This window comes from Mustela lutreola, chromosome 6 (genome assembly GCF_030435805.1).
Source record: "Mustela lutreola isolate mMusLut2 chromosome 6, mMusLut2.pri, whole genome shotgun sequence".
Taxonomy (NCBI): domain Eukaryota; kingdom Metazoa; phylum Chordata; class Mammalia; order Carnivora; family Mustelidae; genus Mustela; species Mustela lutreola.
In genome coordinates this window covers 43,438,828-43,510,916 of record NC_081295.1, presented here as the reverse complement: position 1 = coordinate 43,510,916, position 72,089 = coordinate 43,438,828, and positions in this window count along the sequence as shown.

Here is a 72,089-nt window from a genome sequence, read left to right as displayed (position 1 = left end):
GGCCTGAGTTGGTTGCTTCTTACTCCTTTTTTCCCCAAATTGCATGAAGTTCGCAGGTATGTTATGAGCCATGAGATAGCAAGATTTATCACTTCCCTCTCAACAAACACAAGAATGGGCTTCCAAGAGCATTTCCCTTCTACTCTCTCTACCCTATACTCCTCTCCTACACAACACAGAAATAGAAAACATGAGATTGGAAATTTGGCATGTCACTTCTGAAAAGCTGTGAACCTAAAATATTAAAAATATCTAAGGGCTCTTTTCTTCCCCATGTCAAGTAAATATATAATCTTTCATCCCCTCCTCCCCTGTATTGTTTGTCATTCTCATTATTCTTTCAGAATTCTAGGTTTACTGTTTCCAGAAACAAATGTCCAAGGACAGAATTGTCTCATTCAGGCACAGGTTTGTTCCAAGTGACTAGGTGGGCCCTAGCACCTGCCCTGGGTTTACATTCCTCTTGTTTTGTAGGCAGGGATTCTCAAAGATAGTTGTCCATAACCAGAAGTCAGAAATCAGAATTTCAGACCCTCCCATCAACAGGGTGACTTCCTCCAAAACTGAAAGCTAGAGAGAGAACTCATTTTTCTGACAGAGATCATAAATACTAAGCCATCTCACCAATCATTCATCACCACATTGCTGTTTTGCTTTGAAATAAATATACCTAGCGATTTGCCTCTGAGGTACTGTTTTTCAATCGACATTCCCAATATGTGTTGATCTTACTTGGTTTCCTGCATCTCTCTTGAAAAGCTAGCTTCATCCTGGCTGGCCTCTGAGAGAGCCATTCCCTTCCCTATACAGCAGGGATGGGGGAGTGAGCCCACTGAGACTATAGTGGTCAGTCCTCTTGATTGTGAACTTTGACTCTACAGCAAAAACAGTGAGTACAAAACAGTTTTCAAAGGGTTACAACATGCAACTCATTATGATGGATATGGATAAAATGTAGAAAAGAACTTATCCTTTTGAAGGTATGAAAAACCTCACAATTTTTCTGTAGACCTACTAATCACTTTAAGTCAGATAATATTTAATGTTTTAAGATAGAAGGTAAGATCTATGACAGCTGAGAAGCTGCAAACTGCCTACAGCTGTCAGAGAAAAGAATGCCTCATAAGAAGCCGAAGTCAAAGTCCCTTGCCAAGACTCAGATGAGTACAGTGAAGGTATCACCTGAGTTTGGGGCAGAGGCAGGATTGAAATGGCTTAGGAGCCAGTCAGACAGAGAGAAGGAGAGAACTTCATCAAAACTTCATCAAAGACCACCCCTTTGGTAGTCTTGTAAGGTTCCTAAGGAGCCAGGTCATGCATAGGTAGCCTAGGGAAAAAGAATGTGTCAAGTGCTGTGAAGTGTGTAAACCTGGCGATTCACAGACCTGTACCCCTGGGGATAAAAATAGATGTTTATAAAAAATAAAAAATTAAAAAAATTAAAAAAAAAAAAAGAATGTGTCAAATTCTAGGTGTCTTGGTGGGAAGTTGAGCAGGATGGGGCCATGGGTCAAGAAGAAAATCTGTGTTGAGCCTGTAGGTGGAGGGTAAATACAGCAGAAAGGCAGCAATCTTGCCTGGCAGGATAACCTCCTTCTGTGGGATTTTTTCCTGGATTCCCCTCCCCCAGTTTCATCACCCCAAGCAGAACTGATGTCTCCCTTGGCACGACCATCTACTTTGTACATTTAGTGCAAGTACCCACATCATATGTATGTTTATATGCCCAACATCTGGGCAGTTCTCACACACAGTGGAAGTTCAAACAATACTTGAGGAAGTGAGCTGAAGGGGGGCAGTGCATAAGAACAAACTGATGGCACCTAGAATCTCCTCTCAGTGAAAAGAAACTAGAAGACAATTGTATTAGTTTCTTATGGCTGCTGTAACAAATAACCACAAAATTGGTTGCTTAAAATAATACATATTTATTCTCTTACAGTTATGGAAACCTTAAATCCATATGTATGTGTATGTGTATGTTATGTATTTATATGTGTGCATGTGAACATACATTTTCTAGATCTGCCCCTAGGGATTAGAAACAAATACACCCCAACAACAATGAGCACATCTAGCACCCAGACCTTGATCACTAATACCACCCCCTATTTAAAAAAACAAACAAAGCAAAAACAAACCTACCACATCCCCTCAAAAAAGTGGTTAATTTCAGAACTTGAACAATGTGGATTACAAGAAGAACCTGGAATATTTTACATGAAAAAGTAAGAAAGTAGTCAAAGAATGAAGGAACATGTCCCAAGACACAGAAGCTCCCAGTGAGACTCCCAATAGTCATATCTGTGATACTTTGAGCACTAAAATAATTAAGGGCAGTAATGAATTACAAGCTCCTGAAAAAGTTGGAATCAATGATCCATTTTCTAAAATAGAGAGGAAGGATAAATCCATTAATGAAAAAGAACAGTGGGTTTTTTCTTAAAGGAAAATGCCAAGTGCATATGGGAAAATGCAGAAGTGCTGGAGCTGGCAGACCACCATTCTGCAACCATCCTATTAAAGGTTGGTTCAGCACCATCAATGGGCACTAAACCAACGAGGAAATTTTTATTAAATTTGTGTTGTCTCAAAGTGTCTCCCCAGATTGCTTATTAATTACAAGGGAAAGATGGTGATTATTCAGTCAGGAATTGAACATCTTGACTGGGTTCACAAGTTAATTATCACCATTAAGGGGCAGATGGGCATGATGGACCTAAGATGCAACACCCTGAGAAGGTAAAACATCACTTATGAAGTGTTCCAGCCAAGAATATACAACCTAAATGCAAACATGAGAAACTGTTGGACAAACCCAAAGTCAGAAATATTTTCTTTTAAAAATACTGTATTCTTTAAAAATATCAATACCAGGGCCCCTGGGTGGCATAGTTGGTTAAGCTTCTGCTTTCAGCTCAGGTTATCTTAAGGTCCTAGGGTCGAGCCCTGCATCGGGTTCCCTGCTTAATGGGGAGTCTGTTTCTCCCTCTCCCCCTACTGCTCATGATCTCTCCTCTCTCTTTCTCAAATAAGTAAAATCTTAAAAAAAATTTTTTAAACCATCAATACCATTAAAAGACAAAGACAGACCATGGATTAAAATGCCTGAGAGACATTATAACTAAATGCAACACATGATCCTAAGCTGGATTCTATACTGGGGAAAAATATTATAATGAAATTATTAGATCAGATGATGAAATTGAAATATGGAAGATACATTATGCAAACATATTGTATTAATGTTGAATTTCCTGAAGTTGTAACTATATTGTGTAGATTTTATTTATTTATTTTATTTTAGAGAGAGAGAAAGCAGGGAGGGGAGGGAGAGAATCTCAAGCAGATTCCTCTCTGAGCACAGCCTAACATGGGGTTTGATCTCATGACTCTGAGACCATGACCTGAGCAGAAACCAAAGTCAGATTCCCAAACAACTAAGTCACCCAGGCACCCCAGATATTCTTATTCTTAAGAAACAATACAGAAGCATTTAGGGGAAAAGACTATGCAATTGACCCCTAAATGGTTCAGAATAAATGGTATGTGCGTATGTATGAGTGTGTGTGTGTGTGTGTGTGTGTGTGTGTGTGTATCGGGGGGGCACAAGTCAGTGATAAAGTATATGGAGTAAAATGTTAAGAACAGATTAATTTGAGTTAAAGATATACAGGTATTTTTGTGCTATTCTTATTCTTGTCATTTTTTTGTGACTATGAAATATTTCCAAATAAAATTTTAAGAAATAGAACTGTTCACTGTCATTTTTAAACTATTAGAAGATGTAGTAAAAATTATTGAACCAACAATAGACCTCTTTGAAATGAAAATAATACCGTGAAGAACTTTAAAAAGAGGCATCACTTCAGGCAGATTCTTGTTGACTCTAAACCCTTCCAATTATCTCATCATAAACATCTGCACACCCAACAGCAACACCTCAGGATCTTCACATTACTCCTCATTCTTAATTCAAGCATGAATGAGTCACTATTAAGTAAACTCACCCTTACAGAAATCCTTCAAAATAAAGGATAAATGTAATAATATATGAAAGATTAAAAAAAAAAATCCAGTAAAAAGTTGGTCTAAAGAACCATAATTCTAAACTATGAACTGATAGTTCTAAACTATGAACTGATTTTATTGACATTTCCAACAGAGTTAGCAATAAAAGATATATAAAATCCCTGAATAATAATAAGATAGGCTCTAAAAGGATTGCTAATTATTTGAGCCAGAGAACACATGAACTTTACATAAAATGAGACATTTTATTTACTTGGGAACTTCTATATTAACCTTGAATAGGAACTTTCTCCTCACGGGTTGGATTCTCAAAGCAGAGCCTTAAATGGGATTAGGGATGATATGTGAATCAAGAGTGAGTTGTGTATCACATTACCTATGAAAGGTAGGGGAGGAAGCAGATTGGGCAGGGGGGAAAGCCAGACTGACAACCTGATGAAGATTTTGCAATCTGCTAGGGAGCTCTGAACCAACAATTGCCCATCTCAGTTGTCCTGCATCATGCAGACCCAACTTGACATGACTTTCACTCCAGCCTCTTTCAATCACTGGTTGTAAGATACCCTGGGAAGGACCTAACATGAGGGGAGGTATTGTCTGCAATGGAGGCAGATCTGAAAGAGCTACCAGTTGGGTAACTGAACAAGTTACCCAAGAATTGGACAGTGAATCTCGCCTTGAAGGGTGAACTTGATGGCACATATCCATTTCTACCACAGTTCACTCTGTCCAATTCACGTCCACTTCACCATATATATTCAGGGAGCAGCTCCTCCTGAATTTTGATGAACCTCTCTTCTTGAGGGAATCTTAGAAGAGAAACTAACCACAAACCCCACTGTGGCAGCTGGTCTCAGGACCAAAATTCACACATTATCTCCCTCCTCACTATCCATTCTAGGTTACTTTTACCTTCCAGAGCCCCCTTTGGTGGTCTTGCTAGCTTACTGGGTGGTGTGACCCAGACTCTGAGAGGTCCCCATGATTGCTTATTCCAGGTTTGCCAAAATTTGTATTCACAATTGACAAAAGGATGCCAAGATGTACCCAAATGGATCACCCTAGATTCTACATGTTTTTCCATGTCTCTTTTTACCCCCTAATGATCAGTGTCAATTACCCCTGCCAAGACAGTGATATTTTTTGCCTGCCAGTCTCTGGACACAAGGAACACAAAATACCCTGGAAACATCCACAGCTTAGAATTAAAGGAGATGCTTTCTGGGTTCCCTGGTTGAAGAGACCCCAGAAATTAGAAATCAAGCCTTTATCCCTGCAAAGCCCAGAGGCATAGGAAGGAGAAGCACGAAGTCCTCCATGACATCATGGGGAGTAATAATAAATGCAATCACTAGTGCTTCTACTTCCTGATCCCAGAACCTAGTACCACACAAAGGAATGGTGCCAGGGAAAGGTCTCAGAAAAGCAGCCGTACTTAGCTCAGCTGTTGGGCCCATATATAACCTCCATCTCTGGTGCCATTGCCGTTTTGTTCATTTGCCTATTATGACAACACTGGGCTAGCCAATGATGGAGGCTGGTGACATACACAGTCCAAATAGTTTTGCATACTTCTCAGTTTAGTACTTCTTCTGTGGTGTATGCTCTCTGATGAGTAACAAAAATCTTTATACTTCATGGCCACTCCCGTATGTCCATCCACTTTCTCTAATCCAGAATCCTTGTCATCAAACATCTTCTCACTCCCAGCCAGACCATTCACCATGTCCATGAGACCATATACTTTCTTTTTTGAAATTTTTTAAAGTTATTATTTTATAGTTAGCTTATAATTTTGTGGAGTTTTTAAACTTAAATTCAATTAATTAACATATAATGTATTTTTTGTTTCAAGGGTACAGTTCTGTGATTCATCTGTCTTTTGAACCTAGCGTTCACTGCAACAGAGTCCATATATTTTCTATCTCAGGCTATTTCTCTTTCCAAAAATAGTGAGTAACCTTGACCAGGTACACCATCTGAAGTCTTGCCCATTGGGAACAATTTCCCTTCACCTTATCTTCCAAGCCTACCTCTGAGTGGTCTTTACTGTCGCTGCTCTCTGTTTTCAACTTGAGCCCATATATCAAACTGTCTTACCCTTGGCCAAACTCATGCTTTTCCCACTTCCTTCAGGTGTTCGATTGGAATCCCTAATACAATCATAGGCATGGATTGGAAACAAGGTGATGGTGCAACAGAGGTGTCTACTTTGGGGTCCAGGCAATGTGTTCCCAGTTTGCTTTTTATTGGTTCCAATTGCACTGCTTCTGATTTATGAAGGATTGTTTCAGTATTCACATGGCCTTATGACTCTCTCATCTTACAGCTCCTGGCTCTCCAGTCAGCAGATTCTAGATCTTCAAACTGGCTCAGGTCTAGAAACTAGAAATGAGATTGTGACTTTTTATAATCAACTTAGGGCAATCATCCATGATTTCTTCTCATATAGACTGAGTGATAGTCTCATTGGCTACCCATCTAGAAACACTGTGTGCTATTAATCATCTCCATACTTCTCTGCAGGTCAGGCCACCTTGGCTGCCATTCCATTCTTGCCAACTGGAACTATAATGGCAACCTTCTGGGGTCTGGCAGTGAAGTGTCACCACCTGGTCTTTATGCTTCAGGCTTCTGTCATCTCTACTTTTAGCAACATGCCACATTCAGGAACAACCTCACCTACTGTCAGCCCTGGCCTATGGAGGACAACTACCATGGAAATTCTTATGAACCTTGTGCCTGTCTCACTGGTAAACTTTTGTGGCCTTGGTAAATGGTGTGTCCTCCAGGCCTTCTTGTGAAACCTACTCATCCATCCCAGCTTATCCAAATCCTTATGACTTCTAGTCCCTAGCAATCTGCATTTCCACATTGTTAAATTGTAAGCTATTATTTTTTTCCATGCTTCAAGAACCCAACCTAATAATAAATGTGCATCATCTCCTGAGGTTCTTGCCAAAATGTCAAATTCTGTATTTGGGGTGCACTTATCAGACCTTATCTTCTGGTATCCTTGATCAAACACCCTCAACATCCAAGCTCACACACATATACCTGGCTCCCCCCAGAATGTGTTGGTTACATCTTACAGCTACTGTCTCTTCTCCGTTTCATACCCAGCATAGTCCTCACTGGCTTGTGCTGAGAATTAGCCCTAATTCTGGGAGTAGTTGACAGAATGGGAGGAGGGAGCAGATCCTGAGAGAGGCACCTGTTGCCTTCTGGGGGAAAGGTCTCTTCATTGCCATATAGGATGGCATTGTGTTGGCTTTTAATAGGAAGTTGTGGGCCCCCAGAATTGGCCAGATGATTCAAGAAGTCTGAGAAATCAAAGTATTTGAAAGTATCCACTCATTGTCTCCACCCTCCATGTCAGGATCTCTAGTTTTCACAATCATGGCTCTGAACTTGGCTTAACAATCTGCCTTGAGTAGAAGGTTAATAATTTTTTTTTTTTTAATGCAGCCACTCTATTAAGTTCTAGCGTTGGTCCTCAGCATGCTTTACCCTCTCATTCAGTACATGCAAGTATCTTTTCGTAAAAGCAAACAGTACCTCCAGATTTCACATCCTGCTTTTAGTTGTATGCTGCTCACCTCAGTTTTTCCTGTAGCAAAGATAGTAACACTTACTTATGTTTCTATCTATTCCTATTATTTTATTCCATACTTATTTTATTTATTCTACTTTTAATTATATACTTATTCTCAGACAGCCAAAGTGAGGAAAATTAATCAGTAGACAACTTTAAGATTTTGAAGTAAGAATTTCTGTTTCTGGCTTAAAATACTTTAAAGTTTCTGAGAGATAAAAGTATAAAATAAAAACAAAACATGATTCCTTCATCTCTGTGTCTGTCAAGACCAAAGAAGAAGACCTTAGAAATGGAAGGACAGGAATTGTTTACTGCAGTGGGTTCATCATTAGATAAGCAGAACCTGAATGCCACACAGGTGAGTACCTCCTTTCTTCCAAGCCTCCTGTTCCCTTGGCTGCCACAATGTATGCCCTTGGCTTTGCTTCTCCTTTGATGCTTTTCAATCTCCTAAAGTCATTCTCAAGAGAATCTTTAAAAACTCCCATGCCTTAGAGCTCTATTCTAATACCTTAAGTTGACATTCTCTCCCTGGATAATCTTATTCATGGACTTGACTGTGATTTTCATCTATGTGCCAGTTATTCCAACATCAGCTATCTCCAGCCCAGATACCACTCTCTGAGGTCCAAGGTTACATACTCAATTTTCTACTTGGTGTCTCCACCCATGAGTGACACAAATTCATGTCCAACTTCCAAAGCAGCTTTCTGGGTGGTTTCTACTTTAGTAAATGGCATTATCATGCAATAATAACCTGAGAGTCATCTTTGACCACTCCCTATCACATCCACCCATTCTTATTTAATCCCCAAGTCCTGAAGATCTTCCCACTTAATATACCTCAAATATTTCCACTTAATTTAATCCCTTCATCACCTCCGTTTCTCACAGTTTCCTAGTGATCTCCGTGCATCCGTTTTTTGATCCCTCCAAACTATTCTTCACATAGGAGCCAGAATAATTATTTAAAATGTGAAATTGATTCAGGTCAATTTCTACACAAAGACTTCCATGATTTCCATCTACCCTTAAGATAAAATCCTGAATCACTGAGATATTTCATTTCAAGCTACACTTCTCCTGGTTTGTTCCACACCAGCCATATGCTGTGTTTTCTGTTCCTTGAACATGTCCACTTTCTCACATCAGGACGTTCAAACATGACATGGTCAGTGTTTGAAACCCTCCTTTTCCCCACCCCTAGCTTAGCTAATTCTTATATACTTCAGATTTCAACCTAAATCACTTCTTTCTTAAGAAGGCTTATTGTAATAGTGATTTTCATTTCTTCTCCCCTCCCCCCAGTTCTTTTTTCTCTTCTTTCATACCCTATTTTGTGTCCCAGAAGGCTCAGACGAACCACCTATCTCTCTGGGGTTCTTTTGCCCTCTGGCTAGGAGCCAGTGAAAGCACTTGTAAGAGAGCCAAATGAAAAAAGAAAGAGAGTTCAAGGTATTTCTTTCCTTGCTCTTTCCCTGCTTCGGCTCTGTGGTTCTAGGAGAAAATGTGTCCTGTTCTCAATGGTATTGTTCTTACCAGATGAGGTATATAATAACTTCTCCATGACTGCTTGTCCCTAAATGATTCGGCACCCACTGCTGGTTTGCCTAAGTTGACACTTCTGTAAATTGCCTTATTCTTTGTGTAGAATTCTGCTAGGATCCAGAATGATACACTCTCCCTGACTCATTTTTTTATGCTCCACAAACCCTCTTTATTTTCTCTGAAATAAAACTTTCTGACCATGGACAAAGGAATTTATTCAAAGCTTATTTTTTACATTTAATTATAAGCTCCAAGAAGACAGAGTCTGTATTTGTCTTTTCATTTTTATATCTAAGCACCTAGCACAGTGCCTAGCATGTTATATCATTAAATATACATTTACTGAATGAAGAAATAACATTGCATGATGACTGTGGAAATGGAAGAGACATGTAGGACATGAAGAGGTAAATCAAAGGAAATTGCTAAGCACAAATCAGCGAGATCTTCTCACCCATTTCAACACATATGAAGGGCTCACATGAAATACTGTATGTGAATAAACTGTAAGTGGTAAGGCACTATTTTATATTATTTATATGTGGTTTTTTTTTTAATGTTGGAACAAACTCCTTAGTTTCTTTCTGTTCAACTTCTTGCTTTTTATTGTAGGCTGCCCCCTGGGTTGGAGAGAGCTGAGCTGGATGGATAACAGTAAAGCACATGGAAAGGAAGATGTGCCCAGACACTTGTCCTCTCTACAGACTGCAAAATGTCCTCAAATTATAGAAGTGTTAAGAATTTCTGCAGCAAAAAAAAAAAAAAAAAGAAAAAGAAAAAAAAAGAAAGAAAAAGAAAGAAAGAAAGAAAGAGCCAACCAAGATGTATATTTCTTAAGGAAATTGGATTTTCAGAGGAGAATGGATTGGCTTTTGAAAAATTGGTGAATACTTCAAATGAAATATTTAATTTCATTCATTAAATTTTTAAAAAAAGAAAACTAGAGTTAAATATTATACATAATTACCTTCAGGAAAAATACCAACCCACAACAAAAATAAAGTTCTGAGACTCTGGAAAAGAAAAATACTAAGCCATCAATATTTCAGGAGCTGACCACTTAGGTATATTGAGTCTCAGGCCAGAAAATTCCTTCTATCGGTCACGGCACCTCCTGATCTTTAGAAAGTGAAGTGTAGAAGGGCAGTACTTAATAACGTGAGAAAATGGATGCCATATCATTTCAGTTTTTCGGCAAGTTGTTGTCAGTTTTCTTAGGAAAATAAAGACAGACTAGGGAGATCATTAGAATTAGGAAATAGTAATATACAATAAATACTCCTTCACAAGGGACATTCTGGGGATACTCCGTCTCTATGCATTTGGCCAGATCTTACCAGAACTGAATAGGAGAAATAGGAAAGAGTGCAAGCATTCAGTCTCCTGCAGCTCTAACCATCAGCTGGTCCCTCTTTTCTACATACCACTAAGCTTCACAGGACTACTCTTATTGGTCCCACGTATCTCCAGCCATCCTCCAGGAAAGACAAACCATTCATCTGGCATTCATCTTGTTGCTCAAGCCAGACTTCCACCTTACCTAGAACAAGTAGGATTCTTAGGCCCCCTCAATCCACACACTGTGTCTATATGACTTCAGAGAATGTTGCTTCTACAAGAACAATGGTATCACATGACCGAACTGCAAGAAATCTACTAGACCGAGCTCAAACCTTCTGTTTTATAATTGGGAATGTCAGACCCACAGGAGCAGAATGACTTGCTTGTCTCTCACAGTTGGAGAATGATAGGCTGAAACTCTTAGTTCTCTAGCTTGCCAGCAAGACATTGAGTTTCCAAGCAGTTCAATGTATGTTTCTGCAACTGGTAACCTTCTATGACTCTGCCACATTTTTAGCATAATTCATAAGACACATTCCCTTGATCTAATAGATGAAGTTTACTTTTGGCCTTTTCTTCCTCAAACTCTTTCTTCTCTCTCTCGCCATACCACTCCCTTGCTCCTCTCACCATTTCTTCTCTTACTTTATCTAGTTTTTCTTTAAAAGTAGAATAAGGATTTACTATGAGCAACTCTACGCCAATAAATTTGACAACCTGGAAGAAATGGATGCATTCCTAGAAACATATAAACTACCACAACTGAACCAGGAAGAAATAGAAAGCCTGAACAGACCCATAACCAGTAAGGAGATTGAAACATTCATTAAAAATCTCCAAACAAACAAAAGCCCAGGGCCAGACGGCTTCCCGGGGGAATTCTACCAAACATTTAAAGAAGAATTAATTCCTATTCTCCTGAAACTGTTCCAAAAAATAGAAATGGAAGGAAAACTTCCAAACTCGTTTTATGAGGCCAGCATCACCTTGATCCCAATACCAGGCAAGGATCCCATCAAAAAAGAGAGCTATAGACCAATATCCTTGATGAACACAGATGTGAAAATACTCAACAAAATACTAGCCAATAGGATTCAACAGTACATTAAAAAGATTATTCACCACGACCAAGTGGGATTTATTCCAGGGCTGCAAGGTTGGTTCAACATCCGCAAATCAGTCAATGTGATACAACACATCAATAAAAGTAAGAACAAGAACCATATGATACTCTCAATAGATGCTGACAAAGCATTTGACAAAGTACAGCATCCCTTCCTGATCAAAACTCTTCAAAGTGTAGGGATAGAGGGCACATACCTCAATATCATCAAAGCCATCTATGAAAAACCCACCGCAAATATCATTCTCAATGGAGAAAAACTGAAAGCTTTTCCGCTAAGGTCAGGAACACGGCAGGGATGTCCATTATCACCACTGCTATTCAACATAGTACTAGAGGTCCTAGCCTCAGCAATCAGACAACAAAAGGAAATTAAAGGCATCCAAATCGGCAAAGAAGAAGTCAAATTATCACTCTTCACAGATGATATGATACTATATGTGGAAAACCCAAACGACTCCACTCCAAAACTGCTAGAACTTATACAGGAATGCAGTAAAGTGTCAGGATATAAAATCAATGCACAGAAATCAGTTGCATTTCTCTACACCAACAGCAAGACAGAAGAAAGAGAAATTAAGGAGTCAATCCCATTTACAATTGCACCCAAAACCATAAGATACCTAGGAATAAACCTAACCAAAGAGACACAGAATCTATACTCAGAAAACTATAAAGTACTCATGAAAGAAATTGAGGAAGACACAAAGAAATGGAAAAATGTTCCATGCTCCTGGATTGGAAGAATAAATATTGTGAAAATGTCTACGCTACCTAAAGCAATCTACACATTTAATGCAATTCCTATCAAAGTACCATCCATCTTTTTCAAAGAAATGGAACAAATAATTCTAAAATTTATATGGAACCAGAAAAGACCTCAAATAGCCAAAGGGATATTGAAAAAGAAAGCCAACGTTGGTGGCATCACAATTCCGGACTTCAAGCTCTATTACAAAAGTGTCATCATCAAGACAGCATGGTACTGGCACAAAAACGGACACATAGATCAATGGAGCAGAATAGAGAGCCCAGAAATAGACCCTCAACTCTATGGTCAACTAATCTTCGACAAAGCAGGAAAGAATGTCCAATGGGGAAAAGACGTCCTCTTCAATAAATTGTGCTGGGAAAATTGGACAGCCACATGCAGAAAAATGAAATTGGACCATTTCCTTACACCACACACAAAAATAGACTCAAAATGGATGAAGGACCTCAATGTACGAAAGGAATCCATCAAAATCCTTGAGGAGAACACAGGCAGCAACCTCTTCGACCTCTGCCACAGCAACATCTTCCTAGGAACAACACAAAAGGCAAGGGAAGCAAGGGAAAAAATGAACTATTGGGATTTCATCATGATCAAAAGCTTTTGCACAGCAAAGGAAACAGTTAACAAAATCAAAAAACAACTGACAGAATGGGAGAAGATATTTGCAAACGACATATCAGATAAAGGACTAGTGTCCAGAATCTATAAAGAACTTAGCAAATTCAACACCCAAAGAACAAATAATCCAATCCAAAAATGGGCAGAGGACATGAACAGACATTTCTGCAAAGAAGACATCCAGATGGCCAACAGACACATGAAAAAGTGCTCCATATCACTCGGCATGAGGGAAATACAAATCAAAACCACAATGAGATATCACCTCATACCAGTCAGAATGGCTAAAATCAACAAGTCAGGAAATGACAGATGCTGGTGAGGATGCGGAGAAAGGGGAACCCTCCTCCACTGTTGGTGGGAATGCAAGCTGGTGCAGCCACTCTGGAAAACAGCATGGAGGTTCCTCAAAATGTTGAAAATAGAACTGCCCTATGACCCAGCAATTGCACTATTGGGTATTTACCCTAAAGATACAAACGTAGTGATCCAAAGGGGCACGTGCACCCGAATGTTTATAGCAGCAATGTCCACAATAGCCAAACTATGGAAAGAACCTAGATGTCCATCAACAGATGAATGGATCAAGAAGATGTGGTATATATACACAATGGAATACTATGCAGCCATCAAAAGAAATGAAATCTTGCCATTTGCGATAACATGGATGGAACTAGAGCGTGTCATGCTTAGCGAAATAAGTCAAGCAAAGAAAGACAACTATCATATGATCTCCCTGATATGAGGAAGTGGTGATGCAACATGGGGGCTTAAGTGGGTAGGAGAAGAATCAATGAAACAAGATGGGATTGGGAGGGAGACAAACCATAAGTGACTCTTAATCTCACAAAACAAACTGAGGGTTGCTGGGGGGAGGGGGTTTGGGAGAAGGGGGTGGGATTATGGACATTGGGGAGGGTATGTGCTTTGGTGAGTGCTGTGAAGTGTTTAAACCTGGTGATTCACAGACCTGTACCCCTGGGGATAAAAATATATGTTTATAAAAAATAAAAAATAAAAAATAAAAAATAAAAAAATTGGAAAAAAAAAAAGAAAAAAGAAAATGCAGTGTTTCCTGGTTTTATTCTTCCATAAAATTCAACAGAAGACATGATGACATATAGTCATCACTGTTCAGCTTAAATGGCTTTTAACTGCATTCAGCAGTACTTTCTATTAGAACTTGTGCAATAAATTCCATTATGAAGTAAATATTACCAGAAATTGTTATCACTAACTCAAGTTGTATTATTTTGTGAATTCTAGTATATTTCATTTTATGATACTTGATTCCACTTAAATTATTTTCTTTTCTCCTGAAACATTTCTCTAACACGACCATCACTTTGTTGTCAACTGCAACAGCCTTGTTCATTATACATTTTATTGCAATTTGTCATTATTTAGGTAGCATTTGTTGCTGAAGAATTACAAGTTTTGCCAGTATCACTAAGTTTTATAAGCTATATACATATATGTCGTGTGTGTGTGTGTGTGTATATATATATATATATACAGGCTTCTTTGGTATGTCATGCAGTTTGTTTTCACTCAATGAGCTGTTGGCAATATGTAGACATTGGTCAGGAAATAGATCTATCACACAAAATAACCCAATTGCCTGCTTAATGGTAAACAAGCTGAAAAGAAAATAGTAAAAAAAAAAAAAAAAGTAGAATAAGGTTCATTAAAAACAATTTAGAAAATACCCAAAAAAGTAGAAAAACATATCCATAATCTCAGCACATAGAGAAAAAAGTTGGTATACTTTCTTCTAGACAGTCTTCTATATGAATCTGCATGTGTTTATGTATAGCCAGTCCCAGCTTGGATCTAACCTGAGCACATTGGACTCTGTAAGCCCTGGATACCAACAAAAAGATCTGAGGTAAAGACAATTGATGTAACTCTTTGTAAGTACATATAGGACAGTGTCAGGGCCTTCTAGGCACAGCAGGTCAGACTGAATTATGCAAACAGAGGCAACAGACAGTGACATTTAAGACACAACCATTCATGAGGCCTCATTTGCACTCATAGGCTAGAGTAGTGAAGCCTAGAGAAACTCAGGCCACAAACATGTTATAAAATAGATATCAGATGTTATGTACTATTTTGTATTCTGCACTTTTAATTTTTAATAAGTGCTATTTCACATCATCAAAATACATGAAAAACATACAGCGTCTATTCAACCATACCATTTTGCGTGAGCAATCACACAAATACCAGAACGACTATGGAAATGGGTTTTAGGCATTGACACTTAAACTTGAGACTCTGAGTGAGGGCTCCAGAGTAACAGAGCAATTCATTTTCTCTTCCTAAATGAAGCTGGGCTGGAAACATTACAGAGCATGCTTCCTTTATAAGCAAAAATTGATTTCTAAAGGAGCTTAGGATGATCACACAGTTATTACTCTGTACTGTTCAATCCTTTCATGTGGCTTACATCAATGTTCCCTGCCAGTATTTTATGATGCATTTTAGTGTTTGCAGTGTTATTGGTCCAAATTTCTCTGTCCTCTATCCTTACAGAATGTGCTGGCCTTGATAAATAAATGTTATCTTAGGACTTGAAAAAAAATTGAAATATCTAGTCTTTAAAAATTCTTATCTAAATTACTTATCATTTCCTCACTCAAGTTTCATATTACCAACTATTTGTATGATGTGTAAATAAATTGTTTTCATTTTAAACCCTATTCAAAAGGTGGAAGGAAGAGCCAACTAAAAAATACAAAATGAAAACATTAAGTGTGATTCCTAGGATCACGTTTATGAATATACATGCTACTCTGTGACCATGCCACTGCCAAGCTCACAAATCACATGCCTTACAACTTGCTCTCAGCACTCCAGCTCCCCTTCAACTGGATTATATGTTTGCTTGGTGTTGAGTTGTAGGAGTTATTTGTATAGTTATATATATATATATATATATATATATATATATATATGTGCTAAAAATGTGGCAGAGTATATATATATATATATATATATATATATATATATATATATAATCCGTTATATATATATAATCCCTTAATGAGATATGCCATTTGCAAATGTCTTCTCCCTTTCAGAGATTGTCTCCTACTTTTGATGACTTTGTCCTTCTCTGTGCAGTTTTCATTTTGGTGTAATCCTAATAGTTTATTTTTGCTTTTGTTTGCCTTGCCTCAGGAGACAAATCTAGAAAAATGGCACTAGGGCTGATGTCAGAGAAGTTACTGCCTGTGCTCTCTCTAGGATTTTTATGGTTTTAAATCTGGGGTTGTGATTCCTCTAGTTTTGTTCTTTTTCAAGATTGCTTTGGCTATTCAGGGTCTTTTGTGGTTCCATACAAATTTGAGGATTATTTGTGCTAGTTCCTTGAAAAATGCTGTTGGTCTCTTATTAGGGATTGTATTAATCTGTATATTGCTTTGGGTACTATAGACATTTTAACAATTTTTTTTTTTTGAACCGTGAGAGACTGTAGACTCCAAAACTAGCTAAGGGTTTTAGAGGGGGTGGGGGGATGTGTTAGCCTGGTGGTGGGTATTAAGGAGGGCATGTATTGCATGGAGCACTGGGGGTGGTGCATGAACAATGGATCTTGGAATACTAAAAAAAATAAAATAAAATAAATTTTTAAAATTCAGAAAAAAACACCAATATTTCTTCTTCCAATATATATTTGTTCTTCCAATACATGAACATGGAATATCATTCCATTTTTTGTGTGTGTCATCTTCAATTTCTTTCATTTCTTTCATCAGTGTTTTACAGTTTTCAGAGTAACAAGTCTTTCACTTCCTTGGTTAAGTTTATTACTAGGTATTTTATTATTTTTGATACAATTGTAAATGAGATTTTTTAAATCTCTTTCTTCTCCTTCATTATTAGTGTATAGAAATGCAACAGATTTCTCTATGCTGAGTTTGTATCCTGTGACCCAACTGAATTTATTTATCTATTTATTTATTTATTTAAGATTTTTATTTATTTGTTTGACAGAGAGAGAGAGAATAAGCAGGCAGAGTGGCAGGCAGGGAGAGAGGGGGAAGCAGGCTCCTGCTGAGCAGAGAGCCGGATGCAGGGCCTGATCCCTGAGCTGAAGGCAGAGGCTTAACCCACTGAGCCACCCAGGCACCCCACTGAATTCATTTATTAGCTTTAGTAGTTTTCTGATGGAGTCCTTGGGTTTTCCCAAATGTAATGTCACATCATCTGCAAATAGTAAAAGTTTTACTTCTTCCTTAGTAATTTGGATACTTATTTCTTTTTTCTTGTCTGAGGCATGTGACTAGGACTTCCAGTATTGTGTTGAATAAAAGTGGTTAGAGTGGACATCCTTGTCTTCTTTCTGATGATCTTAGGGGGGGAACTCTCAGTTTTTCACCATTGAGTGTGATGTCAGCTGTGGGTGTTTCATATATGGCCTTTATTTTTTTTAAGACTTTATTTATTTTGTTGAGAGAGACAAAGAAGGAGACAAAGTAGGGGGAGGGGCAGAGGAAAAGGGGGAGAATCTCAAGCAGACTCTGCACTGATCATGGAGCCTGAGGTGGGGCTTGATCTCATAACCCTGAGATCATGACCAGAGCCAAAACCAAGAGTTGGATGCTTAACCAACTGAGCCACCCAAGCTCTTCTCTGGCCTTTAGTAGGTTGAGGTATGTTGCCTCTAAACCTACTTTGTTGAGGTTTTTTTTATCATGAATGGATATTATACTTCGTCAAATGCTTTTTCTTCATCTATTGAAATGACCATATGGTTTTTATCCTTTCCCTTATTAATGTGATGTATCACATTGATTTGCAAATATTGAATCACCCTTGCATCCCAGGAATAAATCCTCCTGGTCTTGGTGAATGATCTTTCACAGTAGCATTTAGACAAGTGTTTGCCCAAACAACTGAATACCAGAGCCTACCCACATAAAGTTTTACCATTGTACTTACTAACCACAGATCAAAAAAAAAATCTCTTCTGAATGATTCAATACTGAAAAATCCTGTTCTATTTAATATCTGTACATAAATTATTTTGGAGCATTTCATCCAAGATGTCAATGCATTTGGCTATTTGTTTAGAACTGAGAAACTAAACAAAATAAATTCTCAGTGATTTTGCCTATATCTGATATTAATAACCTGACAATTTATTCTAGCAACTGATTTTGCCTTCATGGCACGTGGATGGTTCTGTTAAAAAATATTCATTTTCCTGCTCATATGTCAAAGTCCAGCTTAGACATTACCCTATAAAAGGAGTTCTCCTAGATCTTCCTAGTTGCAATTATTCTCTTTGCTGCCCATACTAACCTCTATCATTTTATTGAGGCTTGGCTGATATTAGAGTCATTGTGATATGTGCTTGATCTCCCACTGGATTATAAGATAACATATATGATGAAGGTTAACATGAGCAGAGCAAGCATGCCTGCCCCACATGGTAAGCAGATATTTAACAAGCACATACTGTTTCCTTACTCCTGGAAGGAAGGAGTGTTTAACTTATCTTGGTAGACTTCCATGAGATCAAGCCATGCATATACTCAGAAGCACTTGTCAAAGTGGATTGCATTTAATTCAAAATCATCAGATTCTAAATGAACTAAAAGTCACATCATGCCTTAGATATATGAATACGAGCTCAGTTTTTTTAGGCAATTATTTTTAAAAGATTTTATTGAAAGAGAGAAGCAGGGGGAGCAGCAGGCACAGGGAGAAGCAGGTTCCTCACTGAGCAAGGAGCCTGATGCAGGCTCAATCCCAGGGCCATGGGATCATGACCTGAGCCTAAGGCAGACGCTTAACTGACTGAGCCACCCAGGCATCCCATAATGGAAACTAGAAATATCATATTTATTTGAACACTTGAGCCACTGCAATAACAGCCATTGCACTGACAATAACGATAGTAGTACCTTACCTAAATTCATAGATGCACTATGTATGTTTATCATATTCCCTTCACTTTCCTCAAACATTATTTGATTCATAAAAATTATAGCTATTTTGTGCTTCTTCAACAAATACAAACTAGCATACATAGTTTTCTCTTAATGTCACATATATCAGATTCCATATTACATTTATTTGCCACCAAAAGAAGTTTTGTTCCACTCTTACATACTGAAATGCAGAAAAAATCCTGCTCCTAACAACTAATACATAATTTGTTTCTACAATTAAAGTTTTCTTTTTTTATCATGTTCCTGTTAGAGTCCCTGTTTTGCCTTCTTCAGTGAGGGTAATCCTTCTCTATGTCTTGGTCCTCTCAGCTGCTCTCCTGCCTCCCAAACCTACATGTTCAACTGCCCACAGCATACTCCCCCTTGAACATCTATCTGGCTGCATCTGTGAAACACTTCATCTTCTCAAAGAGAAACAGTGTCCGCTCCTTACTCGTCAAGTCATTAATCACTAATGCTATCAGTCTTCTCTGGGTTACCCAGACTCATTCAGGCTTAACAACACAGACATCACCTTCAGTTCTTTCCTCTCCCTTACATCATCTCAAGGTTTACCGCATTTATTCCATTCTTTATTTCCAGTTTCTCTCCACGCTATCTTCCTTTTTTCATACCACCTTGCTATGTCAAATCTTAGTCACTCCACACATTAACTATTATAACAGTGTCTAAACTATTCCTAAGACAGCAATTTCATCACATTGTTCTTGCCCCAAAACTTCAATGATTTCTAAACCTCAGAATTTCTTCTAATAATCTCCTTCAAGATCAGCTTTTCCTTCTTCTACACATTCCCTTTTTTCCCTTGTACATTCAGCTCAAATTTTTTCTTCCTCCTAAAGCCTTCTTTTGCCCACCCAGCTGGAAAAGACCTCTTCTTCCACAAAATTTAGTGTTTATTCCATTCATTTAGCACTACATATTTATTATCTTATCTTCTGTGGTTCAGGCTGTCACTGTTGTTTAAATTCTTCCTGTGTGTCTTGTTTCTCCAACTGGAATGTCAATGCTGAGTCTGAAGAATAGCCAGGAACCAGAGACTTACATTTGCCTGCATTCTTCATATACCATTTGACCCATAAGTAGACACCAAATAAATAAATACTGCTCTTTTTTTTTTCAATATCCCTTTTACTGCTATGAAATATGCTGGTATCAGAATCAAAAATATCCTCAAGATTCAACTGGTTGTGAGTAACAAACTAATAGAGGAAGAAACAAGCTAATACATTTTCCTCTCTTGTACTGCCCATTTCTTTTCAACCAAAGAATTTTGCTCATATTATGAATGTGACTGTGAAAGCAGACCCAGACATTGCCTCACAAATTTCTCATTAACCATCCCCAAGAAGTATAGCATGCTGACGCGGTCTTATTCATCAGAGGTATTTCGTGAGGTAAAAAAAATCTGCACCATTCTTTTATTTTTAAATATGGAATGTTGACCTTTGTACATATGCAGGAATCTGCCATAATAGATGATGCCAAACACCAGCTTTATTAATGTCATAAACCGGATGAGATAGCTGCCCACAAAGCAGAGAACAATGGTTAAAAGTGTCGTCTGCTCATTACAGCCCCTTTTGAAAAATTTACCATCACAATTTTTCATTTGTGTTCCGTTCCTCTAGGTGATGAGGATGGTATGGGCTTTAGTTCTGTTAATCACCTCCAGCTGATGTTCTCATCTCCCGGAGTTGTCATACACCAGCTTTGGCAGGATAGCAGAACAGTAGGAAAGGAAAGATCACAAATTCGGAGTTAGAAAGATTATAGCAGTCTGAGCTGTGATTTGTTATGGGGTGAATTGTGTCCACACCACCCTCAAAATTGGTATGTTCAAACCATAACTCCCTAACCCCAAACTCTAAACGTGACTATATTTGGAGAAAGTATCTCTAAAGAGGTAATTAAGTTTAGGAGCACCTGGGTGGCTCAGTCAGTTAAGCATCCTTCTCTTGGTTTCATGATCTCAGGGTTGTGAGATGGAGCCCTACATCAGGCTCTTTGCTCAGCACGAGTCTGCCTGAGATTCTCTCCCTCTGCCCACTACCCCCTCCGTGAAACACACACTCTCTGCCCTCCCCTTTTCTTGCTCTCAAGCTCTAACTCTCAAATAATAAATAAACAACTCTTAAAAAAAATAAAGAGGTAATTAAGTTTAAAATGTGGTCGTTAGGGTGGGCCCTAATCCTATACAACTGGTGTCCTTATAAAAAGAGAAGATTAGGACATAGATATCCCAAGAGAGAAGACTACCTAAATCCACAGGAAGACGGCTATCTACAAACCAAGGAAGGAGATCTCAGAGGAAACCAATCCTGCTGATACCTTCATCTCAGATTCCTAGACTCCAAAACTATGAAACAATAAATTCCAATTTAAGCCATCCAATCTGCATTATTTTGTTATGGGAGCAGCAAACTAACACATGGTCAAAAGGGGGAAAAAATGGATAACCAACTAAAGCTTTATATTAGTTTGTTTGCTTTGAATTTTTATAAGGGCATTATGAAACTCTTATGAATAACACAAATCTCATTGAAATTTCAGTGAGTCCTGGATCCCTTCCATGAAAGCTAGAAGGTAAAAGACTATGGAACAATGAGCAGGAGACGCCTCCAGTGCTCTGGCTTCTGTTGCCTTTTAGGGTCCTCACACTTCTATCATCCCAAATGCCCACTGAAAGACTTTTTGGGGTTTTTTTTCTACTGCATAGCACATAAGAATAACATCGGTGATTTTCCCCCTCTTAAGTCCTAAGCACCATAGCCCAATCAGAACTAGAAAGAAATAAACCTTATTAACTCAAAGCATCACTTTGTCAGCAACATCTACTCACTTGATTTTACCCATTGTAACAGAATCTTGTCTCTAATAATAAGTAGGGTCCAAATATCTATATGCAATAATTCCCAAGTGTGCCTAATTGGGTTTTTGACAATGATAAAAGAATTTATTGAAAATTACTTTATCAATTTGAAGTGATATGAGTGCCTATGTTTATAATATTGTACTTTATTTCTTTTTCATATTCTTCTCAAAATAATTTCAGATGACTAAGCCTACACTCCCTAGCCGAAAATGTATACAAATTACATACATTATTAAACCAATTTAACAGGATCTATCCAGGGTTCTGACATCTTCTTTGCTTCTTACACACTAAATATTTGGAAATAAATTCCAAACAGTGTCCAGGAGACATAGTCTGCTCCATAATGAATCCTGAGTTAGAAGGTCTGTGTTTGCATTCCTGATCATGAACAATCCCTACTATTTTTTTTTTTATTAACCCCAGCAGTGATTTTGTAGTATTTTAACTCAGTCTTTCTAATTTGTACACCCTTGTTTCTGAGTCTTTTTGGCAGTTGCATTCTCTTTACAGAATTGTGGGATTTTTTTTGTTTGTTTTGTTTTGTTTTGTTTTATTGCACTGTGATGATAGAGGAGAAAATTTAAAGCTTGTTTAGTGAGTAAAGTCTCCTGTAGCTTCAAGTCAAACTAAAAACAGACTCCTACTTGCACAATACTTTATATACTTCCTGTATAATACTATTAAAGATCCCCAGGCAGCAGTAGCTTAGAACTTTGCTTCATGCCCAATATCTTCTAGATTATATATAAAACATACACAAGGTATAAAAGAGAATTTTTAATTAAAAAATCAGTTTATGTTATTAGATAATATATATTCAGCACTTGCCCTTCTTTGAAATTAATAGTAATTTTGTTAATGGCATATTAACAAAAATTTATTAATGCCATTTGAAATAACATTAAATTGATAATAAGTACAATAAAGAATGTGATAACAAAGGGCTCAATTTAATTTTTAATAGATATTATAATAGATAAGTGGGAAATTAAGTTTAGGTTAAGATGTCAATGAAGAAGGAAATTGGAAGTCTGTAATTAGGTAGAAGTTTAAATACATGGAAGGTTATCAAAAAATGGCACCGTTAAAAAAAGGAACTTAAACAAGCTTATTATATATCAAGGGCATTCTTCCACAGAGAAGTACACTGAATTCTACCAGTAAAGCAAGTCAATGACAGGCAGGTTATATCCTGAAACTCTCTGTACTGTAGTGTAAATACTATGATCTTGGGTCACCTTTCAAGACCAAAGTTGTTAGTGCTAAAGATCATCAAGACTTTTATAACAACAACAACAACAACAAACGTCAACAATAAACCCAAAGGTGGTTCTCTGACACTATAGTCAAAACTGTGTCCCGTATCTCTGACCTGTCAAAGGGGACCTCTCCAGTTAATTCACCTATGATTGTGATACACCAAAAGGATGAAGGTGCCTGTGAGTGAGTATATTTGTCTGGGGGAAAACTTATGATTAATATAACTGCTAAACAGGCCAGTAGAGAGGGAAATGTGGAGTTAATAATCAAAGGGCATAAAGTTTCAGTTAAGCAAGATGAACATGCTCTAGAGTTCTATTGTTCAGCATTGTACCTATGGTCAATAGTAATGTGGTGTACACTTAGAATTTTAGTAAGAGGGTAGATCTCATGCTAAATGTTCTTAGTACAGTAGAATAGAATCTTTTAAATGATAATAAATATGTTGAAAACATAATTTTTTGTCTTTGAAGGAAATTCTTAAACTTTTTTTCCCTGAGATCTTAAGTTGCAAAGATATCAGTTGTTATACTCAGGCAATTTCTCAAATTATCCCAATTCCCAAGCTTCCCTCGTTTCCTCAAATACTGTCTCTAATGAGGTAGCAAATTTATCACACTGTATTCATATGAGTCAAGAAAACATAACTTCTTTTACTCTATACAACTGTTTTAATTTTCCTTATATCTGTCCACACACGAAATAATATAGAGAAACATATACTCAGCTCAGTGCAATCATTTCAACAGTACCTTTAGCTACATACATAATATGGTTAGTCTCTCAGATTCTACTTCCTCTCTCTGCTCCACAAAAGTGGAGGGTGAGTAAAAAATTTCATTAAGGTTACAGATAAAACCACCTAAGGAACACCAAGGTTTAAGAAGGGCAATGGAGAGTTGGGGGCAAGCAAAGACTGAATAGAAGCACGGGATCTAAGCAGCTAGAGTGTCTGAATCAGTTTATCCCGGCTGAGTCCTGAAAGTCTACTAAAAGATAAAATTATCATAGAAAACCTGAAAACAAAAAATCCAAAGCTAAATTTTTCCTTTCTTGAGTAAAGGAGAGTTCTACTGGTCAGGTAGTCTTACTGAGGAAGCAAATTGCTAATCTTACATACATTTTGGTGGGGATGGTTTATTTGGCTTTATGTTGGTCGCAAAAGTAAGAGTGGGTTGGCATTAGCTTTTGAAGAATGTTCCTTGGAACATGTCCACCTGCAATTGTTGGACTTCCTAAGTGTCAGTCTGTCGCTCACTGTTTGGCTTTCAGAGGCATATTCAATGAAGTGAGATGTCACTGGTCAACTGGAGACATTTAAAACAAGCTCTGGAATTTGCTTGTTAGCACAGTCATAGGACTATCATTGATTAATTTAAAAGTTTAAAACCTATTCTGGTGGTTGTTGCCATGACTAGAGAGGAATCAAACTTTTCCTAGGAGGATGTGGACTTTTGCTGTTCTCAAAGTAAAATGTGCAAAGATCAAGTCAAGTAGAGACGACATGTTTATTAGGTTTAGAAATTTCACCCCAGGAACAATTTTAATAGATTAGATAAGGAACTAAACTACTATAATTCTTCACTAACCTAGGCATGCTCACAATTTTCTCCAAGAACAAGAAGCAGAAAGCAAAAAGTTGGATCAAGGAAAAATATAAAGAGGAATGGCAAAGTAAAGCTAACATTTACCAAAGGCCTGCCATGTACTAGCAGTTGTGTGAGGCACCTGACATATATTATCTCATTTAATTCCCTATGCCTTAAGGCAGCTATTTAATTCCCACGACTATGCTTTGAGGCAGCTATTAGGAGAAGTGGTCACATTCCATTTATGGAAAACAAAACTCATGCTCAGGACATTAAGTGACATTTAATGTCCAAGGCTATACCACCAGTGACTGGCAGGGAAATAGATGGAGACCAGGCTAGTGTGAACTCAAAGTCTCAGCTGGTACCATTGCACAATGCTATTGCTAAAAAGGGGATGGAGTGAGCTATGAGAAGCACCACTCATGCAATCTTCCTCTTCTCCTCTTAAGCTCTTCCCCCAAACCCCCTGCAAGGCAGTGACTAGGAATACAGATGCAGCTAGAGACTCTAAGAGTACAGACCCTAAGAAATAGAGCCCGGTAAAGCCATGGCGCTGCTAACACAGGAACAATGGTGGAATGACAGGTATTTCTATTCACTCATCATTAATTTTAAAAATCTTCAATTTTCTAATCATATAATATAGGTGTCTTATAAAACTGTGCAGAACTTGGCCAAGTATCAAGCAAGTTGTTTTCTTGACTGATAGCTATTCATACATTTGTTTCCTTATAATTGTAAAAGGACACATTCTTTTAAGAGAAATGCATAGATCGTAAAGTAATTGTTAACAATCTTTAGGTTGAAGTGAGTCATTCAGTGAACAAAATGCATGTTCATAATTTGGTAATCATTTTTTATTATTATTTATACTTCTTAATCCATCCTGAGACGACACCTTTTTCTTCCTGTGTGCTTATTTATGAATCAGAGAAATATACTATATAATGTTCTGGAACTCCCAGAACTTTCAGTCTCAGGGGAAATGTGGGTTGATCCTGCCTTTTAAAAGGCTGATATGCCAGATCTAAATACAAGTTATTTTAGAGTACCATCTGATGTAACCAGTAACAGAAGAAAAACCATCATGGTCTGAACTGGCTATTCCCAAAAGTCCCTCCACGGGGATTTCTCACATCTCCTTAGGAGGAGTTATTCACTTATTGAACCATTTACCTTCTGCCTGTGTCGTGGGATGATGGTAAGGCATTCAGCTACATAGTGGAACAGTCTCTCCTCTCATCAATAATTACAACTTCAAATATAAAAGACAACTTAAATTTTGTAATGGCATGTGGGAAATACTTCTTTTGTGTTCCTTATCATGAAGTTCAAATGTCCACAAAATAGTGTGGAATATACAAGCTGTTTTGTTATACAAAGAAATTTGCTGTAACAATTTTTAATCATCATGGCATTTCACTTTGATTATGCATTTATAGCATGTTAGAAAGAGGCCAGAGGAAACAAAAAATAAAACATCTATAATGAATTCAGTAGGAATTATTCACTGAAATGTTCCATCTTCATAATTAAAAACTACCACTCAATCCCACCAAGTTCTGTTTATGGATTAGCTGAGAATTTTCCTATTTAAATTAATACAGCCATCTTTCAATGTATGTCCTATGGGGATATAATCCTTCTATTGCTCAGTAGCTCCAGATGGACCCCTATCAGGCCCCCTAAAATGATTAATTCTACTACACAGTGTGGAGAATAAAGTTTTTTTTTTTTTTTAATCATCAAAAGCAAATCCCTGTATCCAAAGGCAACACACGTCTTTGCAAGAGAGCAAACAGCTTGTTCTGCACCTAGGCGATAACCAAAGGAAAAGATTTCTTGCTGTATAAGCTAGACAATGTGATAATGGCTGCTGGTAGCAGATGGGTCCATGGGATTCATGCAACAGACAGTCACTCTGGGAAAACTGAGGGAAGATTCTCCAGGATCAGCAACGGGGAAAAGGCATATAGTGGGATGAGAGAGGCATCACTCCTTAATCCAGTGAGAGCCTTAATGGAGAAAAAATGATTCCTAAGAAATAATGGGTATAAGTCAGGTTGATTATTGATTAGCAGGACCAATCCCAAAATGGAAGAGAGATCTCCTCTCAATGTGGTTCTAAATTAATTCCAGCAGGAGACATGAAGGGATAAAAATCTAGCCAGGACAGGGCCTTATCAGTGTAACTTGGTCCCAGAAGTTCATCTGGTTCTCCCTCATGAAACCCAAAGTTTCAGCAAGGCTTTCTCCTCCTCCAAATGGAGACAGCAACAGATCAAAACCCCCATGCCTCCTGTGGGTCCCTCCATGAGTGAAAGCAAACAGAGTGTCTGAGATCCACAATTACTTGACTATAATTCTGATAGCTATAATGCAAGCTGTCCATACAAAATCTTCCCCGGGTTGACCTTTTTGAAAACCAGAATCCTGAGGAGAAAAGAAGTCACTATTTAATATATCACAGAGGGGATGGTAAGAAAAAATCATATAACCAATAGCGGGTAGCAACTGAATAGAGACCCAGGTGAAGATTCCATTCAATGGTCTTTAAAGTTCAGTTGGGAAAACATTTTTCCCTTAGACAAGAGAGAATGAAACCTTTTTAAAATTTTTTTATTAACATATAATGTATTATTAGCCCCAAGGGTATAGGCTCTGAATCACCAGGTTTACACACTTCATAGCACATACTTTCCCCAATGTCCATAACCCCACCACCCTCTCCCTAAACCCCTCCCCCTGGCAACCCTCTGTTTGTTTTGTGAAATTAAGAGTCTCTTATGGTTTGTCTCCTTCCCGATCCCATCTTGTTTCATTTATTCTTTCCTACCCCCCAAACCCTCCATGTTGCCTCTCAACTTCCTCATATCAGGGAGATCATATGATAATTGTCTTTCTCTGACTGACTTATTTTGCTAAGCATAATACCCTCTAGTCACAAATGGCAAGATTTCATTTCTTTTGATGGCTGCATAGTATTCCATTTTGTGTGTGTGTGTGTATAGATGTATATATATGTATATATACACATGTATATAGATGTATATAGATGTATATGTATATATATGTATATATGTATATATACACATGTATATAGATGTATATGTATATATGTGTATATATATATACACACACCCACCACTTCTTCTTTATCCATTCATCTTTGTCCATCCATTCATGGACATCTAGGTTCTTTCCACAGTTTGGCTATTGTGGACATTTCTGCTATAAACATTGGGGTGCACGTGCCCCTTTGGATCACTACATTTGTATCTTTAGGGCAAATACCCAGTAGGGCAATTGTTGGGTCGTAGGGTAGCTCTATTTTCAACTTTTTGAGGAACCTCCAGAGTGGTTGCACCAGCCTGTGTTCCCACCAACAGTATAGGAGGGTTCCCCTTTCTCCACATCCTCACCAGCATCTGTCATTTCCTGACTTGTTAATTTTAGCCATTCTGACTGGTGTGAGGTGGTATCTCCTTGTGGTTTTGATTTGCATTTTCCTAATGCCGAGTGATGCGGAGCACTTTTTCATGTGTCTGTTGGCCTTCTGGATGTCTTCTTTGCAGAAATGTCTGTTCATACTCTCTGCGAAAACTTTTTTTTTTTTAAATTTATTGTTATTTCCAAATATTACACCTAACAAAGGCAGCCATGTAACCAGACAAGTAAAAAGTGAAGCAAAAATTTAAAAACCAGAGCTCCTCAAAAGACAAAGAGGGTTAGAAGTACACTGAGCCAGGAACTAAAAAGCCAAACCAAATTTCTTTGATTGATTTTTAGTTCTAACCTCCTCATCTCTGAACCGTGTACCATTTTAAGTGCTGAATAACTTAAAATTCACTGATACCTGGTTCCAAATAAAGCTGTTCTCATCACATGTCTTTGGTTCTTTCTTTGCTATTCTCTAGAAAAACTTATCTTTTCAGATTTGTCATTACATGGATGCTATATAGAGAATGGAATTGGAATAGATGTACTTCAAATCTGCGCCAAGACTGAGACAAAAAAGGAAATTAGGTTTTATTGTATTTGTATTACCCACTCATCTGTTTCATGCCTCATAAAATTTCTGAGATAAAATTTCTGACATAAAATGGAATCACTTAATGCTCCCTTCAGATTATCCTATGAAATTGCTATCAATGTTAAAAGAAGGATCACAATGTTAACAAATTACCCAGCAGAGGTTTTCTCCAGTGTTTAGTGTCAAACAGAGTGGTCCCTTGTCCAGTCATTAACCCGCAGGAATGGTCTAGCAGTCTTCTCTTACTTCTGCTTTAGTTAACCCTTTACCTATTCCTTAGGTGTCCCTGATTAACATTAGAGTAACTTGATTTTGTTTCTGTATGCATCTGTCATTTATGTAAAATTCACTAAATATGTACTAAGAAGAGTTAATTAGCTGTCCTTTTCTTGAAGCTGTATTATTTGTCACAGCTACAGATACAAAGACATTCCTAATAGCCCTTGAACAAGGAATTCTGTATAATTTCTCCATTAAATCACAGCACAGAGGAGTGGATAATGCATCAGAGTCAAGCCTACACCACTCTCCATGTTCCTCTCAGCCCTCACCAAGCTGTCAAGAATCTGACAACAATCTGACACTGTGCGACACCCTCTGGCCCCAGCTGACTTCCCCCTACACCAGATTCAGGCTCTCCTTTTCTGTTCCAGTTTTTTCCCTCCTCTTTTAAGACCTCTCCTTCCACATGTTCCTTTTGGTTCTCTCCTCCTCTCTTCATCCTTCTCCCTCATGAAGCACCCAGACCTACCATGTGAGTAGGAAAATGACTCTGAACAATGCTGAGATTTGCTTAGATTTTGCTGGGGCTTTGGGTTTTGCTTAGATTGCCTTACCACTTAAACACTCACTTACCATTTAAATTCAAAGTTGTTGTCTGCTTCAGGTGAGTATAAAATATCCTGAGTGACTACCAATGTAAATGGCAGAGCTAGCAACTCACAGCTTCGAGGAATAACTGTTAATGACAAAACATGGATTTCCTACCCACAGATTTGCAACACAGGTAGATATGCATCTAAAATAGAAGCCTTAGGATCCCTTCTTTAAAATAAGAGTGTATCATGCTTAGCGAAATAAGTCAAGCAGAGAAAGACAACTATCATATGATCTCCCTGATATGAGGAAGTGGTGATGCAACATGGAGGCTTAAGTGGGTAGAAGAAGAATAAATGAAACAAGATGGGATTGGGAGGGAGACAAACCATAAGTGACTCTTAATCTCACGAAACAAACTGAGGGTTGCCGGGGGGAGGGGGTTTGGGAGAAGGGGGTGGGATTATGGACATTGGGGAGGGTATGTGATTTGGTGAGTGCTGTGAAGTGTGTAAACCTGGTGATTCACAGACCTGTACCCCTGGGGATAAAAATATATGTTTATAAAAAATAAAAAATTAAAAACTCTCAAAAAAAAAATAAGAACTCATCTTACTGAAATTAAAATACTCTGTTTTTAGTAACTTTGAAAATCCCCGTTAGCTGAAGGAACCAAAAAGAAACTGGAGTTTAGCATAGTCCTTGGTGTTTCAACAATAAGGTATTGATGTCTATGACTGACTCTGCATGGGGAGTTCATCATCACAGAAAGCTGAGGAAGTGAGAATTTCACCCTATTTATAAACTGGACTGTCATAATTTTTTATACCTTCTTCAATACAGTGCATCTGAAAACTAGATTTATAAAAATAAATCCTTATAGAAAGAAAAGTTTTAGACTATATCTCTCTGCAGTATTGCAAAGCGTCTCAGTCACATGAGGTGCTCTGGCCACACCACTGCCTAAAGTATCTGATGAAGATGAGCCGTGATGGTCATTGGATTATTTACTCTTTTAGTACTGTTATTATTTTTAGGATTTCATTCTATTAAATCTTGATTTTATAGTAAATCTTGGTTCATTCATCCTTTTTTTTTTCTTTTTGTATATTCCAGGGCTGTTCTTCACCTGCCTTCATTATCATTTTGATTATGTCCACAGAGTTCGATAACTGGCTTTCCTTGGTGTGTAATTCTGTAAATGTGAATGGAAGTGTTGCCAGGACAGAGACATGACCATCAACTTTGGCAACATAAAAATAATTTATGACATTGACAAGAGTAGTTATAATGGAATAAAAGGAACAGAAGTTCAATGAGAGTAGATAAAGGAGAAAACAAGAAGTAGAAAAAGAAATACTATGAGAAACCTGTACCCCTGGGGCTAATAATACATTATATGTTAATTTAAAAAAAAGAAAAGAAATACTGTGAGAAATTTTGTTGGGAATAAGGAGCAAATAAATGAGGCCATACTTGGAAGGAGATATATAACAGGATTTTTAAAAGACAGGATATCCTGAAGTACCTTTGTATATACAACTATTTGTATATATTAAAATCCATAGACATATCTATTTTACTGTTTTTTATAAGAAGAAGAAGGAAAAGGAGGAGGAGCAAGGCCAAAAGCAAATGAGCCAAGGGCCATTAAATAAGAATTCAAGCCTCCACCTCTAAGGAAACAGAAAAAGAAAAACTTTAGAAACTCAAAGCATTAAGTTGTTCCCAGTTCCATAAAAATGAAATAAAACAAGTATTTGGAGCCTAATCTCAGCAAAACACCCCTTCCCCTTACACCAACAAGCTGGTCTTTCTAGCTTAAAACTTTACTCTCAGATTTAAAACTAGCCATTCCTGAGAAACAATTATTCAAAAACAGTATTGAATTCCTACAGTTCTGAGCCCTCAAATAATTATAGGAGGACTAATGAGGGTCCCAAAGAACATTTGAATTTAATAGGGAAAGTAAGACTGAGACACACAAAGTTAAATGCCAACAGAGACAAAAATACAAGGTATGTCAAAAATACAAGGTTTTGAGAAGTAGGTGTAATAAACATTTGGAGGGCCTTTGCTCTGTTTACAGGAGGATCTGAAGAGGCTCCTTGCAGGTGGGAGTGACGTTTGATCTGCATACTGAGGAAAGGTAGAATTTGACTAGGTGGTAACAATTTAAATACTGGCATATTGAATAAAGCAAGCCCATTACAGGGAACCAGATGCCCAGCATGGTGGAGAATGATAAATAAACCAACCAGCCAGAGCAGGAAGAACATATAGCAGGTCGCAGCAGGTTGAATCCAATAAAGAAACAATAGAGTGGTTTCGAGAACATAACCATAGGCAATTTATTTTATGTAATATTTTAAAAAATTATATTCTAGTATAATAAAGGTAGATTTTATTTCTAACAGTTCTATGTGGTTAAATTTAATACAAATTAAATTTGTATTAAAATACAAATATATTTATATTTGAATATAAATATATTTGAAGGCTACCTCCCTAAATGGCTTATATTTGAAGGCTACCTCCCTAAATGGCTTATATTTGTGTTCTTAAGAAGGTGGCTGTCTGACGAAGCTTTTGCTTCCCCTTATCTGAAATGGTTCCTACAGTTTGTAGGTTCATATTCTTTGATTACTAACAGCTTGAAAAGTATTTCATTTGTTTCATAGTTCACTATTAGTAAGGTCCCACAAATTTATTAGGAATGATGTCAAATTTGGGAAAATTTTCATTAAGGTTTTTGCCATTGGCAGTTGTGGTTGTAGTGGTGTGAATATATATGTATGTTGTTCTTCATATATAGGCTGCAATACTGGAAAGATTCTCCAATATACTAGTTTTGGGTTCTTCTATACATTTCAAATCTTATTTCTCCTCCACTCACTCTCAGTGTATATCCAGAGTTGGGTGCAACAGGACATCACAACATGGCTTCTAGCCCTGTTCCTTTGTAATTCAGCACAAGGAGTAGGGAGCAAAGTCTTAGAAGCTCTTTCTCCACCAGGACAGCTAACAATAGGTAATCTAGAGTTTAAAATGACTGCAAGCCATATAAATACATCCCACAAACACCAAATGAAATAAAATTCCCCTCAGCTGGATCCCAAAATGCCTGCACTCAGTCTGAAAGGACGTGTGACAGGGGTCAGTATAAGTGGAAGGAGACAACAGTGTTAACTAATTAAGGTTAAAATGACAACTATTACAAATTATACAAAATAGTATGACCATGTGAACACATACCAAGGCCACTTCCGTGCCTTAAAGGGGGCCCTGCAAAAATGGGTCACTAAAGTTCAAGCTTAATAGCATCATATTAACTCCATCTCTGAGTATCTGATTTAAACATTAAAATAGAAAAAAATTAAAGGCCTCTAGCTTTCTTTATTCAGCATTCAAAGAGTGATTTCCATTTGTTCAATGGAATGCTTGATACTTAAAGAATAAATATTATTAGAACACCTGATCCTTGACAAGGTGATCAGGACATACATATAAAATATATGTTATATTTTAACATATACACACTAGAATAACTCCTGAGGAATTACTGCTTACAGTGACCATATTAAAACATAGAATTGATGAAAGGGTGGAGTTTCCTAAAGTTAGCTGGTAGTGGCAGGAAGCTCGGGGAAATCATCTGTAAGGAGATATAATTTGAGCTGACCCTGTGTGATGTAAATATAATCAACCACAATGGGACAGGTCTGAGGACAGAGCTCTGTTCTACCTCTCAGTCTCTGCAGCTCTGAAAGGAGAAGGGGGTGGGGAATCTATCAACATATCAGAATGCATTGAGAGTATCTGCCTTTGTATTCCAGGAGTTACTGTACCCAACTCCTTTTCAAAAGGACAATGTTTCCATTTAATAGTAGTCTACTGACAGGGCAGCAGAGATTGGCAATCAACATCCATTTCTATTATATAAGTTTTTAGTGTAATAGATTTCTTTGTATCGACATAAGAAAAGCAATGCTGACGTGGGCTGTAGGCCAGACCATGGAGAAAGGCCCCATTATGTTGAATTGGATGTTATAATGGTATTTGATAAATTGGTGATTCTATCTGTGAGGCTTGGCACTCTTGGAAGCTAGCACTTTTCCATAACTTTTTTTATCCCTCCACTTTGGAACATTCTTGTCCCCAGACATCACTTGGCTGGTGTCAAGCAGATTGTCAAAATTACTGTTTACAATACTGATATCCTCAGAGCTGTCTTTATAGATTTTTTTTCCTAAGAGGATTCTGAAATAATACCAGTGCACAGTTAAAATCGGACAACCATCTCCCAGACTTCCAATAATCAAGTTTTTTTTTTTTTTTTTATAAACATATATTTTTTATAAACATATATTTTTATCCCCAAGTCTGTGAATCACCAGGTTTACACACTTCACAGCACTCACCAAATCACATACCCTCCCCAATGTCCATAATCCCACCCCCTTCTCCCAAACCCCCTCCCCCCGGCAACCCTCAGTTTGTTTCGTGAGATTAAGAGTCACTTATGGTTTGTCTCCCTCCCAATCCCATCTTGTTTCATTTATTCTTCTTCTACCCACTTAAGCCTCCATGTTGTATCACCACTTCCTCATATCAGGGAGATCATATGATAGTTGTCTTTCTCTGCTTGACTTATTTCGCTAAGCATGATACGCTCTAGTTCCATCCATGTTGTTGCAAATGGCAAGATTTCATTTCTTTTGATGGCTGCATAGTATTCCATTGTGTATATATACCACATCTTCTTGATCCATTCATCTGTTGATGGACATCTAGGTTCTTTCCATAGTTTGGCTATTGTGGACATTGCTGCTATAAACATTCGGGTGCATGTGCCCCTTTGGATCACTACATTTGTATCTTTAGGGTAAATACCCAATAGTGCAATTGCTGGGTCATAGGGCAGTTCTATTTTCAACATTTTGAGGAACCTCCATGCTGTTTTCCAGAGTGGCTGCACCAGCTTGCATTCCCACCAACAGTGTAGGAGGGTTCCCCTTTCTCCGCATCCTCGCCAGCATCTGTCATTTCCTGACTTGTTGATTTTAGCCATTCTGACTGGTGTGAGGTGATACCTCATTGTGGTTTTGATTTGTATTTCCCTGATGCCGAGTGATATGGAGCACTTTTTCATGTGTCTGTTGGCCATCTGGATGTCTTCTTTGCAGAAATGTCTGTTCATGTCCTCTGCCCATTTCTTGATTGGATTATTTGTTCTTTGGGTGTTGAGTTTGCTAAGTTCTTTATAGATTCTGGACACTAGTCCTTTATCTGATATGTCGTTTGCAAATATCTTCTCCCATTCTGTCAGTTGTCTTTTGATTTTGTTAACTGTTTCCTTTGCTGTGCAAAAGCTTTTGATCTTGATGAAATCCCAGTAGTTCATTTTTTCCCTTGCTTCCCTTGCCTTTTGCGTTGTTCCTAGGAAGATGTTGCTGCGGCAGAGGTCGAAGAGGTTGCTGCCCGTGTTCTCCTCAAGGATTTTGATGGATTCCTTTCGTACATTGAGGTCCTTCATCCATTTTGAGTCTATTTTTGTGTGTGGTGTAAGGAAATGGTCCAATTTCATTTTTCTGCATGTGGCTGTCCAATTTTCCCAGCACCATTTATTGAAAAGGCTGTCTTTTTTCCATTGGACATTCTTTCCTGCTTTGTCGAAGATTAGTTGACCATAGAGTTGAGGGTCTATTTCTGGGCTCTCTATTCTGTTCCATTGATCTATGTGTCTGTTTTTGTGCCAGTACCATGCTGTCTTGATGATGACAGCTTTGTAATAGAGCTTGAAGTCCGGAATTGTGATGCCACCAACGTTGGCTTTCTTTTTCAATATTCCTTTGGCTATTCGAGGTCTTTTCTGGTTCCATATAAATTTTAGAATTATTTGTTCCATTTCTTTGAAAAAGATGGATGGTACTTTGATAGGAATTGCATTAAATGTGTAGATTGCTTTAGGTAGCATAGACATTTTCACAATATTTATTCTTCCAATCCAGGAGCATGGAACATTTTTCCATTTCTTTGTGTCTTCCTCAATTTCTTTCATGAGTACTTTATAGTTTTCTGAGTATAGATTCTGTGTCTCTTTGGTTAGGTTTATTCCTAGGTATCTTATGGTTTTGGATGCAATTGTAAATGGGATTGACTCCTTAATATCTCTTTCTTCTGTCTTGCTGTTGGTGTAGAGAAATGCAACTGATTTCTGTGCATTGATTTTATATCCTGACACTTTACTGAATTCCTGTATAAGTTCTAGCAGTTTTGGAGTGGAGTCTTTTGGGTTTTCCACATAGAGTATCATATAATCTGCGAAGAGTGATAATTTGACTTCTTCTTTGCCGATTTGGATGCCTTTAATTTCCTTTTGTTGTCTGATTGCTGAGGCTAGGACCTCTAGTACGATGTTGAATAGCAGTGGTGATAATGGACATCCCTGCCGTGTTCCTGACCTTAGCGGAAAAGCTTTCAGTTTTTCTCCATTGAGAATGATATTTGCGGTGGGTTTTTCATAGATGGCTTTGATGATATTGAGGTATGTGCCCTCTATCCCTACACTTTGAAGAGTTTTGATCAGGAAGGGATGTTGTACTTTGTCAAATGCTTTTTCAGCATCTATTGAGAGTATCATATGGTTCTTGTTCTTTCTTTTATTGATGTGTTGTATCACATTGACTGATTTGCGGATGTTGAACCAACCTTGCAGCCCTGGAATAAATCCCACTTGGTCGTGGTGAATAATCTTTTTAATGTACTGTTGAATCCTATTGGCTAGTATTTTGTTGAGTATTTTCGCATCTGTGTTCATCAAGGATATCGGTCTATAGCTCTCTTTTTTGGTGGGATCCTTGTCTGGTTTTGGGATCAAGGTGATGCTGGCCTCATAAAATGAGTTTGGAAGTTTTCCTTCCATTTCTATTTTTTGGAACAGTTTCAGGAGAATAGGAATTAGTTCTTCTTTAAATGTTTGGTAGAATTCCCCCGGGAAGCCGTCTGGCCCTGGGCTTTTGTTTGTTTGGAGATTTTTAATGACTGTTTCAATCTCCTTACTGGTTATGGGTCTGTTCAGGCTTTCTATTTCTTCCTGGTTCAGTTGTGGTAGTTTATATGTTTCTAGGAATGCATCCATTTCTTCCAGATTGTCAAATTTATTGCCGTAGAGTTGCTCATAGTATGTTCTTATAATAGTTTGTATTTCTTTGGTGTTAGTTGTGATCTCTCCTCTTTCATTCATGATTTTATTTATTTGGGTCCTTTCTCTTTTCTTTTTGATAAGTCGGGCCAGGGGTTTATCAATTTTATTAATTCTTTCAAAGAACCAGCTCCTAGTTTCGTTGATTTGTTCTATTGTTTTTTTGGTTTCTATTTCATTGATTTCTGCTCTGATCTTTATGATTTCTCTTCTCCTGCTGGGCTTAGGGTTTCTTTCTTGTTCTTTCTCCAGCTCCTTTAGGTGTAGGGTTAGGTTGTGTACCTGAGACCTTTCTTGTTTCTTGAGAAAGGCTTGTACCGCTATATATTTTCCTCTCAGGACTGCCTTTGTTGTGTCCCACAGATTTTGAACCGTTGTATTTTCATTATCATTTGTTTCCATGATTTTTTTCAATTCTTCTTTAATTTCCCGGTTGACCCATTCATTCTTTAGAAGGATACTGTTTAGTCTCCATGTATTTGGGTTCTTTCCAAACTTCCTTTTGTGGTTGAGTTCTAGCTTTAGAGCATTGTGGTCTGAAAATATGCAGGGAATGATCCCAATCTTTTGATACCGGTTGAGTCCTGATTTAGGACCGAGGATGTGATCTATTCTGGAGAATGTTCCATGTGCACTAGAGAAGAATGTGTATTCTGTTGCTTTGGGATGAAATATTCTGAATATATCTGTGATGTCCATCTGGTCCAGTGTGTCGTTTAAGGCCTTTATTTCCTTGCTGATCTTTTGCTTGGATGACCTGTCCATTTCAGTGAGGGGAGTGTTAAAGTCCCCTACTATTATTGTATTATTGTTGATGTGTTTCTTTGATTTTGTTATTAATTGGTTTATATAGTTGGCTGCTCCCACATTGGGGGCATAGATATTTAAAATTGTTAGATCTTCTTGTTGGACAGACCCTTTGAGTATGATATAGTGTCCTTCCTCATCTCTTATTATAGTCTTTGGCTTAAAATCTAATTGATCTGATATAAGGATTGCCACTCCTGCTTTCTTCTGATGTCCATTAGCATGGTAAATTCTTTTCCACCCCCTCACTTTAAATCTGGAGGTGTCTTCGGGCTTAAAATGTGTTTCTTGGAGGCAACATATAGATGGGTTTTGTTTTTTTATCCATTCTGATACCCTGTGTCTTTTGACAGGGGCATTTAGCCCATTCACATTCAGGGTAACTATTGAGAGATATGAATTTAGTGCCATTGTATTGCCTGTAAGGTGACTGCTACTGTATATGGTCTCTGTTCCTTTCTGATCTACCACTTGTAGGCTCTCTCTTTGCTTAGAGGACCCCTTTCAATATTTCCTGTAGAGCTGGTTTGGTATTTGCAAATTCTTTCAGTTGTTGTTTGTCCTGGAAGCTTTTAATCTCTCCTTCTATTTTCAATGATAGCCTAGCTGGATATAGTATTCTTGGCTGCATGTTTTTCTCGTTTAGTGCTCTGAAAATATCATGCCAGCTCTTTCTGGCCTGCCAGGTCTCTGTGGATAAGTCAGCTGCCAATCTAATATTTTTACCATTGTATGTTACAGACTTCTTTTCCCGGGCTGCTTTCAGGATTTTCTCTTTGTCATTGAGACTTGTAAATTTTACTATTAGGTGACGGGGTGTGGGCCTATTCTTATTGATTTTGAGGGGCAGTCTCTGAACCTCCTGAATTTTGATGCTCGTTCCCTTTGCCATATTGGGGAAATTCTCCCCAATAATTCTCTCCAGTATACCTTCTGCTCCCCTCTCACTTTCTTCTTCTTCTGGAATCCCAATTATTCTAATGTTGTTTCGTCTTATGGTGTCACTTATCTCTCGAATTCTCCCCTCGTGGTCCAGTAGCTGTTTGTCCCTCTTTTGCTCAGCTTCTTTATTCTCTGTCATTTGGTCTTCCATATCACTAATTCTTTCTTCTGCCTCATTTATCCTAGCAGTGAGAGCCTCCATTTTTGATTGCACCTCATTAATAGCTTTTTTGATTTCAACTTGGTTAGATTTTAGTTCTTTTATTTCTCCAGAAAGGGCTTTTATATCTCTCGAGAGGGTTTCTCTCATATCTTCCATGCCTTTTTCGAGCCCGGCTAGAACCTTGAGAATTGTCATTCTGAACTCTAGATCTGACATATTACCGATGTCTGTATTGATTAGGTCCCTAGCCTTCGGTACTGCCTCTTGTTCTTTTTTTTGTGGTGAATTTTTACGTCTTGTCATTTTGTCCAGATAAGAGTAAATGAAGGGGCAAGTAAAATACTAAAAGGGTGGCAACAACCCCAGGAAAATATGCTTTAACCAAATTAGAAGAGATCCAAAATCGTGAGTGGGGAGAAAGGGGATAAAAAGAGGTTCAAAAAGGAAGAAAGAAAAAAGAAAAAAGAAAAGAAAAGAAAAGAAAAGAATATTTTTAAAGAAAGAAAACACCTAAGAAAAATGTAAAAAAAATATATATATATATATTAGATAAACTAGTAAAAAATCGTTAAAAAAGAAAAAGGTAGCAGTTAAAAAAAAATTTTACCCGAAGGCGAGAAAAAAAAAAAAATGAAAAAGAAAAAATTAAATTAACTGCAAGACTAAAAAAAATCACAGGAAAAAAGCCATGAGTTCCGTGCTTGGCTTTCTCCTCCTCTGGAATTCTGCTGCTCTCCTTGGTATTGAAACCGCACTCCTTGGTAGGTGAACTTGGTCTCGGCTGGATTTCTTGTTGATCTTCTGGGGGAGGGGCCTGTTGTAGTGATTCTCAAGTGTCTTTGCCCCAGGCGGAATTACACCGCCCTTACCCGGGGCCGGGGTGAGTAATCCGCTCGGGTTTGCTTTCAGGAGCTTTTGTTCCCTGAGCGCTTTCCGTAGAGTTCCAGAGGACGGGAATACAAATGGCGGCCTCCTGGTCTCCGGCCCGGAGGAGCCGAGAGCCCAGGGCCCCACTCCTCAGTGCGCCCTCAGAGAACAGCGCCCAGTTACTCCCGTCTGCCTGACCTCCGGCCGCGCTCCGAGCTCACCGAGCCTGCGACCGGTTCAAGGTAACACCGAGCTGCGAGCTTACTGTCGGCTCTGTCTCTGTAGCCGGCTTTCCCGTTCCAATACCCGCAAGCTCTGCGACACTCAGACACCCCCGATCCTTCTGTGACCCTGCGGGACCTGAGGCCACGCTGACCCCGCGTGGGCTTCGCCCCGGTTTAGCCTCTGGAGCGATGTCCCTCAGCGGAACAGACTTTTAAAAGTCCTGATTTTGTGCGCGGTTGCTCCGCCGCTTGCCGGGAGCCGGCCCCTCCCCCCGGGGTCTATCTTCCCGTCGCTTTGGATTCACTTCTCCGCCGGTCCTACCTTTCAGAAAGTGGTTGTTTTTCTGTTTCCAGAATTGCTGTTCTTCTTCTCTTCGATCTGCCGATGGATTTTCAGGTGTTTGCAATCTTTAGATAAGCTATCTAGCTGATCTCCGGCTAGCTGAAGCAGTCTCAGCTTGCTACTTCTCCGCCATCTTGACTCCTCCCCCTCCCAATAATCAAGTTTTTTTTTTTTTTTTTTTTAATTTATTTTTTTATTTATTTGACAGAGAGAAATCACAAGTAGGCAGAGAGGCAGGCAGAGAGAGAGAGGAGGAAGCAGGCTCCCCGCTGAGCAGAGAGCCTGATGTGGGACTCGATCCCAGGACCCTGAGATCATGACCTGAGCCGAAGGCAGCGGCTTAACCCACTGAGCCACCCAGGCGCCCCCAATAATCAAGTTTTAATGTGATCTTCATTTCATTCCCTACATAACACCCTCTATGGCTTATTTAAAGAATGTAACAAAAGAAACATAAGAAATAATTGTGAAAGGATTCATGTTTACTCTTTGAATATTTCTCCTTGAAAACAGAGTTGCCATCATCTCAGATATATCTATTTAATCAGATCTTGGCAAATATTTGTGGCCTGTGACAAGGATCAGTATAATTTATAGAACTAACTCCTTCCTTTTCCCTTTCTCTTTTAGGGTTACAAACTAAAGCTGAAGTAAGTTTCAAGTAATCCTAAAAAGTTAAAAATATGTTAAGGCTGGAACTGCTTGGGATCCAATGTTGAAGGAAAAGCATGCCAGAGAAAGGAAATCTTAAAAAAATGGGGGGGGGGCAGTCTTTGGTTAAATGGGCAGAAAAGCCAACCATTTACATATTAATAACCTTTCAGGAAGAACTACGGAATTTATAAGATAGAACTATTTTCATGAAATGTATGGTGTGCTCAAACATTGGAGAGATGCAAAAAATAAGAACTCTTTCTTTAATTAACAGGTAAATTTGAGTCAACAAGAAACTTACCATAGTCCCTCTTCATCCTTGGGGGTATGTTTCAAGACCGCCAATGGATTTCTGAAACTGGGTAGTACCAAACCCTATATATACTATGTTTTTCCTATACACTCATGCCTATGATAAAGCTTAATTTATAAATTAGGCACAGTAAGAGATTAAGAACAATAACTAATAATGAAATAGAACAATTATGTCAATATCTTATTGTACCCTTCTCACCCTTCTTGTGATGATGTATGTTGATAAAATGACTGAGGTGAATGTGAGGTGAGTAATGCAGGCATTGTGACCTAGCTTTAGGTTATTACTATTGACCTTCAGACAATATGTCAGGAGGAGGAGCATCTGTTTCTGCAACACAGTGGACATCAGGTAAATGAAATGCAGGAAGCAAAACCACAGATAAGGGAGGACTAATGTATTTTTATGTTCATCTGCATTTAACTAAAATAAATTAGTGATAGAAGATGGTCAACATCAGAAAATTTCTGAACTGTTTCATTTTGTTTTTTAAGAACTAATATTTGTTTAGCCTGAAACAAAATGTAATCAAACTCCTGTAGACAATAATTCAAACTTATTTTCTTTTTCTTATTCTTATTCCCCAAATACACAGAGAAGTCTCCAGAAAAGAAGATTTCTAGAATACCTCCCTACCATGGACCTGATCACTACAGATAATCCCAGTCAAAACTTTTAAGTAGGTTGTACTTGGAGTCCACATAAAATTTATCATCCATATGAGAATAGTTTGGAAATGAAAAGGGAGTGCTATTGTTAGAAAGTAGACCAGAGAAACAGGTAGTCTCTGATGGTACAGACCGACCATAACCTCTTAACTTAAACTCTCTGAGTTGAAATTATTACCCTCCCCATCTATTCCCTAAGCCTCTCCAAAAGCACAGTGCAATTAAAGGCTTTGGCTTTGCACGTTTCCAACTAACTGGACACCAAAGCTGGAGCAAACCAATCAATCCTAGGCTAGGGTGAGCCAATCAGACTGTTCCTTTCCTGAATTTGAGCAGAGACACCAGAGGATGAGGTACACTCATTAGAAAGGTTAAATGTTGCATCAGTGCTAGATCAGCCCCACAAACCTGCCAAAATTACAAGAGAGCAGCAGTACAGAAAAAGTCAGACTGGAGAGGAAAGTCAAAAATATGAGAGAAAGAGATGAGGCAACATAAGCCCTTGAGAAAACTAACTTTGCATTCAATCCTCTAAATGGCTCAGTTGAATTTAAAATGTGTTCCTTAATTACAAAACTAAACATAACTCTTATCATATGACCCAGCAATCATTTCCTTTGTACTTTCCTAAATGAACTGAAAACTTATATCCATACAATAACCTGCACATGAATGTTTATAGCAGCTTTATTCATAATTGCCAACATTTGGAAGCAACCAAAGTGTCCTTCCACAAGTAATGGATAAATAAAATCTGGTATATCTAGACAAAAGAATATTACTCAGTGCCAAAAATAAATGAACTCTTAAGCCATGAAGAGACATATAGGAAACTCAAATGCATTATTACTAAGTGAAAGAGGCCAATCTGAAGAGCTACATATTCCATGATTCCAACCATATGACATTCAGGGAAAGGCAAAAGTACGGTGACAGTAAAAAGATTCACAGTTGCCATGGTTAGGAGGAAAGTAGAATAAACGGGCAGAACAGAGAGAGGATTTTTAGGTGAAACTGAAAAAACTATTTCAGTGAAACTATTCTACATGGTATTATAATGGTGAATACATGTCACTATACATTTATCCAAAGCCACAGAATATAAAACACCAAGAGTAAACCCCAACATAAACTGCAGACTTTGGGTGATTATGATGTGTCAATGTAGATTCACCAATTGTAACAAATGTACCTCTGCTGGGGGATGTTGATAATAAGGGAGATTATGCATGTGTGGAGGTGGGGGCTGTATGGGAGCCTTATGGACTTTTTGTTCAATTTTGCTGTAAACTTTACACTAAAAAGTAAAGTTTGTTAATTTTTTAAAAGGTAAAAACAAACACACGGAAAAGTTCTAGAATATACACATGTCTACTACGAAAATTTATCTCTAAATGGTGGAATTGTGGGTGCCTTAATTCCCTTCCTTTTTTTCTTGACAACCCCCCCACACACACACACTAATTAAGTTTTGGCTTTTTAATTTGTTCCCCAAATATTGTGAGTATTTTTTAAAAATCTCATCCTTTAAATAACTTCTCTTCATACTATCTAGACTGGGGTTTACCTTATGCCTCACCACGACATCTGACTGGAATGTAGAAAAAGTATGATGACGCTTTATATTCTCCCTATAATCAAAGCGAGCATCATTCGTCCTGAGGAATAAATGACCCAAATGGGCTCTACATATTTCTATCATATTATAAGCAAAATCTTTAAAATAGAGAAACTTTAATGTTACCCACATAAGTTAAGTTCTTTTCTTTAATTGAGGTAAAATACTAGGTATTTTACTAAACCTAGGTATTCTACTAAACTAAACTAAAATACCAGGTAAAATACTAAACCACAGAATACTAAAAACTAAAAAACTAGGTATTTTACTAAGCTAAACTCAAATACTAGGTAAAATACTAAACCAGAGAAATAAATATTTTGAAAAATGGATTGTAGAAACCTGTTGGACAAAATACTCAGCTGCATCCTTGAGATGAAGATGAAAGACATTGGATGACATAACTAGATGGCTCAAAGAGAAGACTCTTTAATGGAGAAGAGTGTGGGCAGAGTTTCAGGTTGTCTCGGTTAAAAATCTTAGCTCCATAGTTCTTTTGAAGGTGACCCTAAGAGGTGACTTTGAGTTTAAGCTTCATTTTTTTTCAATTATAAGAGTGAAATAATAATGTAGTACCATTTTTACAGGGTATTCTATTAAATAATCTATGCAATGCAATTTGAAGCACCTTGCACTCAAGAAGCAATTAGTTATCATTTGAATGTAAAGTCTTATTGTGAAACTACTGAAAAGTCACAAGACTTGTGTCCTAGAACTATGTTCTTTTCTATGACTTTCTATCATTTTTCCAGAGAAGGGTTAAAGACAAAGATGGCATAATAATGGTCACTAAATGTATTTTGAACACAATTTAGAATACATTTAATCCAATAACAGGCTAATAAGTATTCAAGTTTTTTCAAAATACTTAGATAATATCTAGAAGCACAAAAATAGGGGCTCCTGGGTAGCTCAGTCAGTTAAGCAGGTAGCTCTTGATTTCAGCTCAGGTCATGATCTCAGGGTACTAGTATTGAGCCCTACCTAGTGGGGCTTTGGGCTCAGCAGGGAATCTGCTGGAGATTCTCTCTCTCCCTTTCCATCTGCTCCTACCCCCCTTAAATAAATAAAATAAAATCGTTTTAAAAATAGAAGCACAAGAATAAAATTTAAACAAAGGTAACTGTAAAATCCCAAGCTTTTATTCAACAAAATTGAATACAAATTCAGACGAGAAGAAAATTTCCTTAATTCAAATAGAATTTAGGAGCTTTAGTTCCTTAGAGTTCCACATGAAACACAGTGTTAGCCTTGTTACTCTTAACTACTTTTTAGGTTTTAGAGATAACTATTAGGCTATTAGAGCAGAAGAAGGTGGCCAAAACGATAAGGTAATCTGACAAGGATTTTTTTATTTAAAAAAAATGAGGGAATAGAAAATGTTTGGCTTCAAAAAGGAACTACTTGTGAAGGCATTCAATTCAATTCACCATTATGAAATATTTTAAAAGAAAAGGATGTGGATATTTTCTGTTAATTTAGAAGGTAAAAGTAGAACCAAGGTATGGAATTCCAAGAAAGCAAATATCATATAAATATAAAATTCAATTTAAGAAAGTAGTATGGTCTGCCTATGGGTCAGTCAAGTGTGGGAGTCATGGACTAGCCCTAAATGAACAGTATACTCATTGCAGAGTAGAGGGCTTTGTAGAAAAGAATCCTGACATGAGGTAGAAATTTGGACAAGATGATATCTAGCTGTCCTTACACTTCTGAACTCTAGGGTTCTAAGATTCAGTTATTTATTCACTACTGAACTTGTCTGTTGAGAACGGGTTTTCCAATATACGATACTAAAAGAAATATTTTAGGAGCAGAAGAGACTGTCTAAAATTAGCTGAAATTTCAGAAACGCATTTTTAAAATTAGGTACAGATGAAAATATCTACAATTTTCTCCTATATAAAAAGAACAGAAAAACCTATCATTTTATTTTTCTTTTTTAAAGATTGCTTTTAACGCTATAGATTCTTTAGAGTGTTGGTCAAATAGAAGAAATATCTGCTCAGAAGATAGTCTACTGCATTAGCAGGTATAATTCTATACACCCAGGCTTCTCCATCTAAAATGGACAAATCTCCTACAACGCCTTCTTCTGAATGACAAAGCATTTTGTTTATACCTTTTGCACAACTCAACCTCATTTGCTTATTATTGGATTTAACAAGCTCCTTGGACTTCTCCAACAGTACCACAATAGCACCCTTAAGCCCAAGTGTCTCTCACACTCTCATTGTAAGCACTGCAAAGACTGTCCATTGCAGTTACAGTCAAATGCAACTCCCTTTGCAAGACTTAGGAGACTCCACATAATTGTGCTCCTACAAACCTCTTCCAGTGTTGTTCACATGGCTCCTCCTCATTCTCCCACCAGCCACACTGGCTCCATTCTTTTTCTTCCATATCCTTTGCCATTCCCAATGCCTAGACTCCACTTCCACACTTTCTTTAGTTTTCAACTTCAAAGCCACTTTGGAGTCGCCTTTTCTAAAAGAAGCACCAAAAACTAGCCTGGTGGTGGGTATTAAGGAGGGTACATACCTCATGGAGCACTGGGTGTGGAGCATAAACAATGAATCTTGGAACACTGAAAAGAAATAAAATAAAATAGAATGTAAAACAAACCAACAAACAAAAACTAACCTTACCTTTACCTCTGACTTATTTTCTTAGCCCCTCGTTTGTTTCTTACCTTCATAAATCGTATCCCAATTGACAGGTCTTTCACCTATTAGTCTGCATGTGGTTTATCTATCTCCCCGCACCCCCTGCAATCTAAACTCTAAATGAAAAAGAGCTTTGCCTTTCTCGCTTACCGGTGTATCCTTGCACTGAGACAGCACGTGGCAAGAACTCAATAATTACTAGTTTGATAGTTGGAAGAAATATCCAGTCAAGTACTACAGATACCAATTCAGGGCATTTCCACAAGCTAACGCAGGTGCCCACCCTCTGTCAACCAGATCATCACAATTTCCTCATAATTTCACTATTCTGCCCATTCTTTCCTCTGACTTCAATCCATTCTCTACCCTACAGCCAGGGAATTTTTTTTTTAATGCAAATTGGATCATTCGTATCTTCTGTTTAATACCCTTTGAGGGTCTACAATTACTAATAAAACAATAATGTTAATGTTAGTTAAAATACAAATAATTTACTGAGCAATTACTGGGTGCCATGCACTTGTATTATTCATTTAATCCTCATGAAAACTTTTTAAGGTATATATTATTAGTCCTATTTTATAGATGAGGAAACTGAGGCATGGGAAATCTTAAAACCAAAACATGGCTCACAAACACCTCTAGTCCACACCCATATTCCTAATCTCATTCTATACAAGAATCAAACTAGACTGGCTTACTCCCTTACCTTCAAAAGGCTATACCCTCTGAATGGGCCTTTCCCCCACCTAACTATACCCTGTGATCCTCCTCTGTAGATCTAAATGCTGTCCATCTTTTGGAATCCTGCTTCAGTCACTGCTCTAAGATTTTGTCCTACTCACCTTAATCCAAAACCTTCCACTAAACACCTATTAATCCCATTGTTGATAATAGCCACTTGATAAATGCACAGTCTCTTTTAATTATTTGTTTGGTTCCTTGAATTAGCTGCCTTTTTATGTGCATTGACTCATCTCCCAGAAATAATATAAGTGCTTCAAGAGCAGGGATCACATTTCACTCTTCATTCTTCTCTTGCATAATCCCTAGCAATACAGCCTTGTAGGTATATCTTATAGGTGCCTAATAGGTGTCCATTGTTTGATTTGTCAATTAGTTTTTGTCCCACTTTCCGTGATCATTGTCAGGAGGGAGTTAGGAAATATCTGGCATTGAGCTCCTAAATATTTAGCTATCCAGCATGAATCATGGTGTTTCCATCTCATACCTAGAGGAACTAGTATTCTACTAATTATAGAGTACAGCTGAGAAAATCTTTTTCACAACTTTTTTTTTTTTACTTGGAATTATCTCCATACAAGTTCTGTCATCAGGGAAGGTAAAGAAACACTGAGCACAGCTTCCAAAAGCTATGTTTTCCTCGTGTTTGACACATCATCACACACACGTCTGCTCTGCCTCTGATAGCATAGCTTTGCAGAGTCTGTTTCTATGGTAATTTTAAGCTTATATAACACCAGCTCTTCATGTCTTTATGAACACTTCTTAAGTTTGTGAAAATTACATACACTTCAACTTCAAAATGACTCAACTCATTGTGTAGACATTAAGGCGATAATTATGAAATAAAACTATATAACAATATGAAAATACATTATAACATTAAAAGAGGAGAGGAGTATAAATTTGGATCTGTGCTGAGATTATAACCATGGAACATGTGAGGAAGGTACACTTGGTAGAATTCCTAACCACCATCATCATTCCCAACAACACCATAGTTCCATGCAGATATCCACCATCTTCTCAAGATCATGTGTTCTGGGAAGTCTGGGGCCCAGGCTCTACCCAGTCAAGAGGATGGGTCACAATTAGGTGAAGCCAAAGATTTTTAGCCTGAGGAGGCTTTTGAGGCACCAATGCCTAGCTCCCTCCCTACCTTCCTCCTCCCCTTTTTGTATCCCCTCCCTTCCAATTTTGACAGCTCTGGAGTGGGGCCTGAGAATTTCATTTCTAACAAGTCCCCAGGTGATTGTAATGAAGCCACAATTGAGAATTCTCTGCTCTTGAGAATCAGCTCTTCTCTGGAAATTTGTTTTATATGCGATGCCCTGAATTGTGATAATTTTGGTAACAGCCTACAGATGGTAGCAACACACAAGAGGGTGGAGCCAAGAGTCTCTCAGAGGAAGGTGAAGGTACCTGAAGTGACTCCTCCAGTCCACCCATATAGGCACTTTATATGTGCCTACTTTTTTAAGTCATTAGAGATGATGCATTTGTTATTTGCTACTGAAAACATTCTACCTGATGTCTTTCTGAGGTAAAAACAGTTTTTTCAAATGATGAAAATATAACTATTTTTCTTTCCCAATATGCTTCTTATGCAATATATATCATAAAAAATAATTTGTTTGCTTAACAAACATTTTATATTCTCTAATAAAAAATGAAAGAGAAAGATGAGACTATTTTACATCTTCTATTACATAACAATTCTACCACTTTTTCTGATGGTATGTTTTTGTTTTCCAAAATATTTTCTATTGAAAACCTCATTCAGAGGCAGGATACCAAATTTGAAGACCTTCTTCTTAATTTTCAGAAAAGTACCATAGCAATGCCTCCAGATGGAATAGTTCTTTAGAAAGATATATTGGCCTGATATCAAGAAGTGCACAGCAACCTGCTACACTAAAAGACAGAAGACTGAGGACTTTCTATATTAGGACTGTTGCCTTGAACCTCCTCTTGTCTTCATTTTAACTCTGTTAAATGAGTTCCTTATGTGCTCCCTATCCATTTGCTAACGCAAATATCTAAATTTAGGTATAAGGGAATGAATGCCTAAAACCTACTTCTATCACCACATTCCTTATCATGGCATAAAGCATTGTTATAGAAAACCCTGTCTGTTGGTAATTAAACACCCATTACTATTCTACCTGATGTGCCTTCCACTCTAGATGCTGGAAAGCTAGATGTTCTCTTTGCCAATCATCACAGGTATAAGTGCTCATATGACACATTTCTGGCTAATGTACATAAGCAAAAGTCTTCTATGGAACCTCTAGAAAAGTTTTACCTTCCTGATAAAAAGGATTCACAGTGTCTCAAAGAGAATAACTCATACATGAAAGGTAGAGAAATGGGGAGATGAAATTTCCATAATATTTTAAGCTATATAGAAGGAACAGTGCTGTTAGAAATAGTTTGACTAAATAATTCAGTAAAAACAGTATTAATGGAATCAATTACAAGTTGAAAGTAAAATATGGTAAGAAAGTGTGCCATTGTCTAATTACTGCCAGAAAGACTGTTGATATGTCAATTATTCAAAATCCAATTTTTTTCATTTTTAAATGAACTCACCCAAAATTTTACTGGTCTATATCTATGGCCCTTTAGGAGCAGGTAAAATCACTGGGACTGTTGGGACACATTTGCAGTCTGTTTTCTTTGGAAAGTTCACCAAGAAATTGTGCTTAAATCTACATATTTCATAGATGTTTACTGAATTAGTTTTTATGGTTGAATTAACTTTTTTTCCAACACCCACCTCAAAAAATATCTAGGCTAAAATTATTGCATGCAGGTCCTTAGGAATAGAACTTTGTTGCTTGCATCATTACTTTTTCACTGTGCTTGAGCAAAGCAAAACTACTATCTTATACATGTGAATTACCTGGGCTCACTTATTGAAGTGGGAATCCTCATTAAGTTCTCCAAATTTGAAGAATGGCAATCCTACTTTCTAGCTCACCTGACCATAAAGGAGTAAGAGTCTGAATTTAACCAATAATATGCATTGCCTGCAATCCCAGAATGTCTAAAGGAACCAAAACCTCATAGCTACTGTTTCCTGGTAGCTATCAAGAAATTCCATTGAGAGACCCACCCAAACTTAATACCTTAGCACCCAAAGACACACATATGCACACTCTAGCATGAGATCCAAAGCAAACATTAGGTTGTGAATCCCAGTTATCAGACTAAGCTAAAGGGCAGAGCAGTACTTGCAGATCAGCACCCAACAGATCAAGAACCCAGGGCAGCTAACCAGACAAAATTATTTACAGCTTATGCAGAAGAGAAAACCTTGGCAGGAGTACTAGCATCAGTGTGATAATCGAAGCCATAAGTCTAGGCAGGAGATAAGAGTTCAAATATTTTCCCCAGGTAATAGTTGTCAGTCCATTTTAATAGCAAAAACCAGTCCCAATGGGTGGAAGTGAGAGTAATTCCCTGAATAGGATGAAGCTAAAAGCCTGGAAAAAAAAGATAGCAATAAATTCCAGTGAATAGACCACGAAGAACAAAAGCAAGATGGTTTAGTGAGCGCAGACAAAACAAACAGAGTTTGGTTTTTTTGTTTTTTGGGGTTTTTTTTTTGCTTTTGAAGTGTATTTATCTTAAATTCTTGTTTTCCTCAGAAGTTTTCCCCTGTATTTTTGTGCCAGTAAATGTAACCAGTCATGTAGAGTCTGAGCATTCTCTTTCCTGGAGAAATACTCACGAGATTATAATTGTCAACTGATCCTTTGGCATTCTTCCTACAGGTCCCCATCCCATGTGCTTCATGTCATTCTGCCTCCAAGAAGTACAAGGGCTGAGGACCAGGATCGACCAAGAAGTGGGCAGGTTGTATCTGTGACCAAGAGGTTGTGTCTACAGTTCCAGCCTTTGACAAGGGTCAGGAGAATTGGGGTTTTTTAGAGTGATAATATCATCCCCTACAGTTTCTGAACAAAATAAGAAGAGTATCAAATGAACATCAAAATATTATTTTTTTTTCTGGTAAAATTACTTTGAAGAGCATGCCTTTGACCTACAGCCTAAATCAGCTTTCTCTTTCACCTAAAAATGAATCTAATTGCTCTAAGGTTGAGTGGCTGCGTAAAGGCAGCCCACCCTGCACAGGCTTCCCTTACAGAACAGGGAGAGAGTCTCTCTCTAAGGAGGGAGCAGTCAAAAAGGATGCAAAGGGGGACAGAAACTACTCCCTCACATTTCCTACAGGGTGAAAGTTCCCATTTTATAGGCCAAGAGGAACATGGGGAAAAGGAGAAACTGGTCCCTTCCTTACATTTTCTGTTTGTTCTCTGGAGTCATCTGACTTATCAGCCCAGTTGTGGCCAACCAGGGGTGTGGCGGATCCCTGAAGGAGGAGAAGAGTAGTTTCTCAAGGAAGCCTTGCCTCCTTCTTGCCCCTAGAATTGCTCCTTTGTTTATTCTTCTTGGAAAATGGTGGCATTTCCAGTTTGTGTCCCCAGAGAGCCCTTAAATGTGTTGAGACCTTTAAATTAACTCCATGACTATGTTTTACCTGAAGCTAGAAATTAACCCTCCCTTCTATTTCCCATCTCAAATTATGCCCAGTCATACTGTCCAAATAGCACAATGGAAGTTTTAAAAAACCTATACGACATGGAAAAAATCAACAGTACAAAATATGCCTCGAATTCAAACAATATAAACCCTTCTATTATTAAATTTTTAGATGAAAATTAAAGTCCAAAATTATAGACCCATGTGAGTTAAAGACCAAAAAAATAGAAGTTCCAAAGTCTTCTGTCCAAAATGTCTTATTCAGCTCACTTTCAGCCAAAAGTTTCTCTTAGTCAGGCTTGCATGGGTAGAAATGGAGTTCCTCTGACAGTGGAACCTGGGCTTTCTCTTAGAATGCATGGAGCTCCTGCAACACTGTCTAGAGGTAGTTACTGTGAAGCAAAGACTGGAATAGAATGCGGGGGAAGGAGGTCATCAGAGTAAACATTAGAGGAGTGTTTCTAGGCTCAGAGGATATGACACATCTCTAGCAGTTATCCAAACTCCAGGACCTGTGAACCCAGCTGGGTCAGGAGAAATCTCACCTAAGTGGGTTGTTGATGGTCTCTGTGGGTATGACCCATGGCTGGTTGGAGAGTTGGTGGAATTCCACCATTTCCTTCTCCTGTAGAGTGGCACTTGAAATATTCTTGCTGCTTGAAAATTCAGAAAATTGCTCTGGGGTGACTGTCTCAGCCATCACGTCTTACTTGAGGTGGTCTTATTCACCATCTCATACATTCAAAAACTCTTAATTTCCATTTCCCTTTGAAGCCCGTCCTTCCTGGTACACAATGCTGCACTGAGCAAGAGATTTGTCTAGAAATGGGCTCTAGAAACCCTGCCTCTCTGCCTTCAAAATCAGAGCACCCTGCAGTATAAGAGCCTTGCCTTCTCCATGGTCTTGTCTCCTTCTTCTGTCTATGCATTTTTTCATCTGTGGCAGGATCTCAAGACACTTTCCCCGAGTCACAGGGGCTGCCACCAGCACCTTTGGCTCTTTCATGTCTGAGGCTTTCAAAACCTGCTTCTTGGAGCAGTCACTCCCTCATCAGCACACCTGTCTCAGCAGGATGATCAGCCCTAGCAGTCTCCCACACTGAAGCTCCTCCTGATGCTTTTAAAGACCATGCCTTTGAGGGTGACTATGAACCAGTAGGTTTCCTGGTATGAATTGCACAAAAATCTCAAAATCCACAGCTCTTGAATTTTCCATGATTCCAGGACATCAATTCCACTGCATCTTTCTTGGTAGTTGTGGAAACTACATCTAGTGCTCAGGTCTCCTCTGATGTGCCCCTAGTCCTCTGAGGTCAGCTTAGCTGATTTTTAACATTCTAACCTGATTCTGAAATTGGTCCCTTTCCTTTTCTGCTTGTAAGTCTACATTAATTGCTGGATTTCAGCAATTTATCTTTTTTTCTCCCTTTGTTTGGGGATCTAAACGTTTATTTTTCTTACACATATTTGAGGTTCTTTCCATTAGTCCTGTTCCTGTCCTGTCCATAGTGGGAGAAATAAGGACATGGGATCTCAAATGCAAATGTAACAGGTTGTTAAATTTGGCTTTTCCTTATGCTGAGGAATTTTGGTGGAGACCTCAAAGGTCCATAAGTACAATGTCTGTCAAAGACTCCTGGAAGAGGCACCCTGTATTATCTCTGCTGAGCAAGCTAAGACAGTGGGAGCCCAGGTCTGCCAGCATTAATGTTCACCCACCTGAAGCCTAATGGGGACGATATTGGAAATGCCAAGGAAGAAGACATGCTGGAGGGATGTCAGCGGACTGATAGAACCTCACACTCCCATTGAGCATTCAAGAGAGATCTTTCCCAAGGCACCTGGGTGGCTCAGTCAGTTAAGCTTCTCCACCTTCAGCTCAGGTCATGATCCTAAGGTCCAGGGATGGACCCCCACATCAGACTCTGGCTCAGTGCAGAGCCTGCTTTTCCCTCTCCCTCTTGCTTTTCCTGCTGCTCTGCCTACTTGCACTCACACACACTCTCTCTCTCTGAAATAAATAAAATATTATTTTATTTAAAAAGAGAGAGTGATCTTTCCCCATTATTTCAGCCCAAGTGAAAGTGGGTTTTGGAGCACTACAGGGAGAACTCATCGCATATTCCCTGGCACTTAAGAAGATGGAGACAGACTCCAGTAGGAAACTGAGAGGTTGTAGCTAGAACCACCTCTTAGCACCAAGGAGAAAGAAACCTCCTATGGAAGTGATGCTCACTTCTTCTGATGATAGGGAAAGGATGCCTAAGATTTTTCATGTCCAAAGGGTCCTTTAAAAAGTACCTCCCTCAGCCTAAAAGGGTGAGGGATGCAACAGAGATCATTTGTTTGGGATGATCTATAAGAAATTCAGTGGTTGAGTTAGATATGATATATATAATAAGCATCAACTAGAGCAATGTAACTACAATTAATAGTCACTATTAATAGTCACTATTTAATAAATATTAACAAATAGTGACTATTAATAGTGACTAATAATAGTATTAATAGTCACTATTACTTATAGTTTGTGATTACATAATTATAGTGACTATATATTATATAGACGATATATAATTATATCTAATTAAATAGACTATTAATTATAGTGTGATAGTTTTGACTATCACACTCAACTGGACATCTTATTTTCTAAAATGAGTCTGTTCTTTGTTTCAGAGTCCCCAAAATTCTAGAACTTGCCTTGGGTTGCGTGTGTGTGTGTGTGTGTGTGTGTGTGTTTTGTATTTTTTTTTTAATCTAGGAGCATAGAAGAATAGAATCAGAGACCAAGTTTTAAAGAGAACAATTAAAATCTTTTTTTTTCTTTCCCTAGGAAATAAATCACACACATACACACATTTGAGGAACCTAGGGCAAAAATACAATTAGAGGCCCACCTATGATTACCTAAATACTTAAAACTATAAATGAAGTTAATAAGTTATTGAACAAAATGTTTCATCTTCCTAGTTTAAAAATATTTTCAGAATGATCAAGAAGACCAGGTTCCAATTAACAATTTTCAGACTCCTCAGAGTTCCATGGCAGAACAGGGCAGCAGAGTCATGTGTGGGGGAGAGTTCCCATCCCTCAGTCTACAGTCTGGATTTCTCATTCTGACTCCTCCTTCCAGAGCAAGGAGATTCCTGTGCTTGCATATGAAAACCCAAACCCAAACCACCAACCTCTGCCCACTTAACACCACCAGCAAAACGTCACCGTTGGCCATCCTGTGTGGGTAAGAATGCACACAGTGGGTGTGGCTTATTCCTGGAAAATCATCTTGGCAAAGAGGCATGAGCAGGGACTGGAAAGCAGGGTCAAAGCCACTTGGAAAGGTATTCCAGGGTCCTAATACAGAGAAGAGGTCTGGAGGGGTGGGCGTTCAGTCTCGTTGGACTTATGGAGTCTCCACTCTATGGAGGTGCATACCACAGACAGCCCAGGACACGGGCCCTGGGCTAAGTTTAAAGGTGATGCCATGGGGTGCCTGGGTGGCTCAGTGAGTTAAGCCACTGCCTTCAGCTCAGGTCATGATCTCAGGGTCCTTGGATCGAGTCCCACATCGGACTCTCTGCTCTGTAGGGAGCCTGCTTCCCCCCACTCTCTCTGCCTGCCTCTCTGCCTACTTCTGATCTCACTCTTCAAATAAATAAATAAAATCTTTAAAAAAAAAAAAAGGTGATGCCATGCACCCACTCTGGACACACACACACACCCCACTGGAAAAAGAGCTAGCCAAAGTGTCTCCAACACATCCAGAAGGAACAAGGTCATTCGAACCTTATAATCTTGTAAACTCACCTAGAATGTATAAACTATTCCTCTTGTGAATTCCCTCTCCTCCTTTGGCTCAAACCCAAAATGTTCAGAAACTTCATCTTACAACTGAGGAAGGGAAGAATGGTGTGGAGAGAGAGGTCAATCACATGCCCCCCCCCCCCATTACAGGCTACCAGCCTGAATCATGTCCAACTGAAGGGAGGAGAAAAGATAGCAATCAAATGAAGTTTGAAGTTTTGACTATCACACTCAACTGGACATCTTGTTTTCTAAAATGAGTCTGTTCTTAGTTTCAGCGTCCCCAAAACTCTAGGACTTGCCTTGGGTTTGTTTTTTTGTTTGTTTTTTTTTTGTTTTGTTTTGTTTTGTTTATTTATTTTTTTATTAATTTTTTATTTTTTATAAACATATATTTTTATCCCCAGGGGTACAGGTCTGTGAATCACCAGGTTTACACACTTCACAGCACTCACCCAAGCACATACCCTCCCCAGCATGAAAGAATAGAATCAGAGAAAAAGTTTCAAAGGGAACAATTAAAATCTTTTTTTTCTTTTTTCTAGCATTTCAATGTCCTGTACCCAGCTCATTCAGTACACCAGTTACACATGTACAGCTCAAAGAGATAATAATGTGGTAGGAATAAAGAGGTTCAGTAAGAGTAGATAACTTGGTTCTAATTATCCAAAGATGAGGCAAGGCACAGGTGCACAGCAGCTCAGTATCAAAAATGCTATATAATAAAAGATCCAGAGTACTTTCTCAGAGGTGAATCACTGCCTTATACATGATTATATAAATGTAACTTCACAGGTGTTAGTGCACTTTTCCTGCTACTAATATAACCCAGAGGACCCTTCTTCAGAAGTTTCAGGACAATATCCTGTTTAGGATAAGAAGTAAGAAGCTGAAAACAGACCTCATGAGAAGACTCAGATATACCTTAATAGTATTGTATGTTTTTTTCTGTCAAAAAATATCCACACTCTGCTGAGATCTTTGGAATTGTGTTTTTATCTTATATTCTTAGCATAGCAAACAGGTTCCAAATTGATTTTGCAATGTGACTTATTAAGCGGAGGAAATTTTTTTTTTTTCTCAGACTGAAGGTAATTATTTATTTTTTTTTAATTTTTTTATTTTTTATAAACATATTTTTTTTCAAAGATTTTATTTATTTATTTGACAGAGAGAAATTACAAGTACACTGAGAGGCAGGCAGAGAGAGAGAGAAGGAAGCAGGCTCCCTGCTGAGCAGAGAGCCCGATGCGGGACTCGATCTCAGGACCCTGAGATCACGACCTGAGCCGAAGGCAGCGGCTTAACCCACTGAGCCACCCAGGCGCCCTATAAACATATATTTTTATCCCCAGGGGTACAGGTCTGTGAATTACCAGATTTACACACTTCACAGCACTCACCAAAGCACATACCCTCCCCAATGTACATAATCCCACCCCGTTCTCCCAAACCCCCTCCCCCCAGCAACCCTCAGTTTGTTTTGTGAGATTAAGAGTCACTTATGGTTTGTCTCCCTCCCAATCCCATCTTGTTTCATTGATTCTTCTCCTACCCACTTAAGCCCCCATGTTGCATCACCACTTCCTCATATCAGGGAGATCATATGATAGTTGTCTTTTTCTGCTTGACTTATTTCGCTAAGCATGACACGCTCTAGTTCCATCCATGTTGTCGCAAATGGCAAGATTTCATTTCTTTTGATGGCTGTATAGTATTCCATTGTGTATATATACCACATCTTCTTGATCCAGTCATCTGTTGATGGACATCTAGGTTCTTTCCATAGTTTGGCTATTGTGGGCATTGCTGCTATAAACATTTGGGTGCATGTGTCCCTTTGGATCACTACATTTGTATCTTTAGGGTAAATACCCAATAGTGCAATTGCTGGGTCATAGGGCAGTTCTATTTTCAACATTTTGAGGAACCTCCATGCTGTTTTCCAGAGTGGCTGCACCAGCTTGCATTCCCACCAACAGTGTAGGAGGGTTCCCCTTTCTCCGCATCCTCGCCAGCATCTGTCATTTCCTGACTTGTTGATTTTAGCCATTCTGACTGGTGTGAGGTGATATCTCATTGTGGTTTTGATTTGTATTTCCCTGATGCCGAGTGATATGGAGCACTTTTTCATGTGTCTGTTGGCCATCTGGATGTCTTCTTTGCAGAAATGTCTGTTCATGTCCTCTGCCCATTTCTTGATTGGATTATTTGTTCTTTGGGTGTTGAGTTTGCTAAGTTCTTTATAGATTCTGGACACTAGTCCTTTATCTGATATGTCGTTTGCAAATATCTTCTCCCATTCTGTCAGTTGTCTTTTGATTTTGTTAACTGTTTCCTTTGCTGTGCAAAAGCTTTTGATCTTGATGAAATCCCAATAGTTCATTCTTTCCCTTGCTTCCCTTGCCTTTTGCGTTGTTCCTAGGAAGATGTTGCTGCGGCAGAGGTCGAAGAGGTTGCTGCCCGTGTTCTCCTCAAGGAGCAGTATCTCTGTGTTTCTTTTCTGTACCACTGAACCATATTCCTAAGCTTTTGCCTTGCTCACCAGGAACTGATTTCAGGAACTGACATATACTAGAGGTGGTTTGATAAAGAATATATTTTAGTTAAGATTGAGTCACATTTATTAATAATTTCAACACATGTGGTATCTACAGCTAACTAATTAATTCCAAACAGGGGGTGTAGAATCCTCAATACTGAATGAGCTTTATTACCTACTCTAATTGAGTATATAATAGTACCTACACATCTATTTAGACATAAATGGTAAGACTGGTGATTCAAATTGGGTTAATAATTGATGTAGGCATATTGGCCTTTGTGTACTTTTTCATATAGATTGTTATTTGTGGCATCACTGAACTACCCTGATGTAGCAGGAGACAAGAACATTACGGGGAGGGCCTTGAGGACCAGCACTATGCCGTGTTGCATGTTCTCATTCTCATTTAGTTCCTATAGGAATATTAAATCTAAAATATGTTTTAAGCTACTCTAGGTCCTTCTTTAAACTTTAAGTTTCAAACAAACTTAATTCCTAGAAAGTATACTAAGCACGAGATTTCTTGTGCTTGGAAGTACAAGGTTTCTTATTCCTTTTCAGCTTCTATAGTCATAAAAACTTCATTGACTTTACTCTCTACCATAGCCCAAGAATATAGTATATCTTTATAATATGGACAACAATTCACTAACACCCCACCTTACTCCTCTTTATCTGTTTATTGGCAAAATCTGCCAGTCTTTCATGGTTGGAATGAATCCTAGCCTTGGTTTCTCAAATCCAAGACCGTGATGAAGATATATAATATGCAGAGTTAATTTGTGGTAGGTGGAAGCTACAGATATGCCTGTGAACAAGCTACAACATTATAAAAGATTAGTCTATCCAGTTTCATCTTTGCTCCTAGATTTGGTTCAAAATAACATAAGGAACAGAACTGAAAGCATTTCATGCAAAGCATAGCTGCCTTCACTGTTACATTCAAGTGTTCTGTTGCTGTTGGAAAACATAGTTAAAAGAGCAAAATCGTTTCATTATCCAGTTAAGGAATTGATCTCTAGAAGATGTAAGCTGTGTCTAAAGCATCAAAGTGCCAGCTGAAGACCAAGATAAGGGACCATGAAGCAGAAGTGCAACTTAAGGATAGAGGAAGCCATGGAAAGAAAGTATGAGTAGATACAGGCAAGAGACCCATGAGCCAGGAAGTGAGAACAAAAAAGAAATTCTGAGCTGTCAGCTACCAAAGCAAGTCACCAGCTTAAAGAAGTGAGTGCTAATGTTGGGAAAGGCAAATTTCTGGGACTAAAGCAAGCCAATGCCTGGACTTCAGAAATTCAGAGAGGGTAGGGCAACCAGCATAATAGCTGATGGAAGGAATAAGCCAGATCCAGAGCCAGGAGAGAGCCTCCTCCTCATCTTCTACACTTTCCTACAGAATGTTAAGCAGGAAGGAGCTGAAAGGTGGATGCAGCAACTAGAGTATGGGGAGGAAAGCATTCTGTGGCTTTAGGTGTATCCACCTTACAGCTAGGTGAGAGAGGACAGCTAGAATGACAGCAGGCAATGTGAGGCTTTTTTTTATCACAAGTCGTACATGAGACTCTCATCCAGTATAACAGGACTGAACCAACAAATCTGTTGGTTAATTGAAAAAGATAGATGGTTAAACCAAAAGACAATTTTAAATTGATACATGAGAGTCAAGATGACGGAGGAATAGCAGACTGAGATGACATCAGGTCACAGGAGTTCAGCTAGATAGTTATCAAACCATTCTGAACACCTACAAACCCAACAGGAGATGGAAGAGAAAAAGAGCAGCAATTCTAGAAACAAAAAATCAACCACTTTCTGAAAGGTAGGATGTGCGGAGAAGTGAATCTGAAGCAATGGGAAGATAGACCACGGGTGGGTGCGGGGGAGGGCCTGGCCCCCAGCAAGTGGTGGAGAAGTGGAACACAAAATCCAAACTTTTAGAAGTCTTCTCCACTGAGGGACATCGCTCCAAAGTCTAAGTGGGGGTGGAGCCCTCAGGGAAACAGTGTGGCCTCAGGTCCCACAGAGTTGCAGAAAGATCAGCGGTGTCTGTGTGTAGCAGAGCTCACAGGTATCAGAGTGGGGAAGCCAGCTATAGAGACAGAGCTGGGGTTAGCTTAAACTGTGATCTGTGGCACAGTTGGACCACTTCTCTTTGAGGAGGGACCCAACAAGTGGCAGATTGGGGAAATCCACCTTCTCTGGAAGAGCAGTGCAGCAGGAATCTGCTGGGTTTGGAGACTCGAAATGGGGCTGTGTGCCAGAGATGGAAACACTTGGTCACAGGCCAGGTGAGCCCAGAGCACAACCAGGGAGACAGGAGTGATTGAGTGCCTTTCTCCGAGGGTGCACTGAGGAGTGGGACCCAAGCTCTCAGCTCCTCCAGGCCAGAGATTGGGAGGCTTCCATTTTCATTCCCATCCTCCAGAGCTCTAGGGAAAGTGTTCAGGGAACAAACGCTCCTGAGAGTGAACCTGAGCAGATTACTTAACCCAGCCTCTGGCAAGGATGATGCAATTCTGCCTCAGGCAAAGTCATTTGAGAATAACTACAACAGGGCCCTCCCCCAGAAGATTATCAAGAACATCCATCCAAAACCAAGCTCACTGATCAAGGAGAACAGTGGAATTCCAGAGGTAGGGGGAAAGCAAGCATAGAATTCATGGCTTTCTCCCCATGAATCTTTGGTCTTGCAAAGTTAATTAATTTTTAAAAATTTTATTGTTTTTCTTATTCTAATTTTTTTAACTTTTCCTCTTTCCTCTTTTAACTTTTTTAAATCTAGTTTATCTTAACGATACCTTTCCCCCAAAAATCTTTTTAAACCTTCATTATTATAGTCATATTTTATCCTTCATTTTATCTAATTTTATGTTTTATATACATATAAGGTTGTTTTTCTAAAAAATTTTGGGAGGGACGCCTGAGTGGTTCAGTGGGTTAAAGCCTCTGGCTTCAGCTCAGGTTATGATTCCAGGGTCCTGGGATCGAGACCCACGTCAGGCTCTCTGCTCAGTGGGGAGCCTGCTTACCCTGTCTCTCTGCCTTCCTCTTTGCCTACTTGTGATCTCTGTCTGTTAAATAAATAAAATAAAAAATCTTTTTAAAAAAATTTTTTAAATAAATAAATAAAATAAAAAATTGAGGGATACAATTTCTTCTAATAGATCAAATATACTCTAATTCTAGCACAAGGCTTTGTTCTAGTCTCCAGCCTGAGCACATTCTCTCCACTTTTTTTTTTCTTTCTTTTTCCAAACAACTTATCAATTCCTTTTTTAGAATTTTTTTAAATTTTCATCTTTACAGTTATATTCCATCCCTTCATCGTGTTTACCCTTGTTTTTGTATATATATAAGTTTTCTTTCTGTTAAATTGTGGGAAGTAGTTACTTCTAAAAGACCAAAATCAAGTTGGTGGCTCAGTCTTATTCACCAGTATATATATGGAGAGAGAGAGAGAGAGAGAGATTTTTTTTTCTTTTACCCCCTTTCTTCTCCCACCAATTTAGGATCACTTCTGATTCTGATTTGGTTAGTGTACATTTTTCTGGGGGCTTTCTGGGGACTGAGAGTATTTTATACTCTCATTCATATATTCTTATCTGGATAAAATGACAAGGTGGAAAAACTCAAGACACACACACACACACACACACAAAAGAACAAGAGGCAGCACCAAAGGCTAGGGACCTAATCAATACAGACATTGGCAATATGTCAGATCTAAAGTCCAGAGTGATGATTCTCAAGGTACTAGCTGGGCTTGAAAAAGGCATGGAAGCTCTTAGAGAAATCTTGTCTGGATAAATAAAAGCTCTTTCTGGAGAAATAAAAGAACTAAAATCTAACCAAGCTGAAATTTTAAAAAGCTCTTAATGAGGTACAATCAAAAATGGAGGCTCTTACTGCTAGGATAAATGAGGCAGGAGAGAGAATTAGTGATATAGAAGACCTGATGATGAAGAATAAAGAAGTTGAGCAAAAGAGAGACAAACAACTACTGGACCACAAGGGAAGAATATGAGAGATAAGTACTACCATAAGACGAAACAATATTAGAATAATTGGGATTCCAGAAGAAGAAGAAAGAGAGAAGGAGACAGAAGGTATACTGGAGCGAACTATAGTAGAGAATTTACCTAATATGGCAAAGGGAACAAGCATCAAAATCCAGGAGGCACAGAGAACCCCCCTCAAAATCAATAAAAATAGGTCCACACCCCATGATATAATAGTAATGCACTTAATGCAAACCCTATCAACATACCATCAACTTTTTTCACAGAAATGGAATAAATAATCCTAAAATTTATATGGAACCAGAAAAGATCCTGAATAGCCAGAGGAATGTTGAAAAAGAAACCCAAAGCTGGTGGCATTGCAATTCTGGACTTCAAGCTCTATTACAAAGCTGTCATCAAGACAGTATGGTACTGGCACAAAAACAGACATGTAGATCAATGGAACAGAATAGAGAGCCCAGAAATGGACCATTGACACTATGGTCAACTAATCTTCAACAAAGCAGAAAAGAATGTCCAATGGAAAAAGGACAGTCCCTTCAACAAATGGTGTTGAGAAAATTGGGCAGCCACATAGAGAAAAATGAAACTGGACCATTTCCTTACAACACAAACAAAAATAGATCCAAAATGGGGTGCCTGGATGGCTCAGTGGGTTAAGCCTCTGTCTTTGGCTCAGGTCATGATCTCAGAGTCCGGGGATCAAGCCCTGCATCTGTCTCTCTGCTCAGCAGGGAGCCTGCTTCCTCCTCTCTCTCTGCCTGCTTCTCTGCCTACTTGTGATCTCTGTCAAATAAATAAATAAAATCTTTAAAAGAAAGAAAGAAAGAAAGAAAGAAAGAAAGAAAGAAAGAAAGAAAGAAAGATCCAAAATGGATGAAAGACCTGAATGTGAGAGAGGGATCCACCAAAACCCTTGAGGAGAACACAGGCAGCAACCTCTTTGACCTCAGCCACAGCAACTTCTTCCTAGACACATCGCCAGAGGTAAGGAAAGCAAGGGCAAAAATGAACTATTGGGAATTCATCAGGATAAAATACGGTGTTAGTTACTTAAAATGAGGCTGTATCAGTTATCAGAGAATAAGAACTGAGTTATACATATCCTAAAATCTACATTTTAATAACAAGTGACTCACTCTGAAGATTAGTTGTCATTTTAGCCATGAATTCATAATCTTTGTTTAAGTGAAAAATAAAGCACCCAAAATAAAACATAGTGTTATATAGATGCATGAAAAATAAAAATAAAACAAGTGGTATTTCTGACTGCAAATATTTGGGCATTTGAACAAGGTAAGAACCTGTATCTCACAAGTGAAAACCCTTCTGCAATGAATGAAAAAAAGATATCAAAATATACATAAATATAATTCCCACTGGATAAGAAAATGAGCCCAGTAAATATTGCAGACTTCTGGCATTTCATTTCTTTGATGGACATTATGCTAACATCTGACACTTCTACTGAGATAAATATTTTTTGCTAATAATTCATCTATGCATCTTAACAACAGATGTGCACTACTTGATCTAAAATTTGTTGAGTGTAATCAAGAACTTAGGGGTAAAATTTCAACAAGAAACAACTGAATATCTCCCCAAATCCTCCCTTAAACTAGTAGCAATTGAACATCTGGTAACCCCCTGAATCTGTTACTACTGCTTTTAAGTGACTCCAGTTCTAAAACTCTCAGTGAGCCTGATTCCAGTATCTCTATTTTAATAATCACTTTAGTTGTGACATAAACCATTAAAATAGTGGAAAATGCTGAAATTTATATTAAGATTCTATATTAGTTTGCTAGGAATGCCATAATAAAATACCATAAACTAGGTGGCCTAAATAGCAGAAATTTATTTCCTTAAAGTTGTGGAGGCTGGAAATCCAAGATTGAGGTGTGACTTGATTGATTTTCATGAAGTCTTTCTCCTTGGCTTGCAGATGGCTGCCTTCTTACTGTGTGTCCTCACATAACCTTTCCCTTGTGCATAAGCACTCCTCATGTCTTATCATCTTCTTATAAGGACATCACTCCTATTGGATTAGGGCCCCATCCTTATGACCTCATTTAACCTTAACTAGCTCTTTAATGACCCCAGATCCTAATGCAGTCACATTAAGATTTAGGGCTTCAGCTTACAAATTTGGGGGACATAATTTAGCTCAGAACAGACCCACCCATTTCCAGTGATCACTTGTTGGGTATATTAATAATATTCAACATCAATAAGCATTTACCATCAATTTCATGATCATCATAAAATGTTTTGCAATTATCTAGTACCTGCCTTTCTAAGCAAGTTGCTGACCAAAAGGACATTACATTTTTATATGTTTCACATCTTATGAGGGCATTTCAAGTATACTTTCTCATTCAATCCTCACAGCTACCCACTCTAATATTATCAAGTCAAGATTATTATCTTCATCTTAAAGGTGTAGAACAGACAGGGAGAGACTGACTTGCCCAAGATAGGATAGTAAATGATGAATCCAGGACTAGATATTTGTCTCCTGTTGTTTCTTTTAACCCCAAATTATGTTATCAACTAGATTTAGAATGGCCAAGAACACCTGCATGGCTCAGTCAGTTAAATGTCCGCCTTTGGCTCAGGCTATGATTTCAGGGTCCTTGGATAGAGTCCCACTTTGGGCTCCTTGATCAACAGGGAGCCTGCTTCTCCATCTGTCTGCAGCTCCCCTTGCTTGTGCTCTCTCTCTCTCTCTCTGACAAATAAATAAATAAAATATTTTAAAAATATTTAGAATAGCCCCACCTTGGAAAAACTGTAGTCATGAATAGTAAGGTGAAAAATGTTGGGTTAGTTGTAAATTATTTAGAGAATAAAGAAGTTTGAATTGTACTCCACAGCCATAAGCAGTTTCCCATGACTAGCCATCTTCAGAATGTGCCAAGATTATAGTCCTAGGGAGAGAATACAGTAAGGAGTTTAGAACAGTAATGGGCATATGGTAGGCACTCTATTAATGTATATTAAATGAATAAATATTGAAAAAATCTAGGAAGGCCCAGTAGCTGGCCCACAGAAAATCTTCAGTATTGTTGAATGAATAAATTAATAATTAAATGGTAGAGTTAACTTATTTCTAAAGATATGTGATATTTAAGGGAAATGGAAAACATTTCAGGATGTATCTTGCTACACACATCTTTCTGTCTCAGTTCAAGAAGCTCCTCAAGAATTTGAGAGGCTGGGGTGCCTGGGTGGCTCAGTGGGTTAAAGCCTCTGCCTTCAGCTCAGGTCATGATCCCCGGGTCCTGGGATCGAGCCCCGCATCAGGCTCTCTGCTCAGCAGGGGGGATTGCTTCTCCCTTCTCTCTCTCTGCCTGCCTCTCTGCCTACTTGTGATCTCTGTCTGTCAAATAAATAAATAAAACCTTAAAAAAAAAAAAAGGAATTTGAGAGACAGAGCTGGGGAGTCATGCGGGTGGAGAGGGAAAAAAATGAAACAATTTTGGACTGGGGAGAGAGACAAACTATAAGAGACTTAATCTCAGGGAACAAACTGAGGGTTGCTGGGAGGTTTGCAGGGAGGGATAGGGTGGCTGGGTTATGGACACTGGGGAGGGTTTGTGCTATGGTGAGTGCTGTGAAGTGTGTAAGACTGATGATTCACAGACTTGTATCCCTGAAGCAAATAATACATTACATATTAACAAAATAAAAATTAAAAGTACCCCAAAAAAGCCACAAAAACTCCTCAAGTTTTCCTAGTCCCTCCCTATGTGTCCAAATCACCTCTTGTCTATCCCTAAGGCATCATTTCTCATGGTCTTCTTAATCTAAGTCATGTGCATAAATTTCAGTGTCCCCTGTTAGACTGTGAACTCCCAAAAGACCGGGTATTTGTCTTATGCTTATCTCCCACAATGCTTTGCACACAATAGGCACATATTAAATATTATGGAACTGAATGACAGTTAGCTTATAACCCACACTCAAAAGTGGGAGCTCCCTCTGGGGTCTTTGGAAGATTAGTCCTTTCTCTCACACTTGTATGCTCTGATCTTAACCTCACTAGTAGATACGTATTGAATTTTTTTTTTTTAAATTTTAGAAAAGACATCTGGAATGGTGAAGCAATTCCCTTATGCTTCTATGGTTTGAAGCTAAAAGGCAATTAGATTTTACTCTCTTAAAACTGTCTTGTTTTTCCATTCAAAGTTTCACCAAACTTTTTTTTTCTATTTCAAAGTTTCAGTGATATCAGAAACATGGGAAGGTTTTAGAGAATGTTGAGTAAATTAGGTGATTTAGAGCTTTAGTTACATCTGCAATAGCAAAAGTAAACAAGAATTTGCAAAATATTCCTCAAATGAGAAAGTTTTCCTATCCAAATATCTTGCAAAACCGGAGCCAGCTTTAGCAGGTATAAAAACACTCTGAAAAGCTTTTTGGGGCAGGTGGTGATTGAAATGGAAATTTTATACAACAAAATTGATTATACTTGAAAAATGTAAAACTATAAGAAGAAAAATGAAATACAAATAAGACTAGGTTTCAAAGATTTCTATTTAATGTTTCTTTTCACGCTGTTTTTTTTTTTTTTTTCCCAAGTTGTAGAAAATTCCCTGGCTGCAACTGCAGAGAACAAGGGCTTCAGAGAATAGGTGTCCATCTAATGCAAAAGAAGGGCCATGATGTGAGCCAGAATCATGATCACCACTTAAGGTGATTCCCACCATCAAGGAAGTCAACATTCACTTAAGACTTTCCAGGCACCAAAACTTGGTAGATACCAAGGTTAAGTATTCCATGACCCAACTCTCATTCCCCATCTTGTTTGTGAATTTGCCTCTCCCTTTTCTCTATTTGGTTGAAAGTTAAGTAAAGAGAATTGAAGCAGACCAGACAAAACTCAGCATAAACATCAAAATTTTACATCAAAACCTAGATTTGTTGTGATTTTTCTCTGGGATTCGATTATAACATATTTCAAAAACATAAATGCCTTTTAGAATCTACATAGAATTTCACTGAAGTAGGATACAAGGAAATTCAAGTGACTTGAATTTTATTATGATAGTGTAATTTTTAGACAGACTTGTGATATTAAAATGCCACTTGATACAGAAGTTTTAAGGATTGAAGAGCTGTAGTTGCACAGAGCTGTGAACAGAATCATTTTCAGAACAGTGACATTCATAACAATCCTAATTGGGGAGAATAAATGGTACATGGTCATAGTCATCACTTTGTCCCAAGAAGGGAAACTTGTTATGGTTGGCTCATATACAGGCAGTGAGGCTGAGCATCTCTCCTTTCCTATCTTTTAAAGCAATGGTACTCAATGAGACAAAGAACAGGTGACCAGTGGAAGATGCCGGGAGGAGGAGATCTGATTTAGCTGGGGAGGTTTTTAAACTACAACAATCCCTCCCCATCTGTGCCAGAATCAGATACAGAAGAAGGGGAAACATCTGTAATTTAAAAACCTTCCCAGATGATTTCCATTAGCCTCCAACTCCTATTAAAAAAAAAAAAAAAAACAAGGGGCAAGAGGGTGGCTCAGTTGGCTAAGTATCTGATTTTGATTTTGGCTTAGGTCATGATCTCAGAGTCATGAGACAGAGCCCCAGGTTGAGCCCCCATGTTGAGCCTTGACTCCAGGCTCTGCGCTCAGTGGGGAGTCTTCCTTCTTCACCCTCTCCCTGTCCCTCTGCCCCTCTCTCCTTTACCCCCCCTCTCTGCTCCGCTCCCTGAAACCAACATATCAATAAATCTTCAAAAAAACAACACACAAGAAAAACCTCACTGTACTGTGCTTTAAGTAATTGAGGATGACTTTTATGATAAGTCAAAGGAGGAAAACAAAACCAATTTTGTAGTGTATTTTCTTTAAAAGCAAAAAAAAAAAAAAAATTCTGTAGTCATATGATTGAAGATTATAGAGCCAGAAAAAAAGCACAGAGATCACAATACCCAACTTTCACATTTTATAGTTGAAGAAACTGAACATTAGAGAGGTTTGATTACTTAATGTTAAAGATAATATGGTTTTGCAACAAAAAGAGCTTTTTCTATGACAAATTTACACACAATAGAAAACTGAATCAATGAATGTGTATTTACAGCAAACAATTATTGAGTGCTTACTCTGTGGTAGGTATTCCAGTTGCATATATTCTTTCTAACCCTCACATCTGCTTTATAAGACAAGTACCATTTTCTCTATTTTACATCTAGGGTACGGAAGGACAAAGCACAGAGAAGGTAATCTTCCTGAGATCACATAAATAATACCAGTTAAGCTGGGATTTGAACCCAGACGATCTAACATCAGAGCCTGCACACCTAACCATGATGTGGTGCTCCTCTGTGGAGCTGCCTACCATGTACTCAGCACTCAGCCAGCTTCTCTAGATTCAATTCCTCCTTTCATGGAGCTACGACAAATAATAAAAAACTAAACCAATGATTATAAAATACATACTTATCAAAACTTAATTTATCAAAACTTAATTTATGAGGTCAGGGAAGAGAAATGGTATCTAAACTGAGGTTGAGAAGTGGCCATTCCCATGAAAAGAGTAAAGCCCAGAAAATAGCATATGCCACGGCCCTGAAGAGTTCCTCAAGGATCTGAAAGAAGGCCATTATGACTAGAATGTGGGTAATATTCCAAAATGTATCGAAAAGATAGGAGAGGTGGATGAAGAAAGCCAGATTATGCAGAGCCTGGTAGCCATTACAAGAGCTAAGGAGTTCAAATTTATTTATCAGTGGGTAGTACAGATGTCCTCCCAGTGGATGTGGGGAAGGTTGAAAGGTAAAGGGGGAGAATTCATCCTGCTCCCCTGATGTATAGGGCACCTGAATATACCACCTAATTTTTCTCCTGTTTGCTGTCATCTATGAGTCCTTTGTCATCCCCCACCCATCTCTTTTCTTCCGTCTCATGAAACTACTGTTATCATTTATAATGACTCCAACATTCATTAAGATTATCCACCTGGGATTCTGGTTTGCTTAATAACACTATCTGCAATGTGCTTCCCTCCACCCCACCCCAGTCACTCACACTATGATTATATCCTAGGCTCTCCATTTTATCAGCAGAAATTGTCTCACCTTCAAAAATATCAATTTCAAGCATTTAATTCTCTAATAGCTGCTTTCAATCTCTCTAGTTCACTTGTTTAATACCCTCCCTGACAAAATTCTTGAACCTTTTTAAGACCTCCATCCCACGGACCCCATCATTTTCAGCTCAACTTCTCGATGCCTCTCTCTAAATATAACTACCAGTAGAAAATAAAAACACTTGTTGATGCCAATATTTGACACGGTTAACCAAACAGCTGAACACAGATGAAAAAAAAAAAAAAATCACATAGGTAAGCTGACTGACCTCACATAACAATCATGACCACTAACCCTAATAGACCCTCAAAATGCCAGCGGTCTGACTTCATGTCCCCATTACTTTGCCACTCTCCAAGGTGGTTATTTACACCATTTTCTCACTCCTTAATTATTTCCCATTCCCTCTTTGGTGCCCTCACTCCATGTTTCATTAAGCAAACAAGAGCCATCAAGCAGGAACTCACTCACCGCCTATCTTCAAATCATAAACCTTCTTGCATCGATACCTCCCTTTCTATCCCTTCCCACTTCTTAAAATGAAAAATGTGTCTTTCCTGCTATTTGAGTTCAAATTGCTTTTGTGAATCCTGTCTCTCTGGCCTCAAGATCTTCACTGTGGCATTATCTCCTCACTCTCTCTCTCTCCCATATTAATTATCTGTCTCTACTGGGCTATGTTCATCAAACTCAAAACATGCTCTAAAGTTTGTTCTTAAAAGAAAGGAAATTAACCTCTATCCATTGGCCCCACATTGCACTTCCTCTCCACTTCTCTACTCTTCATAATAGAATCTCTCAAAAGTTTCCACTTCCTCAGCTTCTTATTATTCCTCTATCTCCAAGCTTTTGTCTTCTGGCCCTATGGATCCACAGGCTGTTTGTCAGTCATCAACACGACGATGTCGCCAAGTCTAGTGGCCAATTCCCTATTTATCCTCTCAGTAGCAGCTAACGTGGTTAAGTACTCCTAACATGACATACTTTATCCCTTGTTTCTGTGATACTAGACCACCCTGGTTTTCCTCTTACCTCACTGAAACTTCCTTGTCAATACTCTGCTGGGATCCTCCTTCTCCATCTGACCTCTGGTTCTTCTTCCTCTATCCTTCCTACTATAGATGTAAGGAATCTCTACTGCTTGTTCCAGAGTTGTTTCTTACCTCATAACTCTCTTTCGCTTCCCACCTCCCAAGTGAATAAATAACATGCCTGTGCTGATGACTTCCAAACTTACATGTCTTACCCCCAAGTTATTCTCTGAGCTTTTGACTTATATATCAATCACTCACTTGACATCTTTACTTGATATCTGAAAGGCATCTCAGAATTAGTCTAGCCAAAATGCATCTCTCATTCTTTTCCCAAAATGTGATTCTCCTCTAGCTTGCCCCACATTGCCCTCTCTGTTGGTCTGTCTTTGCTTCATACCTTGTCCTTCTTCCTAACCCTGCACAACAGTTAGTAAATCTGGCCTTTAATCAATCTAGTTGTTCTCCTCCTCTCTACTGCTATCACCTGGTGCAAGACAACATCATATCTCTCCTGGTGAGTGCCAATCTTGTATAGGTCCAGTGCTGATCCCAGGTATGACTGGGTCCTAGCTAAGGAAGACTGCAAGTTAGCAAGCATAGTGATTTGAATTTCCAGGATAAAGCTAGTTCATTTGGGTTCAAACATGAACCATGTTTTCTCAACCTATGAGTTCTTTTCACTTTCAATTTCACTTTCTTCCTATAGTTTCCATTGTTGTTATCTAGTAATATCTATTTTTCTATCCTTCTTTCATACTGTAGTGTAAAGACAAATGTAAGAAACAACATTGTTTCTCACAGTTTTTAATAGGAATTAATACCTCCATCAAAAATATAGAAATACAGAAAATGTGAGATTCAGACATCAGTCAGCCAAGGAGAACTACAAAAGGCAGTGTCAGTATATAAATTCCAACAGTTTTTGTGTATCCACTAAATCTAAATATGGCATTACTCTTCACAGGCCTCAGAAAGAGAAAGATGTCTCTGTACCTAATTAGGTCTTAATGATTGATGTGCTGGCCCAGTTAAGCACCATTCGGTGCCTGTGTGTGATAATTTAGTGCTGTCTTTCAAGTGTGATGTGACTTTCCCTTCTATGACTCTGGAATCTGTCTTACAAACACCAATGGCCACAAATAAGTACATAGTCTACAGTGCATAGTTAATGCATGATTTGAAAAGCACACAATTTCAAAAAGTTAAAGAAAACCAGGACAGCTTTCCATATGAGTAAATCCCTACAACACATTGATTGTTAATGAATAATAAAGCTAATCATTATTCACATAATCTTTGCATTTATGAATTCTAATTCTTATGGTGAACAACACTTCAAACTGACTTCAGACAAGTGACTCAGTTAGAAGAATTTATCTAAACACTTACTACATGAAATGGCTTCTCACTGAATTGATGGAGTTCTGAGACTTTATCAAAATAACTAATCGAGATCTTACAAAATGATAGGAGAGATATATTGGAAATTCAAACAGAAACTCTGTGATTAAAATATAGTTTTCTTCTTGTGGCTGGTTTCTTACTTATGACACTATAGTACTCTCCCCAGATCTGTGGGGGATACATCCCAAGGCCATGGATTCCTGAAGCCACAGATTGTACCCAACCCTATATATGCCATGTTTTTTCTCATATATACAAACATATGGTAAAGGCTAATTTATAAATTAGGCGCAGTAAGATATTAAGAACAATAATAATGAAATAGAACAATTATAACAATATACTATAATAAAGTTATGTGATTGTACTCTCTCTTTCTGAAAATAGCCTTTTGTTCTGCACTCACCCTTCTTGTGAACATGTGAGATGATAACATGCCTGCATGATGAGGCTAAGTGAGGTGAATGATATAGGTGTTGTGACACAGCGTTATGGACCTTCTGACAACACATCAGGAGGATCATCTACTTACAGACTGTGGAAACCACAAATGACATTTGGCCATTGGTGTTTGTAAAACCACAAATGACATGGGACTACTATACACTGGAACACCTGAAGATCAAGCAGCATTTCAGTCTGACAGCATTTGTTGACAAGTGTCTGTTCAAATGGCTAAAACTTACCACAATAAACACAAAATCAATTTTTGAGTTCACATTTTCAAAATAAGTATTCTAGGTCACTTCTTTGTTACTTCCATATAAATTCAACTCCTTTAATTTAAAATCAGAATCTTTAAAAATATTATTAACTTTCTAGTTCA